The sequence below is a fragment of the Cucumis sativus genome, chromosome 1 (genome assembly GCF_000004075.3).
Source record: "Cucumis sativus cultivar 9930 chromosome 1, Cucumber_9930_V3, whole genome shotgun sequence".
Classification (NCBI taxonomy): domain Eukaryota; kingdom Viridiplantae; phylum Streptophyta; class Magnoliopsida; order Cucurbitales; family Cucurbitaceae; genus Cucumis; species Cucumis sativus.
The window spans coordinates 9625951-9698039 of record NC_026655.2 but is presented as its reverse complement, the minus strand read 5'-3'; the positions used below and the strand labels follow the sequence as shown (position 1 = coordinate 9698039).

The 72089-nt window shown below is 29.9% G+C and overlaps 6 protein-coding genes and 1 long non-coding RNA gene across 9 annotated transcripts; 1 reads left to right on the top strand and 6 right to left on the bottom strand.

Annotated features, from left to right (window-relative positions):
- Positions 1–2498: 2498 nt before the first annotated feature.
- On the top strand, positions 2499–3380 carry LOC116401808. Of its 2 annotated transcripts, XR_004214192.1 has the most exons (3): positions 2499–3034; positions 3129–3200; positions 3283–3380. It is a non-coding gene; the product is annotated as an uncharacterized LOC116401808 (long non-coding RNA). The 2 variants fall into 2 exon arrangements; XR_004214191.1 differs by lacking the exon at positions 3283–3380 and having other exon boundaries at positions 3129–3271.
- Positions 3381–27020: 23640 nt separating this feature from the next.
- Positions 27021–28356, bottom strand: LOC101218532. The gene is made up of 2 exons (XM_004139406.3): positions 27776–28356; positions 27021–27254 (listed from the first exon to the last, which is right to left on the bottom strand). Exons 1-2 carry the CDS (start codon positions 28291–28293, stop codon positions 27134–27136), a joined length of 639 nt encoding a protein of 212 aa, XP_004139454.1. The 5' UTR covers positions 28294–28356; the 3' UTR covers positions 27021–27133.
- A 12364-nt stretch (positions 28357–40720) lies between these two features.
- On the bottom strand, positions 40721–42005 carry LOC105434469. The gene is made up of 2 exons (XM_011650152.2): positions 41373–42005; positions 40721–40915 (listed from the first exon to the last, which is right to left on the bottom strand). The coding sequence occupies exons 1-2, from the start codon at positions 41852–41854 to the stop codon at positions 40795–40797; spliced, it is 603 nt and encodes a 200-aa protein (XP_011648454.1). The 5' UTR covers positions 41855–42005; the 3' UTR covers positions 40721–40794.
- A 3411-nt stretch (positions 42006–45416) lies between these two features.
- On the bottom strand, positions 45417–49194 carry LOC105435304 (NDR1/HIN1-like protein 10). Of its 2 annotated transcripts, none has more exons than XM_011655824.2 (2): positions 48685–49194; positions 45417–45723 (listed from the first exon to the last, which is right to left on the bottom strand). In XM_011655824.2, the coding sequence occupies exons 1-2, from the start codon at positions 49128–49130 to the stop codon at positions 45576–45578; spliced, it is 594 nt and encodes a 197-aa protein (XP_011654126.1). In that variant the 5' UTR covers positions 49131–49194; the 3' UTR covers positions 45417–45575. The 2 variants fall into 2 exon arrangements, with proteins under 2 accessions (XP_011654126.1, XP_011654134.1); XM_011655832.2 differs by lacking the exon at positions 45417–45723 and adding an exon at positions 47401–47801.
- Positions 49195–58352: 9158 nt separating this feature from the next.
- Positions 58353–59665, bottom strand: LOC105435303. Its single transcript, XM_011655818.2, has 2 exons — positions 59027–59665; positions 58353–58722 (listed from the first exon to the last, which is right to left on the bottom strand). The coding sequence occupies exons 1-2, from the start codon at positions 59548–59550 to the stop codon at positions 58599–58601; spliced, it is 648 nt and encodes a 215-aa protein (XP_011654120.1). The 5' UTR covers positions 59551–59665; the 3' UTR covers positions 58353–58598.
- A 5370-nt stretch (positions 59666–65035) lies between these two features.
- Positions 65036–66287, bottom strand: LOC105434468. The gene is made up of 2 exons (XM_011650151.2): positions 65730–66287; positions 65036–65367 (listed from the first exon to the last, which is right to left on the bottom strand). The coding sequence occupies exons 1-2, from the start codon at positions 66236–66238 to the stop codon at positions 65244–65246; spliced, it is 633 nt and encodes a 210-aa protein (XP_011648453.2). The 5' UTR covers positions 66239–66287; the 3' UTR covers positions 65036–65243.
- Positions 66288–71266: 4979 nt separating this feature from the next.
- LOC105435301 (uncharacterized protein At1g08160) lies at positions 71267–71860 on the bottom strand. Its single transcript, XM_011655813.2, has one exon. The coding sequence runs from the start codon at positions 71858–71860 to the stop codon at positions 71267–71269; it is 594 nt and encodes a 197-aa protein (XP_011654115.1).
- Positions 71861–72089: the final 229 nt, after the last annotated feature.

Here is a 72089-nt window from a genome sequence, read left to right as displayed (position 1 = left end):
GAATGTGGTACAATCACCTGAGTGAATATTTGTTAAAAAAAAAAAGGAGATTAAAATAAAGTTACAGAGATCCAATGTGTTTTTTTTTAAGAAATCACAGTTAAGATTTATTACTATAACTATATATGTTGATGATTATAATTGAAACTTCTAAAAAACTTTCAAAGACAATAGAGTACCTAATTAAGAAAGAATTCGAGATGAAAGATCTCGAAAAGACAAAATTTTTCCTTGGTTTATAATTCGAGCATCTAGCAGATGAGATATTTGTTCATCAATCAACTTATACATAAAAAGTTTTGAAAAGACTTTATATGGATAAAGCACATTCATTGAACATTCCAATGCAAGTTCGTTCATAGATGTGAAGAAAGATATATTTCAACCTTAAGATGATAATGAAGGAATCTATGGTCCAAAAGTACCGTATCTTAATGTAATTGGTGCACTAAGTATCTTGCTGATAGCACAAGACCAGATATTGTATTTTCAGTAAATTTATTATCTACATACAGTTCCTTTCCAACAAAAAGGCACCAAAAAAAAATTAATATATGCTTCGTTATCTTCAAGGAACAAGTGATATGAGATTATTTTATTCAAATAAATCGAATTTTAACCTAGTTGGTTTTGTAGATTCTTGATATTTATCTGATCCACACAAAGCTAGATCTCAAATGAATTATCTATTCACATGTGGAGGAAGTGCTATTTCTAGCTATCGGTGAAACAAACTATAACAACCACCTCCTCAAATCATCTCAAAATTCTTGCAACCCATGAGGCTAGCCGACAATGTAAATGGTTAAGATAAATTACTTAACACATTTAGGAATCGTGTGGTTTGTCTTCTAGTAAACTTTTTTCAACAACATTATACTAAGACAACACAACATGTACAGCTCAAATAAAAGGAGGTTATATTAAAGGTGATAACACAAAGCATATCACACTGAATCTTTTCTGTACTCATGATCATGAAGAAAATGACGACATCACAATAAAATAAATTTGTTCAAAGGATAATCTGGTAGACTTATTTACAAAATCACTACATATCACAACCTTTGAAAAATTGGTGTACAACATTTGAATGCGGAGACTTAGAGATCTCAAGGGATATTTCTACGAGGGGAAGTAAATTGTAATTGTACAAGTGTATAAATTATATGAAATATGTACTCTTTTTCTTCCACTAGAATTTTTTCTTATTAGGTTTTTTCCTAATAAGATTTTAACGTGGCATATTTCATATATGTAATAGGCATCTAAGGAAAATTATTATAAATATTAGATAATATACAGATGTCCATTATCTAATCAAGCTATGTGTCTTATTATTATAGATACTTAATGTCCAAATAAGACCACTTTGATAATCCATATGTCAAGTAAACGTGGACTCTTAGTGACCATGAAACTCACCTCATGCTTGTCACTTTTCCTATAAATAGAAGGCTTTGGTGGATTTGTAAAGATACACCAACATTGGATAGAAATTTAAATATTTTGGAGAAAGAGAGAACATTTGAGATTTTCAATTTCTTAATTATTTTCTTAATTTTCTAATTTTCTTATTTCTTTATTTCTGTATTTATATATTATTTTAATATTATATTTTCTTGAGATTTGAGGAGGTTTTGGAGAAAGAGGGAACATTTGAGATTTTCAACTCTTTCTCAGCAACGATGCACTTCGCTGTAGAACTATTTTTAAAAATAGGTGATTTGAGGTGAAGTCGTGTACCAACTTCCATGTAGTGGACCCCACCCCTTCTATTTTTTCTTATTTTTTATATATTTACTACATTGGACCCCACATTTTTTATTTTCTAATTATTTATATATGTGGGTCCCACACATTCCATTTTTTCTCATAATTTGTATATATATACCCACATATAATAATATTATTTTTTTTAGTAACTTCAACTTCTCTCAATTATTATTGTTACTACTTTTATTTGTTTAATATATTTTTAATAATATATTTTTGTTAATATATGAGTTTTTTTAATAAATATTGAAAATTGGAAAAAAAAATGTATAATTTTGATTAAGAAATAATTAAATTAAATTAGAAAAGTGAATTTAATAAGAAAAGTTGAAGATTGTGATATTTAAATATAAATAAAGAAAAAAATAAAAGAATAAAAGAATAAAAGAATAAATTAATTTAATAAAGAAATATATTTTTAGAATTTGAATGTTTAATATATATATTATTATATGTGGGTATATATATATAATTAATGAGAAAAAGTGAAATGTGTGGGACCCATATATATAAATAATTAGAAAATAAAAAAATGTGGCACCCAATGTAGTATATATATAAAAATAAGAAAAAATATAAGAGGTGGGGTCCACTTTGTACACGACTTCACCTCAAATCACCTATTTTTAAAAATAGTTTTGCAACAACCTATTTTTGAAATATGTTTCAAATTTTACATTATTTTTAAAAAAGATCCTATACTTCCAAAGGGAAAAGGAAAAGGAAAAAGAAATAATAATAATAATAATATTCATCATCATTATATTAGGCCAATTGTGAAACATGAAAGATCATTCAATTTCATTTTCTTCCTTCCTCACAAACCCTAGCCACTGCCCCTCTTCATCTCCACTTCAGGTTATCGTCCTCTCTCGTGTAGCCATCGTTAGAGAACTAAGCTGCATCCGATCACCACACATTTTCGTTGAGTTGTTGTCTTCGTTCAATCGTTCTCGCTAAGCTTCATCCTTCTTCTGTCATCACATCCCACCTAGCAAAGCCTCTGACCAAGTTTCATTCGCCGCAGCGTGCAGATCTCCGTCGTGACTCTCCATCACTGTGAAGCTAAAGAGTCTCTATTCTTCCTTCACCCTAATCGATATTCTCACGTGCGAGCTATCCCGCCATCAGAGCCGCTCACGTGAGCCGCCACATGTTTTCTTCTCCACCGTTCGAACTTGAGACTTCTTCACCTAACCGAGCTATTTTGGGCTTCTTTTGTTAGCCAAGCCACCAGATTGAGCCAGTTGCTATTTGGGTAAGTTTTGTTGAGTTTGATATGTCCAAATAAATATTCTTTGGATCTTAAATAAATTTACAATTGGAATTAGTTGAATTATTGTTGTTTGAAGGTCTTTCGCTAATTTGAGGAATGATTAATTGGTGGGAATTTTTCCATTACGTAAGGTTGATTTGATATCAAGGTTAGTGTTGATAAGTTTGTAAGCTAGAATAATTAATTGGTGATTTTGGTTGTCAAAGCATTAATTTTAAATTTACGTTTAGGATTGGTTCTTGGAAAGTTGATTCATTAGAAAGCTTGACTGTCGTTGTTAGGAATAAACTTTGTTAAGCAAATCTTGAGGTAAGAAGTTCTACTATTAGACTCTTGACATTAGATTAAAGAGTTTGCATGTATGTTTTTTATTATTATGCATCAACCTAGCTATGATGCATGATGTGATTGGTTAAGAGTGGACTTCTAAGTCAGTTAGAAGATAATTTCATCAGTTTCATTAATGATTAACTGATTAAATATTAAAGATTTGGTCTTGTTTACCTAATACATCACAAGTGTGATTCTCTTGAAAAGTTCAAATAATATAATACTCGAGTTGAAAATGAATTAGGTAAAACAATAAAGATACTTTGATCGGATAGATGTGGAGAGTATATAGACTTACAATTCAAAGACTATTTGATATAACATGAAATCCAGTCACAACTCTCTGTACCAAGTACGCCTCAATAGAACGATGTATCAGAAAGAATAAACTAAACCTTGTTGGACATAGTTCACTCTATAATGAGCTTTGCTCAGTTCCCATAATCTTTTTGGGGATATGCTAGAGACAGTTGTCTATATTTTGAATAATGTTTCCTCTAAAAGTGTTTCAGAAACACATTATGAGCTATGAAAATGTCGTAAAGAAAGTTTATGTTACTTTAGGATTTGGATACTCGACACACGTATTAGTACAAAATTCTAAGAAATTGGAACATCATTCAAAATTATACCTATCTGTACCTTATCCAAAGGAATCAAGACGTGGTATGTTTTATAATCCTCAAGAAAATAAAGTATTTGTATCAACAAATACCGCATCCTTAGAGAAAGACCACATCTGGGATCATCAACCTCGCAGCAAACTAATATTAAAAGAGATTTCCAAAAATGCTATAGATAAAAATCTAGTCCATCTACTAAAGTAGTTTAATAAAACTAGAAAATTCGGTCCATCACACATTCTTCTCAAGAGTTGAGAGAGCCTCAACGTAGTGGGAGGATTATTCATCAGCCTGATCGATATTTGATTTTAACTGAAATTCAAGTCATCATACTTGATGATGGTGTAGAGGATTCATTAACCTATAAACAGGCAATTGAATGATGTGGACCGTGACCAATGGATCAAAGTCATGGACCTCGAAATAGAGTCTATATACTTCAATTATGTCTAGACTCTAATAGATCAACTAAATGACATAAAACCAATTGGTTTAAATGGCTCTACAAGAGAAAACAAGACCAGCCCGATAAAGTACAAGGGTTATACCCAAAGAGAGGGAGTGGACTATGAAAAACTCTCACATGCTTAAGTCAATTAGAATACTCTTATCCATCACCACTTTTTATGACTATGACTATGAGATTTGACAGATGGATGCCAAGACATCATTTCTTAATGTAATCTTGAAGAGAGTATATATGGCTCAACTAGAGGGGTTTATTACACAGGGTGAAGAACAAAAGGTTTGTAAGATTCAAAAATCCATTAATGGATTAAAACAAACATCTAGATCCTAGAATATAAGATTTGATACTGCAATAAAATATTATGGCTTTAACTAAATATTGACGAGCTAGCCTTGTGTTTACAAAAAAAAAAAAAAACCATAAACTCCTTTGTAGAATTCTTAGTTTTGTATGTCGATGATATTCTACTCATTGGAAATGGTGTAGGTTGTCTAACTGACATCAAGAAATGGCTAGCTACGTATTTTCAAATGAAAGATTTGGGGATGTACAGTACGTTATCGAGATCCAAATTGTTCAAAACTCTAAGAATAGAACACTAGCCATGTCTCAAGCATCTTACATAGACAAAATGTTGTCTAGATATAAGATGCAAAATTTCAAAAAGAATTTGTTGTCATACATATATGGAATTCATTTGTCAAAAGAACAATGTCCGAAGGCACCTCAAGAGATTGAGGATGTTAATTGTGGCATTTGATTTAGGTGTATTTGTTATATCAAATTTTAATTGGTTTGGAACCCCCTAGCTTCAATATTTGACATTGGAGGTTTTCTTCTTTTCTTTGTTTTTTTTTTTTTCAATTGAAGATATTTGTATTATTCTTCCAATTTTTCCATTTTCACAACTTTACAATTGTTTTGCTATATTTATCTAAATGAAACCTTAAATTTTGCCATTTATTTGTTTCAATTACATGGAAATAGGATGACTTTTAGACATTAAAAAGGGTTGAGCTTAATAGAGTAAACATGTACAATAAACTTTCAACGTCTAGATAGATAATTAAATTTATTGGATGAGAACTCAACACCCGAAAGACCATTTTTTTATAGCTAAAGTGATGGATCTTTTTTTAATATAATGTAAAATTTGAAACATATTTCAAAAATAGTTTTTTTGCAAAACTATTTTTAAAAATAATTTTTTCGCAAAACTATTTTTAAAAATAGGTGATTTATGTGGACCCCACCTCTTCTATTTTTTCTTATTTTTATATATATACTACACTCGACTCCACATTTTTTTATTTTCTAATTATTTATATATGTGGGTTCTACACATTTCATTTTTTCTCATTATTTATATATATATACCCACATATAATAATATATATATTAAACATTCAAATTTTAAAAATATACTTCTTTATTAAAATAATTTATTTTTTTTATTTTTTCTTTATTTATATTTAAATATCACAATCTTCAATTTTTTTTATTAAATTCATTTTTTCTAATTTGATTTAATTATACTTAATCGAAATTATACATTTTTTTTCAATTTTCAATATTTTTTTAAAAATTCAAATATTAACCAAATATGTTATTAAAAAATATATTAAACAAATGAAAATAGTAAAAATAATAATTAGAAGAAGTTGAAGTTACTCAAAATAATAATAATAATAACAATAATAAATCAATGCACATTACTAATTGAATAAAAAAATTTAATATATATATAAATTAAATATCTCAATCTTCAATTTTTTTATTAATTCATCTTTTCTAATTTAATTTAATTATTTCTTAACCAAAATTATATATCTTTTTTTGATTTTCTGTTTAAAAAAACACATATATTAACAAAGCATGTTATTAAAAAACATATCAAACAAAACAAATTAATAATAATAATCAAAAGAAGTTGAAACTTACTCTAAATATAATAATAATAACAAATTTGCAATTGAAAATTATTCGTTAAATTTTTAATTTCTAATCGAACCAATTCTTGTTTTTTTCTTTTGTCATAAACATTAATTTTTTTTATTCAATTACCGATGTGCATTGGTGGCTACAAGTGTTATTATTATTTTTTTTTTAGTAATTTCAACTTCTCTCAATTATTATTACTACTACTTTTATTTGTTTAATATATTTTTAATAACATATTTGTGTTAATATATGAGTTTTTTTTAAAAATTTGAAAATTGAAAAAAAAAATTGTATAATTTTGATTAAGAAATAATTAAATTAAATTAGAAAAATAAATTTAATAAGAAAGGTTGAGGACTGCGATATTTAAACGTAAATAAAAAAAATAAAAAATTAATTAATTTAATAAAGAAATATTTTTTTAGAATTTGAATGTTTAATATATATATTATTAAATGTAAGTATATATATATATATATATATATATATAATGAGAAAAAGTGAAATACGTGGAACTCACGTATATAAATAATTAGAAAATAAAAAAAATGTGGGGCTAGTGTATGAAAGTGGTGTACAACTCAAATCACCTATTATTAAAAATAGTTTTGCAAAAACCTATTTTTGAAATTCAAATTTTAAGTTATATTTAAAAAAGATCTTGAAGTGAGTTCTCAAATCAATTTCAATTGTTTGTTGCTTTCTTAATTTTAATGTTTACAAAACCATTATCACAAGTTGCATCCCTAAAGAAAAATTGATGTTATTATTTTATTTTATAGCTAATGTGATTTAATAATTAGTTTTTAGTAGACTATATAAAGTCTTCTGACCATTTTATTAAACTCCGATGCTTACACTAGCATGTATTTTAGATTTAGGGGATGGGGAAAGGGGACGATGTTCAGTTATTTAATTATTTTATTATACTAAACTCGACCGTACATGTGCACGTATTATGTTTGCAAGGGAGAGAGCTACTTAATACAATAAGGTTTTCAAGATGTTTAAGGTCTATCTCAGGTGGTCTAGTTGAGTTAAAATTTTGATAACGTGTTTCTTGAAACAATGATCTTCAATTTGAACAGTTGATTTTTCTTTCGAAACTACCAACAGTAAGATCAATGAGTACTTGGATGCCAGTACTTCAAGTAATTCCGTTTTTATAAGTAAATTGACTCTTTTTTTTTTGTTTGTAATGTTATGGTTTATTGTTGAGATTTATTATCTTGAAATATCTATTCTTGTATGCCTCTAGTTATGATTAGGAAAAACCGTATCGTGGTCCATTAAAATAGTAGAGATTTTTACTTAGATAGGTAGGTTTTTACTCTTGACCTTGAGAAGGTTTTTGCATGTTATTATGTCATATGCTCGATTGCATTATTGTTTGTTATACTTGATTAGTTTCTATTAAATTCATATAAGAGAAGATGATAATTGGTTTCTAGAATAGAGAGATATGTGGGAGTAAGAAGTTGGTTGTTATAGTCAAGTTAATTATAATTGAGTTAAAATTGTTTGTATTTAAAGTGTAGATTATTTTAGTTTGGGTCTATAATAATATGTGTTTGACTTATAAAGTAATTTAATTTGAAAAAAATAGCAAACGTGGTAGCAAATGAGAGTTTTAAAATAATAATATTGACTACGTCTAATTAGAAACTACAAAATGTATAGGATTTATGATAGTAAGAGATATTGATTATGATAGTTGTTAGAATAATCTTTTCCCCAAAATCACTCTCAAAATGTTTATTCGAACAAGGAAAGCATGTTCTTCCATCATGAGTTTAGGATCCAAGTACCATTTGGATGTGCATGAATAGTAAACTTGATGATGGGTCAGCTAGAAGTAGTGAATCTGGTGCAAAACAAAAGCCTCCAAAGATGGGATACCTCATGATTAGCTGTCATTTGGACTTGATATACATATATTCATAACTTTTGTTTAATACATTCATTAAATTATTAATAATTGATTCGATAGTTTTTATTATAAAATGGTAATCTATCAAATATAATATACCTAAAAAAACAAGCTCAAAAATAGATGTCTACATAAAAATGATAATGAAAAGTTAGAAACAAAGTGCAAAATAAAGGAGAATCTAATGGAAATTCAGACAGCAAATACATTAATATGGACAAGGAAAGAATAATTGAGCCAATAATAATTAGCCTTAGTAAGATAATCTATTGTTTTCGGCATTTTTAGTCCTAGAAAATTAAATTTGTAAACACACTTTCATGCATGATTTTTTTTTTTTCTACTTACTTTTTTTAATTAGTTTAATTTTTTTTACTATATAGTTTTTTTTTCTATCAATAACAATTTATCTACTCTTTTTTTATAGTTTTTATTTTCTAAAAATAGAACAAAAAGAAAAAAATATTTACACCATACAAAATAATTTTAGAAAAAGCTCACAAACTTACAATGTAAAATAATAAAAATAGCTCATGATTAATTGGTCACCCACATGCATGAAATTAAAGTTTCTAATTTAAACGATTGTATAATGTAATCTACAATATCGTTTAGATATTGATACATGATCGTTTAGATCTTAGTAAATGATTATTTGAATCTATTACTTATCTTTCTATGAAAGACAGTGACAACAATCAATCTTTGTCTATTTGAAATAGACAACTAATCGTTTTGATATTGTTACACTATCTTGTACTAAAATTTGGATAATTTTGATACACCATCTTGTACCCAATATCATTTAGATATTGGTATACGATCGTTTAAATCTATCACTTATCTATCTGGAATACACTACAAGAAATTATGGATCTTTCGACGCCGTTTTACACCATCGAGAGATATGGCATCTGAAGTTAGGGGCCTCTCCCGATGCACAAACTGAGGCGTCGGGAGAGGCTAGAATCTTGACACTTTACTTAAAGCGTCGGGATATATCCTAGAATTCCTGATGCTAGCATCTTTACAAAAATCCCTCCCATCTTCACAAATCTACGAAGAAGAGGAAAATGATGAGTAGAAATGGAGTTCGCTAGGGTCGTTAGTGGTCGCACTGTCTGTTGCCACCACTCCTCCTCTCTCTTCGTCTCTGTCTTGGTTGGAGGTAATTCAAAATTTAATACCCTAAATATAAACTCCTTTGAATTTGTTCTTAATTTCCTTTTCGATCAATGTTTTCTTTTTTTATTCTAACTCTCTCTCAATATTTCTTATTTATTTATACTTTTATTATATTTAAAAGTTTGAAATATATTGTTATATTTTCTTGTTGTTTACTTAGTATTAGTGTCATTTGCATGGTTTTGATTTTTGCTTGAATCGATCCTTGTATGTTTCTATTCATTTACACACACTAGCTGCAAAAAGAGAAGGAAGCTAAAGAAGATGATGAAATGGATGGTTACCCAAGCTAGAAAGATGATGGCGATGGAGATGGTTCTGATATGGAAATGGAAAATGGATGGTTACCCAATACGTACTGTCAATATACCTTCATTTAATAATGAAGGATATGTTATTTTAAAGAGGATCTCCCAACAAATAAAACAAAGCGTTGAGAGATCTTAGACATCTTCCGACGCCATATAGACGATGTCGAGAGATGTCTAATATCTTCTGACGCTTCTTTTTGTGCATCCGGAGATCCTCTTCCAACTCATCTCGCCCGACTTTCGTCCCAAATAGCGTTTATGCATGAAGAGATCATTTTCCAACGATTTTGAGTATATCTTCCGACAATTTTGCACGTCGAGAGATTTTTATTTTCTTGTAGTGATAGATAATGATATTGATTTATCTCTATCTATCTAGAATAGACAAATGATCATTTAAATTTTGGTAAATGACCGTGTAGTGAAAAAAGAAGAAAAAAAAAATAAAAGATGACAAAGAAGGAAGAAATTCCAATAGAGGAGATGAAGAAATTGCGAACAAGAAGAAGTAAGAATATGAATAAGATGTACATGAATTCAATATTTATCCAAGAAAAATTCAAAACCAACAAAGACAAATATGGAATTTATGAAAAAACAATTGTGACTTGATGAGCTTTATTTTTATTTTTTTTGTTATAAGTATATTTACGTTTTTGTTATACAGGTTAGTAAATATATATATGTAATTAAACCTTTTTCTAACCATGAATTTAAAGTTTATACGGAAATTTGAAATTAAAAAATATTTTTTGAAATTTTATTTTGGTTTAAAAAAGAACATTTTTAAATATAGTAAAATGAACTAAAATATAATTTTCACATCTATCGCGACAAACTTTCATTAATAATTATTATGAGTAATATAATAATGATATGATAGAAGTTTATCGGTCACAACTTGAAATTTAAAAACTTAGAAGGTTAACGATAAAAAGGATCATTATTTTAGAGTAATGGTTAAAGAAAAACCAAATGTCCTAGAAGTAAATGAATAATCAAACAAATCCAAACATGTAAATTAAAAAGAGAATATTTTCAAAACCAAAAATCTTATAACCTATAAATTAATTTGTTTTAAATCCAAACAACCAAATCCACATTATTCAAGTAATATTGCCAATAATTAGGGACTAGATACAAATTTTAATAATCCACCAAATGCATTGAATTATAATTATGAAATATGAAAATAATATATATAGTATACAGAGAAAAATTAAGCAATAACTGAATAGGCCATGCTCTACTATGTTTTACATCTATCTGACCCACCTCTATAATATTGCAATCAAATTCAATTATTATCCAAATTAAAATCAACCACAAATTATACATATGTGTTGGGTACTAAAACTTATCATTTCTAAAAATATATAACCAATTTGAATTATTGCAATATAAATTTAGATTTGCAAGATCTAAACTTTACTAATTATTTGGTTTTTTTTTTTAATTTTTAGGTTACAAAAATGAAGCTTAAAAAAATCTTTCCACCCATGAATTTCTTGTTTTGTCTTTAGATTTGGTTTAAAGGGATCAACTCTAATAAAAAAACAATCACAAAATATTTACACAAATTGTAAAATACCACTAAAGTCCAAAAATAATTTACACACTTTTACTATTATGCTTATTTTACAAACTTTTCCATTTTTGATCATTTTTCTGGTCATGTTATGTTAGAAAGAAAAAAAAAACTCAAGAAAATAACTTGAAAAGAAATATGCTCAAAAATTTCCAAACTAAATAAACAAGGTCATTCGTTTTTGCAATTAATAACTTCACGTATAAATTACTATTTGTTTTTAAACTATATAAAAAAACGTGTTTTTAATTAGAGTAGAATGAACCAAATTTTTTATAAATATAACAAAATTTTACTTTTTATTGGTAATAGAATACTATCTATATGAATATACGATGCGGTAGATCGTGACATTTTACTACGACAAATCTATCATTTAAAACGAATTCCGAAAAGAGTACAATGGTTGTTTAATGGTTTTGAGATATGTAAGAAAAGTTGTCATATATATACACAAAAACAAGAATCCTATGAAAATGAACACACATGTGTACTGCAAATGTTGTTTGTTTCTTCCTATATGTATTTGGTTTGTAAATGATATATTCCATCTCTCTCTTTAGAAAGAAGACAGAAAGCCATTGACATATGGTTGTAAAGCCAAGAAAAAACTTCCAACAACAAATAAATCTACACCAAAACTCCCCATATCCACCTTCAAACATATATATATATATATATTATATCTTGCTTCTTCTAGATCTCTTAGTATTTCTCAAGTATCATTCAATTCAATAATCTGTTTTCACTTTACATGAAACTTATATATCAGAAAAGGCAATAAAAAAAACTTTTTTTTTTATTATTATTATTTTACCAAGTTAACAAATATTCTATAGGTTCACTTTTTACTTGAGCTGAGTTTTGCTTAATCTTGTGTGGTCTTCATCTATTCCTTCTCTATGTTTCTCATAAATGATCTCTTCAAACTTTCAATCCCATTTCTAATAACTCTATGCTTCAATCTATAGATTACTTTCATCATTCAAGGATTGGGTGACGGATTGGGTGACGAGTGATTCAAGCATATTCTTTAAAATAATACACGGTTGGTATGATAAATAAAATCTTTAGAACTTGTTTGGTAACTACTTAATTTTTTGTTTTTGGTTTATGAAAAACTAGCATATAACCTATCAATTTTTTAAGGTTGTGTAAATCTTTTTAAGCAAAAGAATTCAATTTTTAACCAAATTTTTAAAACTGAAAAAAAGTGAATTCATTTTTAAAACATTTGGTAAAATAGAGTAGAAAACAAAAGAAGAAATACCAAAGCAGAAAGGTTTTGTTTATAGACCAAAATTTTAAAACTAAGAACAAAAATGAGATAGTTATAAAATGAAATTTAGAATTTTATTAGAATATAATTGATTAAATATGAACGTTAAATAGATAGACGTTGTAAATTTAAAGATCAAACTTATAATTTAACCGTGTATATATCTATATATATATATATATAAATATACAAACACTCTAGGGTTTTATACACTTGTACACCTTCTTTTAGAAGAAGAAACCCTATAAAATAAGCCAAACAAGGATTCTACCTCTCCTCTTCCGGTGGCTTCAAAGAAGCTTTGGTCAGAAAATTTCCTCTTCCTCACAACTCTCTGTTTTCTTGGTGTCGTCGGGCAGCTTTGTGCGATCGGAATTCGATGCTGGGGTGACGTCGGTGTTCGACAGCTCTCTCCGTCATCATGCTCAGCTGCTTTAAGTGCTTCTCCTCTACCTTCCTCCGTGCTTCGATCACCATGTTCCGGTGCCTCCGGGGCTTCTAAGACCTTCTGTTGATCGGATTTGTGAAATTGAGACATGGGGTTGAGAGAGAAAAAAAAGAGATGAGGTTTGAATTTTAGAGAGGAAGAGAGAGAATTGGAATTTATAGGGGTTTTTTTGGGGATTATTGTAAGGGAAGATTTGGATGAGAGTAGGAATAGAATGGAAAAATGGTATAAACTTCCCTCGTACGCTTTGTGTAAAATTTTTGTTTATAAAAATATTGGGATCTGAGTTGTTAGGGCTTTAGATTTTCCATTGTTGTTAACAATGACATGACACAAACAAAAAGCCTTATCTTCTCTCTCAATAAATAATACAACTTGATCTTCAATAATTTGGTTATTCCCATTGGATACCAAATTCCATTTTTTGTATTCTTACTAGCTTTTAATTACATGAAACTACATTTAATTAATAATGTCACCATTGGTAAATATATTTCCTTTTTTGTTTTCTATTTTCTTTTTAAGATTAATTCTATTTCTATTCTATTTATGTTTAAATGATTGGCATATTTTAGAAGTACAAATGTTGATTTTCTTAACTCAATTTCAAAAAACCAAAAAACAAGATTAGAAAAAGTACAAATTAGTTTTCAAATTTTGCCTTCATTTCTTAAAACATTAATATAAAATAAAAAATAAAAAAATTATATTTAATAGTGAAAATAAAATAAAATAGTTACTAAATAAAAATTTAAACCATTTGAAATAACTTTTCACGTTGTTATAAATATTTCTCTAGAAATACTTACAAAAATTAAAATCAATAATGTTAGAGAATTAAATATAGACCAAAAAAATCAAATATAGAATTAAATAAGTTATTTGATTTTGAAAAAATTAAAATGTTTTACAACAACCTAAAATATTTTTTTTTTAAAGAATTGTAAAAAATAACAAAGTTAGTTTATGGTTTTCTGAATACAAATATGTTTTATTATTATTATTATTATTATTATTATTAAGGAATCCATTTGGATATAAAAATGACTTTTTTGAATTTTCTTTTCAAATCAATGCCAGCAGACTTTTCAGTCTCTTTGCTTTAATATTGCTCTCAATTTCGTCCTTATGCTAATTATAATTTATAAAAGATATTATTATTTTACTTTTTGACTAAAATTTGCTACATATCAACTAAAACAAATAAAATAAACAAATGTATAAAGGTACTTATGGTTGTATTATACTAAAAGAAAATTAATACAAATAGTCATAAGTGTTATTTGTTATATTTTCATAATAATCAACGACAATTAAATAAAGAGATATGTTTAAATAGAGCAAAATAAATATAGTAAATTTTTAATTTTAACAATGATAGACTTTGGTAGACATTTATTATTGTCTATCAACGTCACTAATAGAAATATGTTCGATTTGAAGTCATTAACAACGTACTTTATAATTACTTTAAGTTATCTTTTTATGAAATAATTGTTAAGTGAATTTACTTGTAGCAAATTATAAACCATGATAAAATATAATTATCTTCTTTTAATAAAGCCAAATTAACCTTTTGTATGATGCAACACATTAATATACAAAAGCTAACCAACAAAACACATTGTAAAATCAAATCAAACTTTTAAGTGGCATATTTGACCTCTAGGAATGAGTAAAAGAAAATCAAAATAGGAGTGATCAATGATACTAAAACATATTTGGGCTTTCATCACTCATGAACACTAGCCAAAATGGATGACATAGTAAGAAATGAGTCATAAAACTAATTTAGTGTTTTATTTTTTCATGGAAAACAAAGTTTTCTGATTTTTTTTTTTTTTTTTTTTTTTGTCTAAGATGATGTTTGTTGTCATGATTGAATAAAAAGAGTCTTTTATTATATTTGTAAATAATTTTTTAAAAGTTTTTTTTTTATATATTTGTTGTCCATATTGACTACTAACCAAGGACGCAATTGTATATTAAATAGATTAAGTAATATTTAAAATTGTTCAATGGGACAAACTTAATTAATAGATAAAAATTTAAAGTCAGAGGAGTAAATATATAAGGTTAATTTTCGAAAATATTTTAGACATGTATAATAAAATTTTAAAAGGTCAATTAAGTTGCTATAACTTGAGTAATTTGTTTTTCTAGAATTTCTTTTATCTCCTAATGTAGAATTTATTTATTCTTTGTCATATCTCATCTTCGACGTGTTCGGCGTCATCATTTTCATAAAGAGAATATATTTTTTTATTCTTTTTTCATTATCAAATATAGTGTCATTATTTTTATTATTATTTTTATTATAAAGTTGTGTACCAATATCTAAATAATCAGTCGTCTATCCTAGATAGACAAAAATTAACAACTATCACTAATAGATAAGGGATATATTCAAACAATTATTTAGATTTGGTATAAAACTGTGTACCAAGATTTTTAAAATTTTTTTTGTAATGGTTGCAAATTGAAGTTTAGCAACAACATTATTTGCCATTAAAACATCACTTTTAGCAGCATTTTTTCATTAATAAACTTTAAAATGATATTCTTAAAAACACTAATAAACTTTTCCTATCCTTAAAGTTAATGGATTTTTCACCAATATTGTGCATGTGTACTTACAAGATCTATCAAAAATCAAAATGACAAGTGGGTCGCGGATTCCATGAACACACTTAAAGTGTATTATCTTAAGATACATAGATAATATAAATGAAATAATCATATCTTGACACTAGATAATGAATAGTAACGATAGACATCTATTTAACACATATTTGTAATTTTTAATTATAATAACTTCATATAGATGATGATCGTCATTGTAATAATGTAAGTCTGTATGTTGAAAGATTACTTAAAAGATAAGTGTTTGAAGAAGATATAGAGAAGAATGAAAAGTGTAATATATATAATTTATGAGGCAACGTTTTGGATATATAAAAACAAAACATGTGGGGGAATGGATGAATGAAATAAAATGGATCAAATTTCTATTTATTCCAACACAAAGCACGTAGCCTGTTTTGCTGGTGGTAGAAAAAAACAGAGAAAAAAAAGATTTCTTTTGTTTATTATGTGGGAATCCAAGTTCTAGGATTCTCATTTTCTCACCATTTTATAATGCTACCAAACTTACTTCATACTTTATATATTCACATCAACCAATAAAAACAAATTTTAAGAAAACTTTATGCAGTGTGAATCACAATAATTTTAAATAACATTTAAATTCATCATGGTTTGTTTTTCATCTCAAACTTGTTAAAGTAAATAGAAACAAAATAATTGACAGAAAGGAATAAAAATATTTTCTTCAATGAACGAATTTATACTTACAAATATATATTTAATGCAATGCAGAAAATCTCTTAAGATTTAGCTTTTATTTTTACTTAGATTTTGAATGTCAGTGTATCTCACTGGTGGTTTTATCGTTGAAATTAAAAGCTCTAATTGGTGTGAAATTTGTCCTGCCTATTCTTGCATCTTAATTACTACAATATTTGGTTCACAATTTTATTTTTAAAAAATGCAATATTTATATAAAACTTGGAATAAACAATTCTAATTCATGTTACCTGCTTAAACAAATATGTTTATGGTTACCCTCATCATATTTCACATCTCGATATCCATTATCATAATATACTTTTTTTAAAACTAAAATATCCTATACTCTAAATACTAATTATTATGATTCACTAACTATAAAAACTAATTTATTAAGTTTTTACGGAATAATACAAGATTAAAATGGATTGAATTAAGTCTTAGAGTACTATAATTTTGAACCATTTAAATTATATATATTTATTGGAAGTGAGGTAGGCATGTGCATAAAATTCAGTGATGGGTTTGATTAAAATGGGTCCAGTTGGTGGTTTGCACTTTGCAAGCAGAATGTCATTTCTAAGTTTCTGTCTCTTTTCTCTACCAATTGTCTTTACCTTTGCCTTCCCCTTAGCTGCTGCATTGGATACCACTTTTCCTTTTTCTCTTTCCCATTTCCAATGCATGCAAAATTATTTTAGATACACACTTTTGGGCCTTTTCATTCATCTCTCTCTACTCTCAACTTTATGTTTTTACATTATATTCTTCACATTCATTTTGCCACATCATGATCATGGTAAACAGTGACAGAGTGAAAATAGTTTTGATTCTTAGGCTTTTAAATGTTTTTAAAATATTCACAAACTTTTAAATAAGAGTTCATAAATATTTTCAATCTTAGTTTTGTATGAAATTCATTATTAAACTGTTAGTTTCAAAAATGTTCTTTATAACCACTTATTTTTGTTCGACTTAATTGGGTTAAGTATGCTTATATTTAATTTGAGGATAATTTTAAAGGTGGCACGAAGTAATAATAAAAATTAAATAAAGCCTTTTATTAATGAACGTTTAGATGATTTTTAGATTTAAAAAATGGTGAAATAAAATGATTTAGGGAGGAATTTTCAAAATTTTGAATGATGAGATCTTTTATTTATGCGAAAATCCATTGAATCAATTCTGGAAAAATCAACCACATATCATTTTCTTAAAATACAAATCAATCAGCGTATTATTATTTTAATAAAAAATCAATTACATAATCACTCATATCATTTTCTTTTAATAAAAAATCAATTACCTTTTCAATTTAATATTTTTTCGTTTTAAATAGATTTTGAATTGACATTTGAGAATGAATTTTTTTCTTACACAAGCTTCACATTCTACCTTAAATATGCCCACGATCATCACTACGTCAACAAAAATAGATTTTTTGGCTACGAAAAAAACGTTGAGAGAAAGATACTTTTATCCATAATTAATAACGTGTATAAATACATGTTACGTCCCTCATCTCATACACCACCATAACACACTAAAATCCAAACATGTGACATGCTTAAACCACCTTAAAATTTTTAGTTCCTGAAAAAATTGATTTGAAGTTTGAGGCTAACATATTTTATAAAAAAAAATATATGACTTATTTGCAAGATTAAAAAATAGTAGCTAAAAACTAAATAAAACATGCATCCACCCTGAATAAGTATATGACTAATTAAGTCTTGGGCATTTAAAATTTAGAAGTTGTTAGATGTTTACAAGATTGCATAATGCAAAAAACAATAGCTTAAAACACCCTAAATCACATCAGCACAAGTATACAATTCATTTAAGATTAAAAATTTAAACTTACGAAACTGCGACATGAAAAAGAAATAATAAATAACCTGCTAATAGGTATGAAAGAACTCTAAAACAACCCTATAAATCAACTTGAAACAATTAAAAATTAGATTAGATTTATACATTCAATATTCTAACATATTCTAACATGTGTTCTATTTGGTCTACTTCTGGCAATTTCCCATTATTTTAAAACATATGTTCAAGTGGGTAAGCCAATTACTATTTGTGTTTTATTAGCTTTTGCCTTCACATATAACTGGCCTGTTCGTCATTAATTAAGCATACTGCCCCTTATTGTTGATGAAAGAGAAGAGGGAGTGGGAGCTATTAAAATACTACCCTCTTTGTCATTGTTATGTATTAATATATCTTGATCATGGGTAATTCTTCACTGCTTGTTGTTTCTCGCTTAATTCCTGATTTGAATGTTAATAAATTTGCTCTTAAAGATATGGGGCCATTGAACTACTTTGTTGCTGTTGAAGTGTTGAGAATATAAAAGGTTCATATTATATTAACGAGAATTTGAATTTGAATTTGAAGGGTTGTAGAAATTAAATTGATTAGTGAATTTTGGTTTTTATATCAAATTGTGTCAATTGAGTTTCTGAGGTGTTTTTAGAAGTTAAGAGGGTTCAAATATTTATGGTTTCTTAACCATTGAAATTTTCTTATTACATTTTGTAAGCCTATATATACAAAAATGCATGTTTACAGATTGAATAAAAAATTACTCTTCTCCACACTTCGTGACATCCACACATTGTTTATAATGGGACTAATTTTGTAGATGTCATGTTATATGAAACTGTTGTTGGGCCATTGCAATATGCAAATTTAAACTAGGACATAGATTTCATTTTCTGTTAAAAAAAGCCTGCAATCGTCATTGGAAGCTTGTTAAGTAGATTCTTCGTTACTTACGTAGTACTCTTCATTGTGGTTTATTGTTTCTCAAACCTACTAATCTGTCTCTTCAGTGTTTTGCTTTCTCAGATGGATTGTTTGACCTCCATGATCGCAAATCTACAATTCCATATTGTGTTTATTTTGGTGGTAGCTGGACCTCTCGGAGGCCAAAGAAACAATCAATGATTTCAAGGTCCACAACTGAAGTAGAGTATCATTGTTTAGCTATTGCTGCAACAAAATTAGTTTGGTTGACCTTTTGAACGGTATTAAAGTTTTTTGCCTATAAAGGCAAAAAAAATTATGTCTGGAGTCAATTTTTATTTTTGCCCCAAAACGTTGAAAAAATGGTTAATGCATTAGCCTACGAAGAGAGGACCCATCTTAGAACGATGCCAAAGGTCTCGAAAATTCACATCTAACTATTGGGTGGCCTCATTTTGAACGGTATTAAAGTTTTTTGCCCATAAAGGTCGAAAAAAATATGCTCGGAAGTCAGCTTTTATTTTCACCCCAAAACGTTGAAAAAAGGGTCAATGCATTAGCCTACGAAGAGGGGACCCATCTTAGAACGATGCCAAAGGTCTCGAAAATTCACATCTAACTACTGGGTGACCTCATTTTGAGCGGTATTAAAGTTTTTTTGCCCATAAAGGTCGAAAAAAATATGTCAGGGAGTCAGTTTTTATTTTTGCCCCAAAATTTGGATTGACATATAATTAATTACTTTCGACGAAACATAAGCCTAATTTATAGGAAAATTGCATAAGGTAGCATTTTAAGAATATAATATATCAATTTTAGCTCATTGTTTTAAAATTTTGCAAATATAGCAAAATTTTCACTTCTCCATCTTAAATTTGTTATTATTCCTAAACTACCCTTTAATGACTTATTTATCTTCATTTATTTAATGTCTTACTCATTATTTATTTATTCTTCAACTTTTTACAGGCCCTAATTATTTGTTTATTCTTATACTATAAAAATTATTTATTCTTTCTGTCTTAATTTTAAATATCAATAGTACAATAATTGCAATATGAAATATAATATAATGGTTGTTGATCAGAGTAATTTAACTTCATTTGTGATTTTTTTTTTTTACTTTCTTCGATGTATATTTTGAGTTGAATTTGATTCCAAATGATTTTGTTTTTTTTTTTTACAATAATTTTTTGGTTTTACTTTGTCTCAGTTTCGTATTTCTGTATTGTGATATACTTATATTATATGTATTAGTTGGTTAATATACTTATTACGTGATTTTGTTTTTTCAAATTTTATGCAATTAATTAGAGTGTTATTAAGTATATGAATAATGTAACTCAATGTATCATTATCAAGTATATCAACAATATATTGTTAAAGCATATTAGTAAAGTGAATCATTATCAAGTTTATAAGTGTATATCAATAATATATCAATTGTATAAGTAGGACTTCAAGCATATCAAATGCATTTAATCAATTAATTGTATAAGTGAATAGTACTAAATGTATCTGCAGTATATCAGGTATATCAAACATATATTAGTAATGTTTTAGGTGTGTATCAAAAGGTATCAAGTGTATCAAAGAGTATTAGGTGCATCAAGTGTATCAATCAAATGTATCAGACGTATCAACAAGTATCAGATGTATCAAGATGTGTATCAACGTGTATAAGGTGTATCAAACGTATATTAGTAACAAGGGCATTTGTGACATTTTACCTCTTAATGTGTGGGCTGAACTTTGTTTTTGTCATTTTCGCAAATAATAAAATGTGTGTGCTATGAACTTAATTATTATAACTTATTTTGCTATTTTTACAAGTGCCCATAATTTGTATCCAATTTATATACATGCAGTGCCCTCATCAACTGAATTTTGTAGGGTGTGGATACTATGTCCAAAAATATATACACGAAATAGTGCATATTCCTAGTACTTCCATTACTAGCCTGGTAAGTTTCTATCTTCACTTTTTATATGTTATAATAAAATAAATGATCTAAACTTATTCTTTCCATACCTTTCTTTCTTTGTGTAGTTCAATACAAAAAATGCATATAGGTAAGTGAAGATTGACGAGATTCAAACAAAATAGGCAAGTTTTGTTGGCCAATCTGTTTAAGCTTTTACATTTTTTTTTTTTTTTTTTTTTTTTTTGTGAAGGAACTAGTTTGTACATGCTTTAGTTTTGGGTTTTTTTGCTTGTAGCTTTCTCTACTTGTAGTTTTTGAGGTAGGATTGTATTTTAGTTTTTTACTTTAGTGTGTATTTGTTATAGTACTATATGGAAATGTAAAAAATGTGTATTTGTTGTATATACTTTAGTTAGTGGAAGAACTTGTTGTACACGTACTTTTGTTTTGCAAAATATCATAATCTTACATATTATTTTTAACTTTTGAGTTTTCACTTATGGTGATTGCATTTAGTGTGTTTATTGATATGGAAGTGTGAAAAAGTGTGTTGGTATATTAGGTGTTTTTATATCATTCTAGTCTTGTTGAAAGTATTTTAGTCTAATTAGTATGGTATATTAGTAGTATATCAACGTTTGCTTGAATTAATATCATCCAAAATCCCCATAGTAGTTCTTTCCTTACATTGAAAGATCTTGTTGTTCCTTTCCAACCAGATAATCGTCCACATATGGCCACAACAATAGTGTTGAAAGTTGGGAGAGGGGGGATTAAGGGCTTTATGTATGAGAGTTATCAACTCAGCTTTGTCAAATTGTCATGTAAGTGGAGTACGATTTAATCATTGAACATTTTTTCATAGTTAGGGCTTAAGAATCCTCCAGATAGTGGCAATGCTTGTTGAATTTTTATGAAAATGCAACTTTGAAAATGTATTACTTATGGGTATTTATGTTCTATCTCATTTTGTTGTGATCAATTTAGATGCATAATATGCACTAAAAATTTGTTAAAGTCTTAGACTTATCTGCTTTTTTTAATAGGGTTGGAAGGACTTCAAGGTACGTTTTGTTAAAGCATATTTTATATTGATAAATTTGAAGATGTCAAAGTCTATCACAATGATAATATTAATATGTTTAGTTTTTGTGCTGAGGTTTAGGATTCTTATCTTGATAACATTTTGAACCATTCATTAATTCAATATTGTATGATATAAGAAAATGAATTTTCGTAGAAGTGTAAAATTGATGAAAAGTAGTTGAAATGTGAAGAAAAAGAAGAACTTAAGATGAAATAGTGATAATTGGAAAGATGTTGTTGGAAGCAAGTATCACATAAGACAGCACCAACAACAAAAGGAGGTTGAAGTTTGTTGTTGTTGTGAAGAAGGGAGTAGGGAAACCATTATTAAAAGTGAGGTTAACAAACAGAAAGAAGAAAAGTAAAACCCAATACTTCTTCATAATTTAATATAATATAATGATAGTAGGAAGTACAGAGAATTAAGTTTGAGGGTTATACTCCTTTTACACCCATTTATACGGTCCACCACGATAAGAGCATCGTATATGTGTGTAGAGTATCTTGATTCCTATGCTTTCACTAGATAGTAGAATATCTCCTCCAATCCAATGCTCCCTTTCAAATTACATTACTAAGAATTTATTTGTAAATACAGTACAATAGATGATGTTGTTCCTCTTATAGATGATTCTAATGTTGTAGAGTGCAAAAGAAAGTATGTATGACGTTTTGCATTGTACATCTTGTTACTGCCATATGGGAGGGGATTTCTATGCATCAAATCTCTTTATTGCTGGTGTAGGATTATCTCTTGCTACTTCAATATTTTCATTTAGTTTCGAAGCATGGATGGTGCATCATCATGAGAGAAGATTTGTTAATATGGTTTTGCACTTGGATTTATTTAAGGTAGACTACGTAAATTTGATCTTCATTGGCTTTTTCAGTTTGGTTCTACCAAGCTACTGGTTATGGGGGCATAGTTTATCGCCATGAGGTATTTTTCTTTAGTTTTTGTTATCGTGTCAGATTTCTCATATCTCCAATTGAGAAATGATTTCCTATATGTAGAGTGTTGAAGAAAAAATTGCTTATGCTAAAGATAGAACAATAACTACAAGGTTTCAATTCTATTTAATGTAGTTCTATTTTGAAGCAAATGCCTCATCAGTTTGGACTTATAGAACAACAATTCCACTAGAAGAATTCCAGTTTCTTTAGGAGAATTGAAATCTCTTGTGTTCACGTGAGTTCCATTCTTGCCACTCATTTTTTGAGCTTGGTTAATATTGGTTTAGATGTTTTATTTTCTTTGTTACTCCAACTTTTATTAGCCAACAATTTTATTTTATAACTATGGTTTGATCATAATCTCACAAAAAGTTATTGTTCCATGTTTTAAAGAACAGTATCTTAGTATCTTTCCACTTCTGCTTGGTAGTTGATGTTAGGATTGTGTGGATAGGAAGTAGGTTCAAATGGGTGAAGTAGATTCAATTTATCTCTCCTTTAAATTGTAGTTGGAATTGGTACCTTGTGTTGGCATTACAAATGTCAACCTTCAAACACTTCTTTTTTTCTTCACTGTGTTTTTTATATAATTTAGCAGAAGTTTTGTTACTTGTTGGAGCTTCATCTGGTACAATAAAGTTAAGGGATGTTAAAGAGGCTAAAAGTAAGTTCATTCAACTAATTTCTTCCTTTGACTGATATATATACGTCTTATTTGATATTTATAGTAAAATTACGAATGATATAGAATTATGCTTAACAAATATGTTTACTTTACTTCGATAAATCCCGTGGTTGTTGATGTTGATGGGATATTCAACAATGAATCCTTAGTATAAAATGAGCACCATGGCAACATCAATCCTTCATATAGAACTAGTGGTCTTGTATAATAAATTAAGGACAGAACGATATGTTTCTTTATTTATTTCATGATAGTTGGTTTTGCAGTTAATGTAATTGTGGTCTATCACTAATAAAACATCATTGATTGACAGCATCTTTTTCTTTTTCTTTTTTTTTTCTTCTATGCCAGCTAGCTTCGGAGTAAAACTTTCTGTGACTGTCTGCTATATATTCATCTTGTACTCTCTTTAAGCGAGTTGCACTCTCTTGTCTTGTGATGTATGCTTATATTCATGTTGCCTTTGTAGGTTCAACTGGAGCTGACAACTTCATGAGTTTTCCTTTAAAGAAGCTAATCTAGACCATCAAAATACACTGGCTAGCATGGTTCAAGCAACAAAGAATATATTCAGAGATGAAGGCTTACCAGTTGGTTGTTTATATATGCTTGTGCAGAAAATCATATGTTATATGGTTCTTGATGGTATTTATACTGGTTTTGATTAAGGGTTGGAATTTCATACTTGTAAATTGTTCAAGCTTGATTGAAAATGTACGAATATTACAAAGTGTATTACAACGTGTATATATTAAAGTGTCGACCATTTATTTCTATATGGGTGTTATGTATTATAACATTATTGTCATTCAAATGGTTCGTGTAATGGCTGAGCGACAAGGAGAACAGGAAAAAACGGTAATAATTGAGAAATTTGTAACATGAATTAAATGTCATAATATATAAATTTGTTACACTCCATAATTGTCGTCAATATTAAAACAATGACATTTTTGTTATAAAAAAAACTGTCACGATTGCCCTATATTTGACAGGAAAAAAATGTCATCAATAGCAAAACAATGACATTTAATTTTCTAAAAAAACTGTCACGATTGACATATCCTTGACATTTAAAAAATGTCATAATAAACGAATTTGTGACATTTTTAAACTGTCGTTAATATACAAATGGGGACATTTATCTGTTGTCATAATATAAAATATGACAGTTATTTATTGTCATAATATAAAATATGACAGTTATTTGTTGTCATAAAATAGTAATTAACGACATTTATTTTCTGTCATAAAAAACTTATTGCGACAGTTTTCAAAAACTGTCATGGAATGACTTTTTATGACTCCTGATACTATGACTGTAAATAAATGTCACAGATTTTATTCGTGACAGAAAATAACTATCGTTGTAAACTATTTTTGTTGTAGTGGGGTTGGATGTTGGATATGAAAGTGTAGATGTTGAAAGGGTGTTGGGTGATGTGTATTCGTTGTAGTACTATATGGAAGTGTGAAAAAGTGTGTTGGTATATTAGGTATTGGATCTTGTGCATTGCAGGTGAAATAGAAATATTTGGTTTGCCATGGAGAAATAGACATTTTATAGCTAGCAAGCGTACAATAACAATTTTTTTTATTGTTTTGTCATGGAACTATGGAAAAGAGTATTCTGGTTTTTTAGGTGTTGAATTTTATAGTTAGAAATATTACTCGTTTGCCATGGAAGTGTGGAAAAGTGTATGTTGGTTTTGTAGGTGTTGATCTTTTGCCTTGCACGTAAAATAAAAATAATATATAAGGTGTATCATGGAGTAGTAGGCATTCTATAGCTAGTAATTTTTAAATATTTTTATAATATTTGATGACGAAAATTTCATGTCGTAATTCGTGACAAAAAATTTTAGTTTCGACATCATAAAAAAAGGACCATAATGCAATAATTTAAAAAAAAACGGACCAAACAAGGCTTTGATGTCGTTTTAAAATAGACATTAAAGAAATTCATTCGTGTCGGTTTAAAAACGACATCAAATGCTATCTGACACTGAAGATCTTTAATAACACCATAAAAAATATTGGTTTAAAAACAACATTAAATATCTTTAATGTCCTTTTGAAACCAACATTGAAACAAAAACGGTATTAAAGACCTTTAATAAAGCTAGCATATATGTCGGTTGGCAACCGACACTAAAGACCGTTAATGTCGATTTCGATTTTAAATCGACCTCAAAGGCTAAATTTCTTCTGGTCAATATTTTCTCCATTCAAATTTGAATTCTCTATGATGTTTCCAAATCTATTGAAATTCAGTAAAGCATCATGGCTAGGCTGATCTAGAAAACACCAGTCCTTAAGTTCGACCTTAGTCTTCTGTAAGAAATTCCTATTGGAAAGTTTTGCACTTAAGCTTTTTAAGAGAAAACATGTGTTTTAATAGAATTAATTCGTAGAATTTTAAGCATATCATATGTGAGGTAACATTTTAACTTGATTAATTATTAAAGTGATTTAAGTATTTGATTATAATAATTAATGTGACGTTTCATTAAATATATTAAATTTACAATTATATAAGATTGTTCATGCTTAATTAAATAAAATAAATACGTACATATCATTTTTGTTTATAATACCATTTCTCATGCATGACCAAATATTTTCATTTTTTATTCTTAAATATTCTTTTATTAAACATCTATAAGACTTTAAACCAAACAACTCATAAAAGTAATCAGAGATAATTTTAATTATCTGTTTGTTAATTTCTTTTCTTTTTCTTTGAGTGTAAGAGAGTGGTATAGGCACCTTCCATTTGCCTCGAGACAAGGAAGGAGGAAGAAATAATCAATCAAGCTTCACATAGAAGAAAGAATTATACTTTTCTTAATAAATAAATTTAGAGAGAGAGAAGAGAGACTTCTTTTTTCTTTTCTTTTTCCTGTAATTAATAAGTTTTAGATGTTTCTTTTTTCTAGGTCACCATTACACTTTTTTCTTTTTCTTCACACACATCAACAAATTAAATTATATAATCTTAGTCAACTCTTCCAAAACCAAACTCTACTTCCCTTAACCTGATCTTTTAATCTTCTATACCATTTTTCTACATTATTATTCAAACACAAATCATGAAAATTCAAAAAACTGAAAATAAATAATTACAAGATCAACTCTCTCTATTCATAAAAATAACACAATTAAAACTTTGAGTTACAAATCTTTGGGATCATTATTGAGCAAGAAGAACACAACAAGATGAAAATCTCATAGATCAACTTTACATTTTTTATTATCAAAAACTGTAGAATCATTGAACTTAAGCCTAAGGCTATCACAATAAACCTCCACCAACCGATCTCTCGATGTCCATCTCTCCATAATGTAACTGATAAGAACACCAAAAAAAATGTTTAATTTACACCAAAACTATATGTTAAAAAACTAAAAAATAACTTAAATAGCATATGAAAACATTTATAAATAACAAAATTGATGTATATTGTAAAAGTAATATACACAAGCTTAATTATCAAAATCTAAAAATAAAGCAAAAAAATAATGGTCATCTTGTTAGTACTTAAAAATAGAAACAAGGTATTACTTCAAATTTGAGGGAAAGTAAAGTTGTTCATTTGAACTCTCTTGTGTCACTTAGTTTATTGTTGATTTAAATTTTATCTTTTTGTTATATATTAACATTTTTATTATAAATTTTGAAAGTGTACAAATTCACACTTTCATGAGTGGAAACTATTATTGGTATTTAATCAAATTCGGTAGAAATTAGGTTTGAGATACTAAATTTAAGATTTTTAAAAATTTGATTTTAAGTTGTAGAACTAAAAAGAATACAAATTTTGAATTAAAAAAAAAAAAACAAACAAACATATAGTCAAATGGTTTTACCTGACTTTAGCCGAGAAGCGAAGCTCCGGACTGATACCCTCCAACTTCATCAATTCTTTCATGTGGCCAAATGGGTAAATGAAGTTGCCTTGGATGGTGGAGGTCAAGACGGTTTTGTTTTTCGGTGGCTGGGTGAAGCTGGGGATGTCGGACCAAAACGACAACCCCATATCACTAACTATCATCCTCATGGAATCCATACGAATGGAGGCTTTTTTGTTAGGGTTATAGCTTGTAACAGTAAAAGCTATGGTCGCATTCAACTTTCTATCAGTTAAACTATGGGGTATAACTTGGCCAGTTTCCACAATGATATCTGGGTTTCTGGGAAACACAATAAGCCAACATATAATCATTGCGATAGCCACAAGAATCATTAAACCCAATAAGGTTCTTCCTGTGATTCTCAACACCCTTGTTCTTTTTGCGGTCCCATGTTTTATTACATAGGACATTTCTTTTGATGATGATGATGATGGTGGTGGTGGTGGTTCTCCTGCTTTACCATTGCTCCTCATCTGTTTTTTTCTTTTCAGCACTTTTTCACTTTTCGGTGGTTTTGATATATTTTCTTTTTGATGTTTAAGTGAACGGATGATATATTATATTGATGAGTATAAGAAGTGTGTGTATGTGTACTATTTTAGTTTGCTTGATGTTGGGAAGACGAATATGTTCTCGATTTTGAATTAGGGTTTTTGTGTTTACTTATAGTTCAAGATTTGTAGGGTTTTCTTCCAATGTATTGAGGATGTGGATAAGACTAAAATCAAGTTTATACATTTAGTTCAGATTCTTAATAATTGAGACAACTCATAAAGCTTAGGTGTATAAGATTGATATTTGCGTAAAAACATTATTAAAATATGATAGATTTTTGGAAGTTTGATATATCAACATCCTAAACTCATGAATGATTAAATGAACATATCTTTCACCAAAAGTATATATATATACACATAGGGGCATTTTCAAATATGGAAAATGAAGAATCGCAATCTTTACAAATATAATAAAATTTTCAGATCTTTCGCTGATAGACTTCTATCCGTATTTATCCGTGTATATCGTCATTTTATAGACAATATATGATATAGAAGTTAATCAACTTAATTATGTATTAGAAATACGTTTGTCATTTTCAATTGATAGCACTCAAGAAGCATTGTTATCCTAAGCCTAAATTGTGTTAGTTCTCATGAATTAATTAATGTCCATTCCAGTGCTTTTATAGAAAAATGAGTAATTTAGGTTTCCAAGACAATTGTGATGCGAAACCAAGAAAAACGGAAGAGAAACAAGTAAATAAAGAACAAAGGTGGAAATGGACGTCTGTGACCATAGCGTTGCAATGTTGAAGGGATAAAAGTCTTATGGCAGTGGAAAATTTTACTAATCATTTCTCAAATTAATTTGAGAATCCCAAAATACTAGTACATTGGCAAAATTTAGAATAAAATTTTTAAATAAAAACTAAGCGTACTTTTAATTTAAAAGATACAGAAAACATATTTTTTTTTATGTCTTTGAATCTACAAACCACCGAATTGCGAACACCACTTGTCGAATACCTTATTCTCTAGGATCAGTTTGGTTTGTGGCAACTAATTGAGATGGAAAAAAGTTTAGAGATATTTGAGAGAAACTCTTTTCTTTTGCGGAGAGCAACAACATCAGTCTTTATTGTTATTATTAATTCGTTTTAAAGAAAACTGTTTTCTTCTAGATATTTATAAGAGAAATTTTCAAAAATAGCAAATTTGATAAAATATCTACAACCTATAGCAAACTCTATCACTAATAGTCATTGGTATGCTATAGTGATAGATTACTATAAGTGATAGAATCCAAAATTTTACTATAGCTAGTAAATATTTTAATTTATTTTACTATTTTGAAAAATGCCCCTATTTATAACTCTTTTACCTTCTTGGAATAGAAAATGGAGGAGGAGAGAATTGTTGGATTCTATTAATTTAAAAAACATTAAATTAATAGATATTTCAAATCTACTAATTAATTAACCATCAATCAATTAGTTAATAATTAATTAAATCAAAATTAATTAATATTTCAATTAAATCTTATTTAATGTATATCTCTCCAATATCTTGTAATTTTATATTAATTTAATCAAATAAAATTTAGTTAAATAATATTAAACTAAATTATTAATTAATTCTTCGATGAATTAATAATTAAATTAAATATCTTATATTTAACTTAAGTTAAATTTGAATCATATTCAAATATAAGTTTCTCTCGTACCCAATAATTTTAATATGAATCCAATTGACATTAAATTAGAACTTAAACTTATTCAAATATTTTATCTCTCATAAATTAATTTTGAATCGTATTCAAAATTAAATTTATATAATAAAGTTTGGTAAACTTTATCTTGTAATGTGTCATTATACACTATATTAATTTCCGAAATAAATTTGAACATTTCAAATTACAACCAATATAAATAAATCTCATTACCCTTTATGAGTTAGGAAGAGGACCTAATGAACCTACAGACCAGAAGCTGCAACGATCTGAGATTAATTGGCTAAACTCATTAATCACACTAATCAATATTCGTTAACTGTGTGTACACTCCATAAAGACTCACAGGTGAACTCTTCTCACTGTACATACATTTCTTTGTCTACGGATATAGACCAATAATAGTAAGTTAGTCCTTCATAAGTGTTTGTAACACCAGTTGTGTCAATTTACCGTTTTATTTCTGGGTTACCTATAATCTTTAAATACGAGTGCTCCTCTAATGAACAACTTGTTTATGGTCCTACCAATAAACATAAACTCCTCTCGTACCATAGAGAGGGTAGGACCCTTTGTTCAAGTCTTGGACGCACCATGTAAGGGAACACTCATCTACTTACCCTAAAGTAGAGAATGAATGAATGAATTCCAATTTGTGTAATTATGCTTCCATCTCCCCACTCGGTCTTGTCCCCAAAATGATAAGCTTATTAAGTTGGAGATCTAGTCACTTTCACCCATACAAATCAATGGATAATCTCTCACGAATAGGAGTTTATAATACACTTAGGATTAAGACTAAGTTACCTAAGTCATCCTAATGAAATAGAAACCTAACTAGTTAAACGTAGTTACATCTAATGATTACTATTTCGCGATCTAGTCTTACGCAATCTCATTACATAGGATACCCTCACTCGCATGTCAACTACACGAACGCGTTGGATCATTGCATTTGTATCAAATACAAAGTGAGTCGTATCTATAATGTTACTAGGATAAGGTACCCAACCTTATCCCTATACTATAGACGCTTTAAGTTGATCTCGAACATTAATCCATGTATGTCTCTACATATTGTTCAAGACTCATTAAACAACTTAAAATGTTAGTTTATTGGATTTGGGTTATTAAAACAACTAATAATATAATCAATAACAATTATTACAATAATAACATTTTATTAACAACGACCAATGGATTATATTTACAATCTACTAGTTTTAATTTAAGACATAAATCCCAACAAATGTAACATGATCTAGCATTGCAACGTTGGGCAGATGGTGCCCGGGCAAACAGAAAATAGGACATGGTTACAATGCTGACCTATTTTTCAGACAATCACCAACTTCTTCAATTTTGAGTAGTGCACTATCTAAGAATCTGGATAGGCATTGCAATGCTATAAATCTGATTTCAAATACATATGTCATTTCATCACATTTTCTCATCCCAAGCTTTCTCATCCTCTTTAAAATGGCTTAAGGATAAAAAAATATGTTTTCTCCCCCTTTATTTTCTTGTTTATTTATTATATTTATTTTATTTAGTTTCGTAATTTAATTTTGGAAAACTGGTATAGATGAAAAAAATATTTTTAAAATAATAGTTCATGACACCTCATTTTTTCATATTGCGAATATGACAAATATGACAAGTAATTAGTGATATTATAGGGCTATCAGAGGGTTATTGACTTTTAAATTTACTATTTTTGTAATTTAGAAAATGTAGTGACATCAATTCTATTATCATAAACATTTTTTTTTTTTTTTGCTCATTTTGCAAGTGCCCTTTTAATTTTTGTAATTACTTTTCTCTAACATTTTGTTTGTGAAATTTAGAGTCTATTAATTTATCTCTAATTTTATGGAGTAACTTGGGATATTAACAAAAATAGGATAATTTTTAAGGATTTAAAGAGTTTTAGGATGGATTTTAAAAAAGATGACATTTAGGACAAATTAACCTGGAAAAGTCTATATTACCCTTTAGTTATAAAAAAAAACTAAAAAGCAATTTATGGAATTCCTTCTCCTTCTTTCTCCATTTTCTCACTTCCAAAAAGAATATTTCATTTTTCTCTCATCTCTCCCCATGCGTATTCCATTTTTCCTCATTTTCACAAAACCTTTGATTTCCTTTTTCTTCCTTTCCCATTTTTCATTCACAAAACTACAAAAACAATGGTAGTTCCGGTGATTTCATTGTGGCACATGACTTGGGACTCGTGATCTTGTTGCAAAAATTGGATTCCGACGAGGTGTATGGAGTTAAATCAGCTATGGAGTTGATGCTGTTTTTCATCTTCACAATCTCTAGACTATGGAGTTAAATCAGCTATGGATTGTTCTAGAATGCCCACGTTTTCTACGAGATAGGTGCGAGATGTGTACGAGATAGGTGCTGTGTACGAGATAGGTGCAAGATGTGTGCGAGATGCGTGTGAGATAGCTTAGGAACGGTAGCAATTTGATTGTGAAACTCATAGTGAAAGTTTGAAATGTGCAAAATGTTGTGAGATAGGTTTGAGATGCGTGCGGAATAGACCCACTTAAAAGGGATATATATGTTTGTAAAATTAGAAAAATAACTAAAACATAAAATAAAAATTCACTTAATTTTTTTTTCCATACTCCACTATGATATTGTTATATATCGAAAGACTTACATGTATCATGATCCAACGTTATCCTTGAAAAACAACTATACACAACACATGAGTTTTTTTTTTCTTTCAAACTAAACTTCAAAATTCAAACATCTCATAAATCAAGTTGTTTGTTGATTTTGATTAACGAAATCTCACTACAAAGCATGATGAAAAAACTGGCATTCAATGATCTAAATTGTTCATTTATTTGGCAATATGCTCACTCAATTATACATTATTTGATTGTAAAATGGCAACAATATTCACCTAATGACTACGGAACTACTACAAAAGGGTAAAATTTAATGAAAAGGGTCTTCATCTCTCAAGTCTATTTCCCTCCAATTGTCTAACTAGTGCTTGTACTTGAAATGCCAAAAATTTTCCACTTGAATTGCATCTTAAAAACCATCTAAGGAGGAAAAGTATCATCTTATCTTGATAATCAATTCCCCACAAATTAACATTACTATTGAACCTTGTGGTAACTCACTGAGGGAAACCGTTGCCTCTCAACTGACCATAGTTGCTTCCATATTCTTGGCTGCTTCATCGACCCAAACTATGAGAACCAAGTCGTCCCCTAGGAGCATTTGACTGGTAACTACCTCTCCCTCTTTCCCTTCCTATTCATGGCACCACCAACAAATGCATCAAGAACCATCCATGTGAGCCAATCCAAACAAATAATCAAAAGTGAGGGCCTCCGAGACCTAATAAATACACATTATTAGGTAGAAATCTACCAAAATTTTTAAATTATTGCTCAATTTTAGCTACAGTAACAACCTGCAAGTTTCTAAAATAGACAGATTTTGAAAAATCGACCAACCATCTTCACCATTTGTTTCTGCGATGTTAGTCGGCAATTAGGTCTTATGGAGCTGAACGATACCTTCTTTAAAATATGACAGAGAAAGTCGTGGGCGACGACGTTTCGGTGAGGAAGGTTGAGCCAAAGAGAGACATAGCAAGCTAGGCCAAAACCTCCAATGCCGCTAAACATTGTGTGGTAGATGTCGAGTTGTTTGGCTACGTAGTCCAACTAAGAAAGATATCGAAGATGATACAAAGTGGGAGACGACCATGACAACGAGCTGTGAGAGCTAAATGGCTTCTATGAAAGAGAATTTGATTTCGAGAAAGGAATAAGCTTGAAAAAGGCAAAGAATGAGGTGATAAGGAACGACATGGTTTTCAAAGGCCGGTGGGAGACCATGGGAAGAGCTTGAGAAAGGAATTTCAAGAAAACGAATTAAAGAATGGAAAAGGAAGAAAAAGGAAATTTTGTGAAAATGAGGGAAAATGGAATACGAGAGGGAGAGATAAGAGAAAAATGAAATATTTTTAGAAAGTGGGAAAAGGGAGGGAGAAGGAGAAGAGAGGATTCATAAATTGATTTTAGGATATTTTTTAACTTGAGGGTAATATAGACTTTTTCCAACTAATTTGTCCTAAAAGTCATCTTTTTTAAAATTCATCTCAAAACTCTTTACATCCTTCAAAATTATCCTATTTTTGATAATTCCCCGAGTAACTTCTAGGATGTTTTGTGAAACTTATTTATAATTTATATCATATCTTGTTTTCATGTTTTAATTAAGTCTAATAATCTTATTGTTACATTTTCATTTTCATATCAAATGACACCAATTTTAATTACACAGTTTGCATGATGCTTTGATTTGACCTTCGTTTTAAGGCAATAAATCATCTAAGAGCAATAATATCAAAATATTGATTAATGTCTTCCATTGATTCTATTTCAACTTCACAATCAATCATAATCATGTATTTTTATTACTAATCATCTCACGAGAATGTTTACATTCATTGTAAGATGTCTAGCCATATTTAATTAAGTAGCAAATAGTAAACCATGTGTTTCTTAGCCTAGCTAGAATACATGTCTAGCAAATGTACTAGTTGAGGGCAACCACGGCAGAGATGGAGAGAAAAATAAAATTTCTAATGAAAGTTGTCGAGGAGCGAGATCATGAAATTACTGACTAAGATTATATGAAGGCTTGTGAAACTGCTGAGTCGAACAAAAATCCTACTATCAAAGCTGAAGATAAAGGAAAGTATGTTGTAGAAAAACATATGCAACAGTTTATCTCTGTACCTCCCTATCAGTCCAAAATTACTGCCTAAGATCCATAAGAGCTCAATATGCAACTTCACAATCAATCATAATCATGGATCCATAAGAGCTCAATATGAAGGACCGTCACAAACTTCTTTTATGTACTCCAAGCCATACACCAAGAGAATCAATGACTTGTGAATCTATTGGGTACCAACTTCCAAATTTCCAACAATTCGACGAAAAGGGCAATCAAAAGAAACATATTGCTCACTTTGTTGAAACATGCGAAAACACAAGATCAAGAGGAGATCAACTAGTAAAGTAGTTCGTTCGAACATTGAAAGGAAATTCTTTTGAGTGGTATACTGATCTGGAGCCGAAAGTCATACTGATAGCTAGGAACTCGAAACAGCTGGAAAAGAAGTTCCTCAATCGCTTCTATAGCACTAGGCGTGTCGTCAGCATGATGGAGTTGACAATCACCAAACAGGGAAAGTGAGAGCTAGTATTCGACTACATAAGCTGATAGAAAGCTCTAAGCCTGGATTATAAATACAAGTTCACAGAACTATCTATAGTGGAGATGTGTACCGAAGGCATGAACTAAAAACTCCTCTATATTTTACTAGGAATAAAACTCCGTATATTTGAAGCATTAACGACTTATGCCCATGACATGACATGGAGTTGAGCATCACTAATAGGGAAACAAAAAAATTTTCTTAATCTCTTCAGTAAAAAAGCGGAAGAAAGAAATTGAAGGCATTTAAGAGATTGAAGATAGTGTCATAAAAAAAATTATGGTCATCCATACGACCAAACTCAAATTTTCTTCTAAAGAAAATGAGACTGAATATAAGAAGAGAGATGACAGAGAGAAGCATCATCTAACTCTTGAACAAAGGCAGAAAAAAAGTTTATCCATTTTTTGACTCTGATGTTGTAGGCATGTTAAGGCAGCTGCTAGAGACGCAACTTATTCAACTATTGAAATGCAAACAAATGGAACAAGTAGGAAAAGTAGATGATTGAGTTTTTGGACTTTCAAGCATATAGTTGTTCAGTTCCAACAAAAGATCGTAACGACATACTTCCAAAACAAAGAAATGTCTGTAGAGGATGACAGTAAACGAATGGATAATCGTGACTCGTTGAAAAGTGAGACAACCAAATTTCATTCAAATGAAATATTTGTTCCATCAAAAGCATGAAAAATGAAGCAATCCTCATAAAAAAAAAGGGGGAAAAAAATAGGAAGATGTGGAAGCCTAAGCATGTGCAGGAGGAAGACCTATTATCAAGCCTTAAGCTACTTGATCTTCAATCTTTCAAAGGTTGAGTATAACCATGAAAAAAAGAAGAAAACCAACGTTCAATGTCTACTTCCACTTGAACTTCAACTTTCAAAAGGCTAAGTATCTCCACATCAAATAAAGATCAACCTTCAACATTTGCTTTTGATCGTCTAAAAATGGCAAGAGATCAACATGAAAGAGAGATGAAAACTTTCAAGGCAAAACCATCTCATGAAGAAAATAATGACGAGAAGATTTACAATTGTGTCCCATCACACATGAAGACAAAGATTACTATAATTGACATAAATACCAAAGGTTCCTTGATGGTAAAGCCAAGACTTATTATATTCACCAATCCTACAAATGAAGAAGGTGAACAAATCTTTGATGAACATATGTGTTGCTAAATATACAAAGCTCCTTATTGCAAAAGCCTAAATTGTATGGTGTTTCCAATCTAGAAGAGCTTAAAAGGTGAAAGAAAAAAATATATAATTAGTTTAACTACGTAATGATTTGATACCTATATTATAAAGGGTATGTAGGCAGGTTAAAGAAAACTTTAAGTTCAGTCAAGTAACAAAAGAAATAAAAAAACTCGAAGTACGTTGTGACTTAATCTCTTTCTTTAAGGGTACATAGACAACTTAAAGAAATTTAAGTTCAGACCATAAAATCTTTCTACAAAAGTAAGAGTGACATAATCACCTATATGTGGCTTTAAACAATTGATATTGCTCATTCATTGAATAATGAATTTTCAAATTGAAAGATGTTCAACTCTACTGAAGGAATAACAATAAATTGATGACAAATCTCTAAATTCAAGATGTTCATCCATAGTAACAAGGTGATACAATAAATTGAAGATGTACAAGTTGAGTGCATAAATCAAGTTTGATGGTTTTGTCGATGCTTTATGAAATTCAAATAAAAAAAGGTCTTTAAATTCAAGCTTGAAGGCTTCATTGACGCTTACTCATATTCAAGTCCGAAGACTTTGTCTTCCACAAGCTAAAAAACGTCATTATTGCTTCTTCAAGCTCAAGTTCTACGACTTTAGGCTTTGTTGGTGTAGGTACGACTCCGCCTTCTCTCCAAAATGTCAATGCAGTGAACTTTGCCTCATCTCTCCAATATATATGTAGCTGAGAAGGTCGTCAACTTTGATATGCTGTAGTCAATAAGGTTGTCATGTCCAATATGTTGTAGCCGAGAGGATCACTCATCTCCAATATGTTGTAGTCGAAAGGATTAGTCATCTAAAATATGTTGCAGCAGGAAGGATGATTCATCTCCAATATGTTTCAGTCGAGAGGATCATCTCTTCCATATGTTGCAACTAAGAAGATCATTTATTTTCAATATTTTATCTTCAATATATTGCAATCGAGAGTATCATCTTCTCCAATGTGTTCTAGTCGAAAGTGTCATCATCTCCAATGTGTTGCAGTTGAGATGATCATCATCTCTAATGTGTTGGAAAGGATCATCATCTCTAATGTGTTGCAGCCGAGAGGATCATTCATCTCCAATGTGTTGCAACCAAGAGGATCATCATCTCTCATATGTTTTGCAGTCGAGAAGATCATGCTTGTTCAATATGTTATCTTCAATATCTTTTAGCTGAGAGATTAATTCATCTTTAATATCTTGCATCTGAGAGTGTCATCATCTCCAATATGTTGTGGCTGAGAGGATCATCATTTCCAATATATTGCAGCCAAGAGGATTATCATCTCTAAAATATGATGAAATTGAGAGGAGAGTGGCACACGGTAGATTTTGCCTAGACTTTTCTAGGCTTGTCTCTATATGAACCAAACCAAGATACAACAAGTTGTCGAAGAAATGGCATGATAAAGTTGCTTAGTTTACATGAACCAAACCGAGATGCAACAAGACATCGAGGAAGGACATGACATGGTTGGTAGTCTACATGAACCAAATTGAGATGCAGCAAGACTTTGAGGAATGACATGATAGAGTTGCTTAGTCTACATGAACCAAACTGAGATGCAGCAAAACGTTGAGGAATGATATGATAGAGTTGCTTAGTCTACATTAATCAAACCAAGATACAACAGGATGTCGAGGAATGACATAATAGAGTTGCTTAGTCTACATGAACCAAATTGAGATGTAGGTATCACTTTATATGTGCTAGCATGGGGCCTTCAAGTAATTAATAACTTAAAATATTGATAAAAAGAAAAACCTCTGTTAAAGCTTCAACAAATTTCTTTCAATTTAGGGTAAATTGGCAGCTGCTAAACCAGTAAAGAAAATAAAAAAGGGGCAGAAAGTGAACGAAAGAGAAAGAGAAAAAAGAAGAAAAAAAGAAAAAAGAGAGAAAAGAGATGGTTTATGCCAAATTGAACCACAAATTCAAAATTCAAGAATAATAAAAAAAAAAATTGTGCATCCTAAAAAACAATTAGAGTACGGATGAAAACTCAACCTATCTCAAGTTAAAATTTGGTTATGTTTCAAATTTATCCCAAATTCAAATTAATTTTTTTTTAATCCTCAAATCAAATTATATTGCAGATAAAACTTCAAACTTGTTTCAAATTAAGATTAAGCCATATTCTGAACCTAATACCAAATTCAAACAAAATTAATGTACTAAATTTATAGTTTGATTAATTTGATATGTCGAATCGAACAAAGTTGCTCATCTTTTGACTTCAACTTTATCTTTTTCGTGATTCATCCATCCTTATATGTGCTTAAATCATGAAAAGTGGCATTTTTTTAATAGGAAATTTTTTAGCAATCACAAACTGCCACCTCATTTACTAAATTTTCATACTATCTATTATCTAATAATTTTTTAAAAAATAATTTGAAATATAAATAATATGAAAATGCTTAATTTTTGTATGTTTGCCACTATTTTAGAGATATGATGTACTATTTGAAATCGAAATATTATGAAATAGAATGAGTCGGGAACAGTTGAAATTCTCATAGCCATTTTTTATTAAGCATACGTACGGTATATTATCTTATAATTTTTTTAAAAAATAATTTGAAATATAAATAATACGAAAATATTGAATTAGTGTTTGTCATTATTAGAAGGAAATGATATAATATTTGAATTCCAAATATTATGAAATCTAATGAATAGGAACAGTTGAAAATCTCTTAGCCATTTTTCTAGGAAAATTGTTATTAAACGTAAGTTTTATAAATTAATTTAAATACTAAAAATCGCATATATTTAGGGGACAGTGAGAAAATTTTGTTAATCTCGAAAATATCATAATTAGTTAAGATTTTTCAAAACTGATTGTAGTTTGCAAATACATTGTGTTTGTGACTGTGTGATATTTCGCCACATTATTCGCATCATACAAATTTGTAAAGAAGTATAATCCTACATAAAGAGGTATAAACGGGTGATAAAAAAGTATAAAAAAATTGAATCAGTGCAGTTTTGCCAAGAATCTTATTAATATTTAGATTTTCTATTTTTCCTTTTATTATACTAAAATTTTCTATACTCACGGTTATCTCATAATATTATTTATTTAGGCTAAAGTCCAATTAAGAAAAAAAAAACTTAATTTAGCTCAATGCTAAATATGATTCAAATCCATGTGGTTAAACTCATTGATCTAATCCATTGACCAACCAAACTTATAAAATCCTCCGATGAGTTCTCTTCATTTGTGAGGACATAAAATTTTTACTCCGAAAGATCTAGAGAGAATTCTCTCTAAAATAGACTCCCTAATTCCTAAAGTCAATCATCCTCGTTGAAAGATAAGTTTATTTGAAGATACAAACTTTCTTCTAATATGTCAACTTAAAGAACACCGTGTGCTCCGCCTTTCTTCAATTGTAGGCGACAGTCGAGAGAGAATTAGATGATCAAATACTAGAGCATGAATCACATCGCATTATGATCAACATCAACAAAAGTTCAACCCCATAAATTAAATTTCTCTCGAAATCTTGTGGAAACATTATTAGATAATTTGTTATTAATTACTTCCTTTTGACTACTTATCTATTATTGTGTATATAAAACTTGTTAAAAAGGTTAGACATTATTTGGGTATTTTTATTAATACTTACAACTCTATGTAGAAAAGTTTTTTTTTTTTTTTTTTTGTTCTCATGTAGTACAAAACTTTTGTGATTTTCTTTATGGATTTTTGTTAAATTACTTGTTTCAATAATTCTTGTTGAATAACCATTCTAGTATGCTAACATCATTATTTTTTTATGTTTTTTTATAGTGAAAGATGGTAGGACAAGTTCAATCCATGAACAAAGAAAGAAATTAAGAATAATAAAGAAAAACCATATGATCAAAACTTCACATGAAAGAAATATCAGTTATTCTTTTCTTTATACATTTTTTTCTTAATAAAAAATTACCTTTAGAGATTCCAAGTTATATGTATCTTCTTAAGCAATTAAGTTGGAAGTTATATTCTTTTTCTATTATTTTTTTTACACCACACCTATAACAAATTCTATAATATCTATCATTTTACTTTAAGTTTTTCTTATGGGCTCTCCCCAATACAAAATTTTCTCTCAACCTCTCACATATTCCTTAACATTCTTCTTGATTATTAAAAAAATAAAGCAAAATCAAACCAAAAAGAAAAAGGAACTTTAAGTTGCAAATTTTTTAGATTATTCAGCAAGAATATCATAAACGACAAATATATATCAGATCTCAAAGATCCACATTGCATTTGGTATTCTCAAAAGTTCTAGTATCATTGATTCTTAGCAGGAGATTATTACAATAGATTAGGAGCAACCGAGGTCTCGATGTCCAGTGCTCGACACTATAGCTGATAACAACAGAGTCGAAAGTACAAATTAGATCGAAACAAAATTACATTTTAAAAGTAGAAACAAAGGTTGATGACAAAAGAAAAATATTTATTTGTAGAAGTAAGCCTAGTTACTTTTCAAAATCTAACCACAAGAACTAGTTATCACTAGTGATTTAGGTGAAAAAGGAGGTAAAGTAATGATTTTATTCCATGAAGTACCCACACGCCACAAACATTTAATTTTAAATATATAAAAAAAAAATTGACCTCAATAAAACCTATATATATATATATATATATATAATAATTATCACACATCTATTCGCACCTATATTTCTATATACTATTAATTTTTTATGCGTCAAATTATCCTTTCCGTATTAAATATTTTATTATATTATTATGAAGTTTGTGATGTGATTGGAATGCACAAAGATAGGTGTATATTAAGATGCACCTAAGATATGTATACCTGATTTCAGCAGAGAAGTGAAGCTCTGGATTTATCTCTTCTTGGTGCCCGAATGGATAGTCGAAGTTGACCTCAACAGCAGGCGACAAGACGGTTTGGTTTCCAGGAGTCTGCATGAATGTCGGGATAACGGACGAAAATGCTTGGCCCATGCTAGTAACTATCATCCTCATAGAGTGCAAATGAACCGAGGCTCTTTTGTTGGGGTTGTAGCATTTAACGGTGAAAACTATGGTGGCATTGAGCATATTATGAGTTGAATTGTGGGCTATGACTCTGCCAGTTTCCACAAAGATACGAGGATTTTTGGGGAACACAACAAGCCAACATATGACCATTGCAAGACCAACAAGAAATATTACACTCAACAAACTTCTTCCTATGATTCTTATAATTCTCGTCTTTTTTGTTGTCTCATTTTGCCCTTTGGAGCTTTTTTTTGACGATGATGCTTCTCCCTTTGCTGTAGTACTGCTCCTCATTGTTGTTCTTCACAAAATTCTTACCTTTTTCTGGGTGATTTTGATATTTCTTTTTCTCCCTCATGCTATAAGTGAAGGGAGATGTCGATGGGAAATATAAGAAGTGTGTGTGGGTGTGTGCTTTTGGTTTGCTTAATGAAGAGGAACAGGAATATATGCCACTGTTCACCATTAGGTTTTGAGTTTACTTGTAGTTATAGATGTGGGTTGTCTTGGGGATGTTGATAAAAGGTAATAAATCAAATCTATACACAAGTTCACGTGACAAATGTTAGAGTTTAGACGAGTGGTGTCATGAGGCATCGTGTAGACAACTTGGGAGGCGGGCCAAGAACTTGCATTTGTTAAACAAGCATTTTTTTTTTCTGACATTTCTTTTGGAATGAATTTGATATGATTGATATAAATTTTGTTTATATATTTTAAAATCACTCTACAATTTGAAATATAATTAGTTCTAATAATAGGAAAATTGTGCTAATAATATAAAATTTAAAATTTGAGTAATTAAATCTATTTCTTTAGAGTAATTCTGCATTTGATAAAGCTAATTTTAACCTTTTATATTTTTAATGTAAGTTACAAATGATTGAATGTGAGCATGTGTTTACTTTTCTAAAAAAAAACGTTATAGTATGTACATATAGGAAATAAACCCTCGTATTCTGCCTTTCAAGTAGTGTCTCCTACCATGTCTTAATAAAAGAATGTCACTTAATTAAGACTTTTATACAAAGTTTATTTTTTAATATATATTAATTTTATCGAGTTTGGCTTTAATATAATTTAGAGCATAAAGTTATTAACTTACTATATATGATAAGGAAATATTTGACATTGTGATTAGCTTAAATATAGAATGAATCGTAACTTTCAAGCTAAGCTGTTTAATAAATTTGAAGAGTTGCAACACTTAAAACTTCAAAAGTCATTTGGACACCAAAGGGACATAATGATTCTATAAATTCATATTCAACTCACGTCTTTAATGCATTTCTAGATTCATGCATTCACATCTTTAATAAGTACTTATTTAGTGTTATTCATTTATTAAGGTTGTTGAAAGTGTATGTGTTCTTTCATATAACATTTTAATTTGTATAAATAGAGTTGTAGTTTCAACACATTTTAGATATACAACTTGAGTTTGAATGAAATTTCTTATAAAGTGTTATGTCTCAAGCTTTATGCTTTTCTTTTTTTTGTATTCTTGCGTTAGAATGCATGTTTAGGACTTTTAATCTAATTGATCTAGTTCGATCAATTAGATTATAGAGAGTTCAAAATCTTAAAGTTAGGAACAAGTTCTCCTTTTTTCTTGATCTTTGATCAATCCTTTCCAAGCCAAAATCTGGTTAGTTTTCTTGGGGTTGTTAGCTATTTGGTTAATCAGGATTGTTTTTATTACTATTGTGGGGTTCACCTAGAATAAGAGAAGTTCTCAAACGTGATTGAGGTAGTTCTGCTTATCATTTGGTATGAAACCTTTGTTCTAAATAGATTATATCTTTTCCTTATTGTTTCTTTTTTCATCTTTGTTTTCTAACCAAATATCAATCTATCCATCTTTTCTTGTGACCTTTTATCTTCTTTTTGTTTCTTCAAATTTCAAATTGTTTGTTAAAAGATCTTTTTTCAAGAGTGACTTTTCATCTTCTCTTTGTTTTCATATTTATTTTGCTTGTTGGAAAATATTTTTAAAAGAAAAAAACCTTTATTTTTCAATTTTTTTAAAAATATTGAAATGGTGTCTTTTCACATTCAAACAAGCTAGGAAATCTTTTTTACATGACTTTCCTAAAAATACTGCAACACTATAAAATATTGGCGCAAAGTGAAAATAAAATTGGAAGGATATACAAAAATTAATATTGAAAAACTAAAAATAAACTTTCTAAGTATATTTAAAATAAACGATAGAAAGTAATTATATAACACAATGAGAAAGTCCATACCAACAAAAGAAAATTTTCCATAGAAATTGAATCCACATAAATTCAATTCATCTCTAAAATTTAAAAATAAAATATAAAATTAGCATTCACATTGGTAATTTATAGGTAAAGATGGAAATAAAACAAGTTGTTTTTTGAACTCCCTCAAACCTAAATATAATTTTAGGGGCGTTTTAAAAGTTAACAAAATAAATTAAAATACTTACAAGCCAGCAAAATTTTGAATTTTATAATGATAGAATCTAATAGATTTCTCTATCAATGCATTGATAGAAGCATATCAATGTTTCTATTATTTATAGAATCTAAAATTTTACTGTATGTTGTAGATATTTTGTCAAATTTACTATTCTTGACAATTTTTCATAACTTTACGGGGTTGGCACATAATGAAGGAAAATTGTTTGGAATGACAAATCGTTGAAACATCCTTTCTCGATCTATCTCATAACTCAAAGTTGTTGAAACATACAACAATCAAATTAAGTTGCTAAATCCACTAACCATAACTCAAAGTTGTCATAATGACCTGGTTGTTTGAAGGTTCATCTCCTTGCCTTTGTTGCACACCAAACTGTTTTTTGATATTAGTCAATTGATTTTGAAAACTCGAAATTGTTAACTTCAACATGAAATTTTCCTCTTTTAAGTTTCTCACCTCACGTTGCTACATTAGGGGTTGTGTTTCATCCAAGACCTTTTGTGTGGCCTAATCGTTTTCCAAAACCTGTTCACAAATAATTGCCTCTGGTATTAGTTCAACTTTATCTTCTAATGATTTTCTTATCTCCTCTTGCATTGACAACTATATTTATAACGGTTTTCGATGTTATATATTGTATAAGGGTTAATATATATATAATTCTTATAATTACGCACTTACGATACAATATAACGTACATATGCTTCTTTGGTGTATTCTGATAACTTGTAGAAATACAAGTTATTATAGATTTATAAAGACAATAATGAGACCTAAAATGCATAGTAAATGTGCCAAAACACCTAGCTTAAATTGTAAATTCATAAATATTCAGAAATACACTTTACATATGCATTCATGTCTGTTCACCCTGTTTTTAGCGTCTTAATGCGGGATTTAAACAAAAGAAGAAGATTAGTGAATTGTAGAGGAACTCGCATGAATACTACATAAGAATATATAATTATCAGCATGTGAGAAGAGGTTCGCTAGAAGAAAAAATTGGTAGATGGAATTGATGTGATTTGACATAGGGTGCTTTTGGCGCTGACATGTTCAAGAGAAGAGAAGTTTCCTGTTTGAATCTGCCTATAAAAAGGATTTCATCACCACCAAGAAGGAGACATGAATGGGCTAGGGTGTTAAATGTCTGAATGGACTAGTCGTACACCTGAATAGGCAAAACCCTAGAGAGAAGGTGGAAAGAAGTAGCCTTTCTATTATGTGTAAAAGTTTATCTGTTCTCTTCTCCGGTTAGTCAGTGAATGAAAGCTTGAGGTCAGAGTAGAGGAGAGTCCATTATTTTCCTATTTTCCCCTAACTTGTAATATCATTTATGTATTTTCCATTTTTATATTTCTTTGCAATATATTTGTTCATATTGTATAGTGACTGAAGGCCTATATTCTTTAATACATTGCACATTTATACATTTTCAATCCATCATATCTTTACTATTCACTTGTCAATGTATTATTTGTAGTTTAGGATCTATGATAGATTCTTGATAAAAAGCTTAGCTTATAATTTTTGTCACATTAGTTGAGCTATATTCATCACTTGGCTAGAGAGGACAAGAAGCAAGGATATGACTAACGTGCGCAATAAGAAGTTTGGAGACAAACTTCACCTTGACGAGACAACTTCCATCATCTGTGTTTCGAAAGGAGAACAATTGTGGATATTTAATTTGGCGTCGAGAGGTTGTCACCCTTCAAAGAGAAGCTCTATAAGTCTTGTGATTTCTCATACACCAAATGAAGAATGAAATGGGTTTATATACCGTGAGGGGACAAAAGAGAGTTGTTGGTAATTAAATATAAAGATTTAATTATGAAAAAAAAATGTAGTTAATGGGAAGGTTATGTTGAAAAATTAAATGTAAAACAATAATAAAATGTTTGATTATTTAATTATGTGATAAAGATCGTGTCATTTATTACATCTCATCTCGCTTGATCATCTCGCCTCGGATGTCAACATATACGATGAGATATTCTAGTATGTGGCACAGCTAGTATTATTTCATAGTCATGATCAATTTCACATAATTCACAAAATTTGATAACTCTATCACTTTATGACTCTTATCGAATAGGTTGGTCCTTGTTGCATATCATAACATATCACGGAGTGTTATCGTGTAAAGAAAAAAATCATTCAATGTGTATGTTACTCTAAAACATAAATATTTATGCAATCCCCAAAGATCTTGCACTAATGCCTTAGTAGGTACAAGTTTGTGAATTGTTTTATTCTAGTTGGGAGATTTTGTGACATATATTTGTCATCTTCCAAAATTAGAGGATTGTCCTTATTTGATTACCCTTTGAGATCAAGTTTTATTCAACTCTAAGAATTGATATTGTAAAGAGAACAAAAAAAAAGTTAGTTTGAGATGATGGAGAAATCATATGATCTGGAAGAAAAAGAAAAAAGATAGGGGTGGGGATGCAGGGGAATTTTGAGATTTGAGTTCATAAGTTTTCCAACCTCAATTTTTCTTTTTTGTAAGATATTTCATTTCTATCAATTCTATCAATTAATCTTTTTTAGACGATTGTAATTACTTTTCTTAAGATTTTACTTCAATGGAGGTTCACTAGATTGAGAAAAACTAAAAGTTATTGAGAATCCATTAGCTTTATTCAACATGGTTTAAAACCAAGTCATTTTTTCTTTTAAATATTTTATTTATAACAAACAATTTTCGATAATATTAAAAAATGTTATCGTAAATGAAAAGAACTTTTGAAAAAATTTATAAAATCAAAATTTTTATGATATTTTGTAAATATTTTTATTATTTATTAGGATCCATTTAAAAGTGCAATATATTTACCATGTGATTTTTCTCTAAATCTCTCCATTTATCTTGAAATGGAAATTTAAAAATGCCATATATTTACCATGTGATTTTTTCAAAAAAATATTCTACTTTTGTTTAAAGTGAAATTAGAGATTAGTGAGTAAAATGTGACTTTTTTTAAATTTTTTAAAAAAAACTACAACCATCAACAAAAAAACTAGGATATATTTTTTATAAAAAATATTTTAATAATAGCAAAATATTGAAATTATTCACGAAATATTGTAATATTTATCGATCTCTATAGTAAACTTAAATTTTTTTTTTACTTCTTTCAACAAAGGGTTGAATAGTAATTACCATCTCTCTTTCTCTTTCTCTTTCTTTGTTTTTTTTTTTTTTTTTTCCTTTTTTTCTTCTTTTTTCTATGAGTGAAACATAGCATGAGAAGAAAAATTCATGAACAAAGAAGAAGCAATAAACAAAAACCAATCAATCAAGGTTCAAATGAAAGAAAAAGTTATTCTTTTCTTTATATATATATATATATATATATATATATATATATATATATTCTTAATAAAAAAATGAGTTTCTTTCCCTTTCTCCAAAGTAAATTATACACACACATATTATTTTTCTTCGTACACTACAACAAATTATAATCTATATTTTCACCTCACTTTTCTCAATCTCAAATCTTTCATAACCATTTTTCTTCATTATCCGAAAAAAAAAAAAAGAACTCTCAATTTGTAAAGAAACAATTAATTAAAACAAAAAAAAAAATGTAACTTTGGGTAACAAATGTGTTCTTTGGGATTATTCAGCAAGAACTGTATCCTCAAGATCGTCAAATCTCAAAAATCCACTTTGCATTTGGTATTATCAAACGCGGTTGAATCATTGATTTTAAGCAAGATATGATTACAATATATCTCAAGCAATCGAGGTTTTGACATCCATTTCTTGATACTGTAACTGATAAGGACAAAGCCCAACAAAAAAAATAGAGAGAGACAAAATTTAATATTCTATTTAGTATAATAAAAGAACGAGACGGTTTCAAATATAACAACCAGATATAAAATAATGCAAAAGAACTTGTAGTATGAAAATATGAAAAAATTAAAATTAAGTTCTAGAAGTATATTTATGAATCGGAAAAGATCATATCATTAGAAGTCAAGGAGTTCTACTAGTGTAGTGATAATGATAGATGAATTTTATTGTTATGCATACAAATCTTTAAAAATTTTGCAAAGCATTTATAATTATTATTGTTTGAAAGGGGTAGCGTTGCGTACCCCTGCATGGTCGCATGGAGTTACCCTTACAAAAAAATAGATTTAGATTATGAAACTAGAAATTTACTTGTGAAAAGTACAATCCATAAAATTAATTAGTTTTTAAAATCTGAAACAAAAAATAAAAGGGTTTTCTTATGATCTTGTTAGATCATATTTTGTAAAAATTATCAAATTTGACGATTTTCCACGCAGATTATGATCTTGTTTTTTCATTTCTTTGAGTTACACCTTTCAGGTCATTGCTCTCTCCTATTTCCTCTGGTTTCTCTCTCATTCTTTTGGATTTAGAAATTTTTCTCCTCACATCTATTTTCTCTCGCTTCCCTCGCCTTTTCTGATACGGCTATTTTCTCTTGCTCCTCTCATTCCGCTAAGTTTGATTTTTCTCTCCCATTCTCACACAAAAAAGTTTTGCCAATTTTCGCAGAATATGACACAAGCAAATAGTAAAAATAAATAGTAAAAAGAAAACTTATATTTTTAAAAGTTGAGCATATTCCATTTTGATCCAAAAATTTGGGTCTGACTTTAAAGTTATCTCTAAATGATTGTACCTGACTTCAGCTGAGAATTGAAGTTCTGGGTTTATCTCTTCCGTGTACCCAAATGGGTATTCAAAGTTGACTTGGACGGCTGACGACAAGACGGTTTGGTTTCTGGGCGTGAGGGTGAAGGAGGGGATGGCGGAGGAAAACCTCACGCCCATGTTATCGACTATCATCCTCATATAATCCATGTGAATGGAGGCTCTTTTGTTAGGGTTGTAGCTTTTGACAGTGAAAGCTATGGTGGCATTGAGCATACTAATAGTTGAACTATGGGCTATGACTTTGCCAGTTTCCACAATGAGACGTGGGGATTTGGGGATGACAACAAGCCAACATATGATCATTCCAAGAGCAACAAGGAATATAACTCCCAACAAGCTTCTTCCTAGAACTCTAATGAGCCTTGTCCGTTTTGTTATCCCATGTGTAGTAGTAGTAGTAGTACTTCTCATTGTTCTTCTTCAAACAAATCTTTACTTCTTTTGGGGTTTGATATTTGTTCTCTCATTGTATAAAGTGAAGGGGTATTGATGAGAAGTATAAGAAGTGTGTTTGTGTGTGTTTTTTGGTTTGCTTAATGAGGAGTATAGGAATATGTGCCACTATTTACAATTTGGTTTTGTGTCTACTTGTAATTCAAGATTGTGTCTTCACTATGTTGGGGATATGTTATAGGCTAAAAATCAAGTCTCATCAAAGCTTCTGACTTGGCAAAATCAAGGGAAAAAAAGTGGCATCGTAGGGCTGTTCGTGTAGACAGATTGGAGATGGGAAAGAATTCAATATTAATAAAGTAGGGAGACTTTAGTTTGAGTAAGGTGTACATGTGTGTGTAAAGGTAAAATGGTTGTGTAAATTAAACATGTGTGTTTCACAAGTTTAATTGTCCAATTTTTTATTTTTATCTTTTTATCCCCTAATCCAAGTAGGAATGTTAAATTAAATATAATTAGAATTGTTAAAGTGTAGAAACCTATAAAGATTAGCATTGGGATTATCCCATCCCTCTATAAATAGAACCATTCATAGCATTGTTGCGAGATAAGAAGAAAATTAAGGCTTAAGATTGTAGAGCTTGCAACGGCACACGTCATGAGTTTTTTTTTTTTTTAATCTTTTTTTTCTTTTGTAGATTTTATTAGACTTCTAACTTTTAATAGTGATTTTCAAGTTATGGAATTCTAAATTTTATGGATTAATGTTTTAGATTTTGCAATTCTCTTGTATATATTGTAATGTTATCATGTATATGCAAATTTAACGCTTAATACTTTTATTATTTTGGTCATTTACAGATTGTCCACACGCGAGTCGACTCGGATCGATAGACATCTTCAAAAAGAAAAGTTTTATTTTACCGAAGAGAAAAAAAAGTAGTCACCGATTTTTTTTACGGTGTGATATTGGACATCAAAATAAAATAAATAATTTTTAATAAAATCACTAAAAACTGGTGTAGGTTAACCTTGGAAGTCAAGTGTACGAGAAAAATGTTAACATCCTATAACACCCATTTAGAAAAACGATGACAAAATTTTAAATAATTTGTAACAAAAATATCTTATTTCATTGTTCATCACTCTAATATTTAAAGCGATGATTTAAATGAAAAGAACATGAGTCTCTTGTTTTTACTAGAGTAAAGGCAACAATTAGAGACGATGTCTTGAAGATAAATTGTCATCGTTTTTTCCAACGAAAATATATATGTGGGTAAAAATTTGTGTGATGAAAAGAAAAAATTTTAATTTGAATTTCTGTCGATGTTTATTTTAGTTTATGGCCATGTATCGTGTGTGGAGAGATATTTTAAATATTTGTTGACGTAATTTACGTGTTGAAAAATCTCACATTTGTATACATATTTATAACAACGCAAAACTTATACATATGACAATGCAAATAACGTGGGCGTAATTTTTATAAAAAAAAACCTAGATTCTCTTACCTTTCCCCACTTTTTTTTCCTTTCTCTCTCACAAACTCTTCCCCTCGCCCTTTTCTTTTCGACAAAACAGCTCCCCCATCCCCCTATTTTCTTTTCTTTTCAATAGAACACCACCCCCGGCAACTTCCTCCCACCTTCTTCTCGCACCAGACCCCGGTGAGCAACCCCCATCCCCACATACTTCTTTTCAACAATCGTCGTCGCCCCCCAACCGATTTTGTATTTTGTACCGACTTTCTTTTTCGCAAAACCCTCCCCACCAGCCTGATTTTTTGTTTTCTTCTCGTAGGATGTTGGACGTTGGTGCTCGCTGAACAGGTTGCTAAACAGGTCCACGATCATCACCCCCAATTTCCTTCTTGCAGTCATAGCTCCCCTACTTGCCAAAAAAACTCATTGTTGTTGTAAGTTTGATCCAACTGTTGGTAATTTGGTTGAATGTTAAGAACTTCTATGGATATAACTAATGTTACACTTAGAATTATGCTATAATATATACTATAATATATTAAATTATATTATCGGTATAATAAAATATTAATTATATGTATTAGAGATTTAAAATGTTACATAGACACATTTTAACTTGTTTTTAGAGTTATATTGATAAGTTTACACTTTTAAGAAACTTTTTAGGTTGACATTGATGTTACATGCAAGTATCCTTCAACTATGATAGTCAATCATGTATATATTTCATATTTACTGTATGCTTGAGTTGTAGATATTGTGGCTATCCTACAACTACGTAACCATCATACATATATTTCATACTTATTTGTATGTTTAGTTGTAATAGGGTGTGGTTATCCTGCAGCTACGGTAGCCAATCATGCATACCTAAAATACTTTTTAGATATTTTATAGTTGGTTTTTAGTTTGAAAGTAACACTTGAGTAGTTTTTACTTGTTTTGAAATCATTTTTTGAGATTTTGGTGTTGGTTTTGAGTTAGGAAGGTACACTTGGACATTTGTAAGTTGTTTTGAGATTTAAGACATTTAAAAGGTTATTTTTGTTTGGTTTTTAGTTTCAATGTCACACTTGAGTAGTTTTCACTTAATTGATTTAGACACTTTTTAACTTGTTTTGACATTTAAAAGACTATACAAACCCTTTATATATATATATATATATATATTGTGTTTGGTTATGAGTTTGAAAGTCACACTTCGGCATTTTGAAAGGATATTTTAGACATAATACACTTTTAAGTTGATTTTTTGTTTGAAAGTCACACTTAGGCATTTTGAAAGGTTATTTTAGACATAATACACTTTTAAGTTGATTTTTAGTTTGAAAGTCACACTTAGTCATTATTAACTTGTGTTCATAGTTAAAGTGTCAACATTGATCATGCAAACAGTGGTTTTATGTTTAAGACACTTTTTTTTAATAAGTATGTTTAAGACACTTCGTAGTTGAGTTTTTGTTGGTTTTCAGTTTGAAAGTTACGCTTGAGTAGTTTTAACTTATTTAAAGAGTTAAGTGCCACTTAGACCATTTTTTGAGATTTTGGGGTTGGTTTGAGTTAGAAAATTACACTTAATTAACTCAAAAAAACAAGTTAAAAAGTGATTAAGTGGCACTTAACTCAAATGTGACATTGAAACTAAAACCACTTGAACACTTTTTAACTTGTTTTTTTTTAGTTAAAGTGCCACTTAAGCACATTTTAACTCTTTAGGTCGGTTTGACATTTTAACTAATACGTTGTCGTAATTTGCTACAAGGTTAACTTTTTGTCCATTCTGTTTGAAGATGACTAGGGATTTGATTAAACTAAAAAATAGATTTTCAAGTGATTATATTGATGGAGTTGCTCAATTTATAGAAGTGGCTAAGTGTCGTGTAAATGATGTGGGAAAAACTAGGTGTCCATGTAAGTACCGTCAAAGTTCAATGACACAAACATTGGATGGAGTAGAGCGTCATTTATTTACATAAGGAATATCTTCTTTATATAATAAATGGGTTTATCATGGAGAAGCAACAAACTTAGCTCGATTTGAACATGGTGCTACTTCATTAGAAGGTGGTAGATTAAGTTTAGAGTCAAATGTTGACGATGAGGACGATGATATTTTAGAACTTTTAATTGATTTGCAAGGATTAGAGATAGCAAGGGAAAAATTTTTATGACAGAGATGATTTTGATGATGAATTTCCAGAAGATGTCGATGAAATGGATATTAGTAACATTTTTGAAGAGTTGATGAATGAAGGGCGTAACTTGTTATATCATGGATGTACCAAATTTTCCTCGTTAAATTTTTTGGTGAAGTTGATGCATATCAAGGTTCTGAATAATTTGAGTAACAAATCGTTCGATATGCTACTAGAATCGTTGAAAGATGCATTTTCAAAAAAGGTTATGATGTTGATGAGGTAGAGGTATTCCATGAAACACATTTTCAATATTATGTGTGGCTATCATGCAGTTACGGTAATCAATCATGCACGTTTTTGGATGGTTTGCAAAAGTATCACTTAGACACTTAAACACTTAGGCCAGTTGTATCTTGTTTGAACCTTCACTTTTTTTAGGACTTTAAGCTTTTCGTTTTGATTGAAAAGTATGAAATTTTTAGGTCTTTGGATGTGTGTGAAACATACATGACATTATAAAGTATATGACTTTTTATTAGCTTTTTGGATGATTTGTAGAAGTAAGACACTTTTTAGATTTACTCTATACTTGGTTTTGTGTTTTGTGATTAAACTTAGGCATTTAAAACTTATTTTATAGGTCGGTTTTGAGAGTTAAGAAACTTTGCACATTTTTAGTTAAACTTTAGTTTCAAAGTCGCACTTGGGACTTATTCATTTTAATGTACTTTTTTCAGGTTTATGTAGTTTGAAGGAGCGGAGACTGACTATTTTTTTAAGACTTTTCTGACTGAGTTAACCATTTTTTATGTATTTAATATTTGTTTGTTCATTTTGATATGAAAAAATGAAATTTTAAAACAGTTCATGAACCTTGGCACACTAGACAATTATTGTTTGTCATATTTTGACAAAGTATTGAATTATGAATTGTCATATTTTGACAAAATATTAATGTTTGGAAATATTTTCAATTTTAAATTTTTGGTTGGAGTGTTCAATATATTTTGTTATAGGCAAAAATTCATTCTATATTTGAAATTTAATTTATAATTAGCATACAATATTAACAATGAATGTAAAAAAAATTAAAATTGTTTTTGCCACGTTCTTTAATTTGTATGGCTAGAAACACGTTGGCAATTAGAAAGCTCTGACGAAGTTTGATGCGTGGGCAAAAAAATAAACAAATATTATTTATCAACAAATTTAGCGTGGGGAGAAATTTTGTTTTTGTCGATAAAAATCTTTTCGTTGGAAGAAACAGTTTCTACTCATGTAACAAACATGGCTAGAAAGTTTATTTTGCCAACTGATAATATGTATAAATACTGGTTGGTACAACCTTTTTTATTAAAATAATGAGGTCAAAACACATAAGAAGATAATCAGAACGTGTAACTTACATTGTAAATACATAAGTATTTAGAATACATCTTACATAAGTATCATGTCTGTTTTACGCGATTGACATGTCTAAATGCAGGATGATGAACAAAGAAAGAAACTAGTGAATTGCAGGAGACATCTCGAGCAAGGGCTACGCGATGGGAACTCATCGAACGATTAACATCTTCAGGCGAGGAACCAGGTCATCACACTAGGAAGATTCACTAGAGGACAAGAACGGTAGTTGGAGTGATGTGACCCCACAGGACAGAAGTCAGCGCTAACAATCTTAGAGGAATAGAAGTTTTCCGCATAAAATTTGCCTATAAAAGCACTTCATCCCCACCAAGAGAAAGGAGAGGCCTAATAGGCCAACTGAGGTCCGAATAGACCAAAACCTAAAGAGTGGTGGCAATGATTAGTCTCACCACCGTGTGTACAACACTCCTTCTTCTCCGACGAGATTGTAATATGAAAGCTTACAGTTTCAAAGGACAAGAGTTCATTCCCTTTCTGTCGGTGGTTTTTTCGGGGCAAGAAAATGTATATTACCAACATGATGGTGATCGTTGCCAAAAATATCTTTCTGCCGACGTTTTTTCGTGGCTAGAAATATCTTCTCTCCACAATTTTTATTTGCATGGGCATTTTTACCAATGCAACATAAAAAAGGTGGGCAAAGAAAAAGACGACGGTGTTTCGACCATGCAACGTGCCCAAGCAAAAAAAAAAAAAAACACCGATAAAAGCTCTGCCAACGTTTTTCTGCATTGGCAAAGATGAAAATTCTTGTAGTGCGTGAAATACATAATATACTACAGTCAAACATTTTCTGTGAAGCTGTCACACCTCGACCCAAAAGTCACTTTACACAACCTAGTGAAGGCGTGGAGTCTAGACACTCAACACTTAATGCCTAATAAGCGAAACAACTTCAAAGACCAAAATTAAAAACCTAACTTTGATAAGCACAACACAGTGGAATAACTTAAACAACCAACTTAACCCACTTAAACTTAGCTTAATTAAAGCTCTTTAACTACTAAGGAACAAGTACCAAATAATGCAGTGGATTAAACACAACTTCTTCTCTTTACTAACTTAACACTTTACACCAAATACAACATAACTCAAGCTTTCTTCACAACAAGACTTAAAACATAATCTTTAGGCCTTCCACGCCTAGCATACCTTCTTCATCTCAACTACTAGCCTGCCCACCTCAACACGTAGCAACTCACCTCACCCTTCTTCACTTGGCTTCAACGTTTAATAATCTGGGAAGGGAAACTTAAAACGTAACTCAAAGACTTAGTGAGTGATAGTTTAGAAATGCCATTTGGAGAATACAATTCAATCATAGAAATGAGTTTGCATTTTCATAAACATTGGCTCACAACGGCTCATGTTATAAAATCACAAAAATCATGCATACTTCTTTTATTCCTTTCCACCAAGAACATGAATCACTCCATACGTCAGGACTACTGGAATTCACTCTCACAGGCATCTTGCGTATCGAAGAATTTCCCTGATTCATTTTTTGTTGTACACGACATCCACATTACTCATTTACACATTATATGCACATCACATAACAGTTGCTCACTTGATAGGAATAAGACTAATATGGTTTACTCGCACACAAGCATCACAATCATTATCACAAAGAAATCAATAGTTTTCTCTTTTCGAATAACAACATCAATACTATTAATATCAATACAACAATATGTAGATATACAGAACGTGTTATGCATAACTACAAACTCAAAATGAATGATTTCAAAACACATCTTTTATTTATGGAGGTCACTCATGAAACACTTGTGTTTTCTTTCCTTATAGAAGGCCTAATTTGCTTTCTCTCCTCGCCTTGCTTCTTTAGCAAGCATCTCAACACTTTGTAACACCCTGAGTTTAGGACGGAGACATGAATGAATCAATATCACATTTGAATGAGAGAGATCCTGAGAACATGAAAGTAAGGTTAAGAATGACAAAAAAAACTAAAAGTTATTACCTATACCAACAAAGGTGCACCTTCCTTTTTCGTCCTTATGGCTACTACGGTCCTTCGTTACTCTCTAAGTATGTTTTTATGATACCTGGTTATGATTATGCACATAACTTTGCATGTATTAAAGTAAAATTGCATGAATGTTATGATTTAATGTAGAAAGATTTGGTAGTGAAATTTAGAAAAAATGTCGCCATATAGAGGTGCTCGAAGGGATGGTCGAGTAGGCAGATGAGTGGGATTTAATCAGCTTAATTGATGTTTTGTGACAAAATCTAATAAATAAGTTATATGTGCTGGTTTTAAGGGGAACTAAATACAAGGTTAAGATCAAGTAAGTACAAAGCACATTGAATTATGTTTAGAATTGAGATATTAGGGAAGGAAGAAAGAAAATTTTATTGCATAGTTGTCTTGATGGGATTTTAAGAAATTGTTTTGAGTTTACCATGAAAGAAAAGTTGCTAGTTTGAAGTTTGAAAAATGTAGTTTTAACGATGCAAGCACGAACTCTTCACCAAGGAGGTAGTTTTTAATCCTCTTGAAAGGCCAGTTTCAAGTACAAAGGGGCTGGAACTGTGGTTCTAGTAAAAGTTATCTCAGCTATGAAGGCTAGTAAGCTGTTTGACCAGTGTACCTAAGTATCTTGGCTACTGTAGTAGAAACTAGGGAATTTGAGGTTTCTTTGTTATTTGAACCAATGGTAAGAGACTATTCATGTTTTTTCCAGAAGAGCTTTTTAGAATTACTGCCTCGAGGCTAAAAATGTAGTTGTAGGAATTGCTTGACAAAGGCTTCATTCAATCGAATGTATCACCTAGGGGTGCACAGATTTTGTTTGTTAAGAAGAAAGATAGGTCGATGTGCTTATGTAGTGATTACAGAGAGTTGAATAAGGTGACGGTTAAGAACAAATATCTTTTTCCTAGGATTGATGACTTATTTGACTAGTTGTAGGGAGCTATAGTATTCTCTAATTATTGATCTTTGATTGGGATACCATCAGTTGAGGATTAAAGACAGTGATATTTTGAAGACAGTTTGTTCATCCAGTATCAAGATTAATAGAAGGCATGAACCAACCATATTTGGTAATTGTTCTATTTATGACTAATATAAGGAGCTTTATGCTCTTTTCCTTCTTCTCAGGAAAAAGAACAAATAAAAGGTCGGATCTTGAGCTAAGAGCTGAAAGTCGATACCCTCCTTGTTGGAATTTATGTTCTAAAACTCATATATAGTTTGTAGTTTAAAATTATATTTTATTCAATAAAGTGGTTATTGAGGACTTATTAATGAAATTAAGAATACTATAATCTTGAATCCAATAAACTAAGGTCCCGAGGCTATCTAGTGTAGATTTTTATTTAAAGACATAAATGTGGATCAAGTTCACGTATATAGCCAAAATGGTCTGTAGTGTATGAATAAGGTTGAAGTCTTATTTTGGGGACACTGTGGATGCGGCCCGCTTTGTAGTTAGTACAAACGATGTGATCCTGAATCGTTCATATAGAGACATAGAAGTGGAGGCATCCTATGTAGTTGGATGCATGATTCCCTTAAGCATGGATAAGTTAAATTTGAGTGTGTAACTATATGCTTTGTTAGGGTTAACTTTGTACTATGCAATATAAATATCTCGGAGTAAAGGTCTTGCTAGTTTGTGTGTTTAGTTTTCCATGACAGAAGATTAAGGCAACATATTTAAAGCAAATTTCTCTCATCCTCTCTTCAATAATCTTGTTCATTGTTCTAAAATCAAACCTATAAAAAATGAATATTTTCTATTATAATTCTTTTCGAACTATTCACCGAGAAGAAGCCATATTATTAAACAAGAATAATACACTTAGACCACATTGTACCAAACGGTAATAAAAATTAGTATAATCAAAATGAGATTTTATTGATGGATCAATCATAATATATAGGCCTAAATCATAAACGACACAAATAGATTGTTTTTATAAGGTTTACCAAATACTATGAATTTGTTATATTTTAATTACTGTTATTAATATCATTATCGTTACTGTCCGATCTTTATAGTAACGGAAACAATGTATGTGGCAAATTCATAATTTTTATATTGTAGTAACAATATTTGTAATGGTAATGATAGAAGTATTGGGGTGCCACCTAATTTTCACCTACAATCTGATTGAACATATTTTATTCCTCGATCATATTACAAGATTTGCCATTGTAATTTGAAGGTGAGTCTTGCATCACATTGTAATTACAAAAGGCAATGTAATTACAAAAAGTTAGATTTGCCATTGTAATTTGAAGGTGGGTGTTGCATCACATTATAATTACAAAAAGCAATATATAATTACAAAAAGCAAGTAAATAACAACAAAAGTAAAGTAATCGACTAAGGCCCACTCCTTGTATTACCATTGGTGGATTACTTTTTATTCCATGTAAACATGGTCTTAGATCAAACCTCTCAAAGATCCACTTGGCATTTGATGTTGTCAAAATTAGGCATAGAATCATCGATCTTAAACCAGAAGTGATTACAATAGATCTCCATCAACCGAGGTTTTGATGCCCATCTGTTGAAAATGTAACTGATACAAACAGAGCCATAAGTTTTTATAGAGACAAAGTTTGACTTTTATTTTGAAAGAAACCCATGAGAGCATAGATAATGAAAGGAAAATAAAACTTATTTTTTTTAATAGCATACGTAACATTAATTTTCAAAATCTAAAAACAAAAAAATAAAATAGCTATTAGTTTAAATGAAGGTAAATCGGACAAATTTCATTCTTTGAATTTGATCGAAAATATATAATTTTGAAGTTGAAGTTTTTTTTACATCAACAAAACCTAACAACTTTTGTATATTTTATATATCATCTCTGTTTATACCTGACTTTAGCTGAGAAGCTAAGCTCAATATGTATCCAACCTGCATGCAACGGACGCCCAAACGGATATATGCAGTTGACAAGGATGGTGGGGGTCAAGACAGTCATGTTTCGAGGTGTCATCGTGAAGTTGGGGATGTCAGAGTGAAATGGTACGCTCATATAGTTTTTGACTGTCATCTTCATAGAATCCACGTAAATGGAGGCTCTTTTGTTAGGGTTGTAGCTCCTGATATTGAAAACTATGGTGGCATTGAGCTTTCTAATAGTTGAATGATAGCCTGTGACTTGGCCACTTTCCACCATGAGCTGTGGGGTTCTGGGGATGACAACAAACCAACATGTGAGGATTGCAATACCCAAAAGCATTATTGCACACAACAAGCTTCTTCCTATGATTCTTATAACCCTTGTGCGTTTTGCTATCCCATGTTGCCTATAGGCTCCTCTTTTTGGGGCCCTAATAATGGATGAGGAGGAGGCTTCTCCTTGTGTAGTAGTAGTAGTAGTAGTGCTGCTTCTCATTCTTCTTCTTCGATCACCAAATCTTTACTTCTTTGGGGGATGGATATTTGTTCTCTTATTGTGTAAAGTGAAGGGTTATTGATGAGAAGCATAAGAAGTGCGTCTGTGTGTGATTTTTGGCTTGCTTAATGAAGGAGTACAGGAATATGCCACTATTTAACAATTGTGTTTTATGTTTACTTGTAGTTCAAGATTGTTGGGTTATGCCTTTTCATTGTCTCGGAAATGTGGATACGACTAAAATAGTGAATTATCTTCGCATCCTACGTAGCAAAAAGACAAAAAAAAGTGCCATAGGGGTTCGCTAACAATTTATATTTATAAAGCACAAAGACTTTAGTCATTTGAGTGTACAATGTACATCTGTTCTGTATAAAGTGAAATTTGGTGTATGTAAGCATGTGTTTGATAAGTTTAAATGTATATAACTTTTATACAACAAGCATTTGTATTGTACTTTTCACATGTCAAACACATATTTACTTTTCTGGATCACTGTATAGACAAATTTATTTTGGAATCTATACTACTTTAGATCTAGATCTTTTACACATATTTGTTTTATTTCTACAAATTTAGGTATATTTCTTATTCTATGTACTACTTATTCTATGTTAACATTTTAGTTAGTGAAACTTATCCATACAAGTATTTAGCCACGGACACTGCACGTGTGTTTAATAATTTGAAAAAATTGTTTAATATAATTCTTTGTTGATAGTTTCACAAAAATTTCCTATAATTGTTGGTTGATATGTTGATAGATTCATTCAAAATTCATTTCAATTATATTGATGTTTTCGAATTATTCTATAAAAGAAAAGTAAAAGTTTTAACTTTTTTTTTTTTTACTTAATACTTAACAAATATTCATGAATTTTTTAAATAAAATATCAAGGTTTACTTCCATGCTTAAAGTATTCTTCAAGATATATATATTAGTATTCAATTATAAACTAATGCAATTTTCTAAATCTTAAGAACTTAAAAACTAATAGATGATCAAGAAAAACATTTATTTTGGTTTAATTCTTCATAATTCAGTCAAATTATTTTGTTGATGAATAAATACAAAGAGACAATATGTTATGCAATATGGACAGAAGTTTGCAACAAATCACTAAATTATATTTTTGTTTATAAAACCAAATAAAAGGCGTAATATATTTATTATTGATTACAAAAGTGAAAAAAAAAAAAAAAAAAAAAACCTAGCATACATCACACATATATTTTCTCAAATAGATTTGCTACCAACATTAGCAAAAACTCCTATTCAACTTTATCAAAGTTAAAATTGAGATATTACATTCAACGCTATGCACATCTTTTGCAACTTGAGTGTACCATCATCGATTGTAGAGAAGTCTTGAACATTAAAAGTGACTAATGAGAACAAAACATTGAAGTATAAATAAAATTAAGAATTAAGAAAGAATAAAGTGTTAGATCTCGGTGAAGAATTTTAATCAAGAATAGTCCTTTTATAGTGGTAGATAGTAGTCAACACGATCGTTTAGTATAGTCAAGATCGTTTAGATTTAAAGCCTTTTTTCCATTGTTTAAAAAAATTACATGATCATATGGATATTATTTAAACGATTGCTTACCTAGTTAACACAAACATTTAGATTTAAAGCCTTTTTCCCATTGTTTAAAAAGAATTACACGAATGTGTGGATATGATCTAAACAATCGTGTACCATAGTCAACACGATCGTTTAACGTGGTTAACACAATTGTTTAGATTTGAAGCATTCTTTTCCATCATTAAAAAGGTATCCTTTTCTACACGAGCATGTATCATGAACGTTTAGAAGAAGAATTACGTGTGTGCGTGTAGTCGATTAATCGTGTGTTGACCTGGAACATTATTTTTATATTTTCCATTGTGAACTATGAGATTTTTGTTTTTAAAATTGTTTTATACAGTATAAATATTTTGTCGGTTTGTTATATTTAAAAAAAAAAAACCTAAAATTTATGTTTAAATAATTGGTTGACTTGCAATTTTAGTCCCTATTGTTTGAAAGTTAGAGTTTACCTTATAATTTGACAATCTTGATAAATAGTCCCTACGACCAAGACTTTTTTCTATTATTTTATCAAACCAAAAGAACTAAATTCTAGTTATAAACCATAGAAACTAAACTCTATTTTTTTAAACCATAGAGACCAAAATTGTAATTTAATCTAAAAAGTTATATAATTATTATTTTGTATTATTATATAATTTATAATACATTACATAATATATATTATATTAAAAAATGTGAGTTTATAACTTGACATATTGTATTTCTAAATATTTTGTATGTAATTAATATAATTATACTTTTTAAAATGAAAAATTGAAAATCTAGATACAATGAAAACATAAAAATGATTTTCAAAATTTGTATTGTTTGGATCACGTAACCCGAAAACAGTTTTTAGGAATAGAATCCAAATTGTCTACTAAACGCATATCTCACTACGAGAATTTTGGTCTCTGCCAACGTAGAGAAATGTGGGTAAATCTTAAGGAAAACGTAGACAGAGCTTATGCTGTCATTATTTTTGTGTCGACACGCTTTGTAGGTGAAACCCCATAGTAAGTCTTTTCATTTGTCCACGTTGTTAACGTTATGTTGAAAAAACTGTCCACGTCAATTAAACTTGTGGAGGGAAAAGACACTTCTGTCCAAGAAACAAACGTGAGATGAAAAGTTTTTTTACCCACAATCATCGTCACGTAAGCAAAAATAGAATTTATATATTTACATTTTTTTTCGTCAGCTGAAATTGCTTCTACCAACAAAAATATTTTTGTCAGCTGCAAAAAGAAAACTTCTTCCCACACTAAACTCGTAAGCAGAAATATATATATATATATATACATACATACATGTGTCATATAATTTTGTTGGATAGAAATTTGTTTGTTGGCCACAAATGATGCATTGGCATATAATATTTGTCTTTTTTTTTGCCAACGCACAAAACTGCAATATGAGCTTTCTAACTACCAACATATTTCCAGTAGCACAAAAAGCATGACAAAAATTATTTTAATTTCTTATACATTTATTATTAATATTATATACTTCTAAATTAATTTTTAAATATATAATGAATTTTCTAGCTATAACAAAATATATCGAACAATTGTAACAAAAAATTTAAAAATGAAAATATTTTCAATCATTAATATTTTGGTCAAAATTTAACCAAGCATAATTCTTTAGTGTGTATAGTCATATGAGCTATATTAATTTTTATTTTGGTAACAAAAAAATATTAAATACACACAAAAAAAAAAAGTTAGCCCGTTTAGAAAATCTTCACAAAAATAGAGTCATCATAGGCAAACCTGAAAAAGATACATTAAGATGAATAAGAGCTTAACTACTGTTGTTTCAAATGAATCAAGTATCAAAATAAATAATTGAAATTACATTTGTACCCATAAAGTGTAAAAAAAAAGACTTATGTATCCAACTGAAGGGAAAATTGCATTAATGCAGGAAACAAAAAAGTTTGCATATGAACATAAACTGAAATTTAAAATAAGGGGGAAAAGCGGGTAAAAGAGAGAGATTATTCACGAGAAACTCACCAACAGCAATGGCAACTTTGATCTACGTTGGACGGGCGGTGAAAGAGGCTCGACGACGGGAACGGTGAATGACGATTGGAGACCGACAATGGTTCGTGAGCGAGGTTGAGAGTTAACAACTGCAGGAAGAGAGTTATTCTTGGCGAGGGATGGAGATAATGATGGATCAAATGGAGAGACGTCAGGCGATTTTGAAGCAGAAGGAACCTAATCGCCTAACCTAATAACTTAAAAAGAGGGACAAATTATGTGGGTTTTTAGAAGGGGGAAAATGTGGGTTGTTTAGAAAGTGTGCTAAAATAAATAAAGAGAATAGGTTTTTTTAAAAGTGGGGTTTTTCGCACGTAAATTATGTCGGCAAATATTTAAAATATGGTCATAAACTAAAATAAATGTCAATAGAAATCCAACTTAAAAAAGTTTTTGAAGACTGCGCAACATTTTTACCCACAAATATATTTTGGTCGACAAAAACGATTATGCGTCCACGTAATGGAATTGCGTTGGCACGTCATATCTTTGTTCACATTTTTTTACGTTATCAGAAAATTAAAATTGTTGGCTGAGACCAAAATTTTTTGTAGTATTTGTTGAACTCAATAAATCTGAAAACATAAAATATAGTCTAGATTTCTCTATGAAATAAGCCCTTAAAATCCTCTCTTCATGAATGATATTTACCTTGTGGAATTAATTTCATTTTGTGGCTAAAATTCGTCGGATGATCTGCTTTAAAAATTTTGCATGCACAACTATTGAAATAAATGGTATATGGCTATTCGTATACAGCGTTATATTGTTTCATGAATAAATATGTTTTTTCAAAAACAACAATTTGAAAAAGAAATGTGACTATTCGAATGATCACGAATAGTCTATAAATTAAATAAGCCACTCCTTCAAGTTGCTTTTAAGAGAATTTTTTTCATAATTATATTCTCTCTCATAGACATTTCTCTCTTTTGTAAACTTTGTTCAAGTTCGGTTTATTTTTACAAAGTATAGTTCGGTGGATTTTGTATACGAGGTGTTGTTACATGAGAAAGTTAATCCTATTTCATCTTAAGAGACAATTACTCATGAAACTCCGGCTCATTCCGGCCCTAGAATGAATAAACTTGTCTTAAAAGAGAAAACGTGAATTCATTAGACCGACTCTAATAGATATATCGTGTTCTACGTTAATATTTTCTAATTTCTTTATGATATTATCCATATAACAATATCTAATTTGTTGGTAATCATAAGAAGTCGGGTCGCTACAACACCAATGTAATACTTACTATTGCTCACGGTCGCATTGTTGTTCAACTGCTCCCATCTATAGACCACATATGCGCTCTATCACCGCCAATGTCCATAGCTTAACATCGCGCTACTAATTATTGGGCCACAACTACAGGAACCAAAAGCCAGATCATATGGAATAATAGATTTGGGTGTTTGTTTGCAAAACGTTGAATTCCTTTACCTTCTATTCATTTGTATATTACACATCACATGATATTTCGAATCGGTTTTGATCAAACATACTTTAAATTTATTGAGCTCTAATTTGGGTTCATCAAAATGGATGAGCTATGGACGGCGACAAGATGGTGGCCGTGAACATCGACAAGCGTCGAAGGGATAAAGAGGGAAAATAGAGAAAGAAGAGAAAGGGAGAGAATGATCGATAACCACAGTGAAGATGAAGTTGGAGAGGAGAAAAGAAGAAAGGAAAGGATAGGAAAAAAATGGTTTCTAAAGCCAGAGATGTGTTAGACTTTTCTATAGCCTATATCACTTTTGTTTTCCTTTGCCAACACGTTTGATTTTTATATCCAATTTATAGGCACTAAAATTTGACATTTTGAATTAAAGCACAAATATATATATAGATCTAAATAGAACAATTATCAAAGTACATTGATGAAAATGATATTTTAACCATTAAAAAAAAACATTATAAAACATTAAGAACTCTATTGATAAAGAAAGAAATTAAACCTAAAGGAAATGAATATTTCAATTACAAATCTTTTGGAATTATATAACCAGCATGAATAACATATCTTCTTAAACAAGATCAACAACACATCTAGATCAAATCTCTTTAAAGATCCACTCTGCATTTGGTTTTATCAAAATTAGGGGTAGAATCATTAATCCTAAGCCAAAGGTGATCACAATAGATCTCCAGCAATCGTGGTTTCGACCTCCATCTGTTCACAATGTAACTGATACAAACAAAGCCATGACTTATTAAAGATATAGGCAAATTTTGGTATTAGTAGTATCCATCGGTTTAATTTTAATTAAAATCTAAAAGCAATTAAGGCAAAATTATACAAAATATCTCTTCCAACTTTTTACTTATGTCAAAAAATATATTTCAACTTTCAAATGTTTAAAAAATACTCTTATATGTCAAAAAGAATTCAAAAATGATAGAACAGTTACCATTTTGTGTAAAAAATAATACTCCTAAAATTTTAAGAGTTTTTCAAAACTAATTCTAATTCTAAAGTAAGAATAAAAATAAATAATTTACACCAACAAAACCAACAACACTTCTATGTTCATACATGTTTGTACGTACCTAACTTGAGCAGAGAAGCGAAGCTCTAGATGTACCCAGTCCGAATGCACCGGGCGCCCAAATGGGTACATGAAGTTGACACGAACGGTTGAGTTGAAGACCATCTCGTTTCGAGGCATCAACGTGAAGGTGGGGATGGTGGAGTGAAACGGTAGCCCCATATAATCACTGACTATCATCTTCACAGAATCCATGTGAATGGAGGCTTTTTTGTTAGGGTTGTAGCTTTTGATGTAGAAAACTATGGTTGCATTGAGGTGTCTATTAGTTGAACCATGGGCTGTCACTTTGCTAGTTTCCACCATGAGACGTGGGGTTCTGGGGAAAACAACAAGCCAACATGTGATAATTGCAACACTCAAGAAGATTATTACAGACAACAAACTTCTTCCTATGATTCTTATGATTCTTGTGCGTTTTGTTGTCTCACGTTGTCTACAGAAGCTTCGTTTTGGTGCCTCAATAATGGAGGATGATGCTCCTTCTCCCTGTGTAGTAGTACTCCTCATGTTCTTCAAAAATAGATATATATATATATATATTCTTTTTTGGTTTTGATCTTTGTTCTCTCATGTATAAGTGAAGGGATATTATATGATTTTGGTTTGCTTAATGAAGGGGTACAGGTATATATCCTCACTATTTAAAATTAGGGTGTATTTTGTGTTTACTTGTAGTTCAAGATTTGAGTTAAGTACGCTTTATTTTGTTTAGATGTGGGTAATGGCTAAAATAATGTTCAAGTTTATACATAAAAAGCCCATGTGGCAAAAAGAGAAAAACAAACAAGTTGCATATGAAAAATCCTTAATACATCAGTGAAAGCTTGAACTATTTATGAATTTATTGAAGTTTCTTTACATATATTTCTTTTTGAGATAAAGTTGGTTTTGTTGCACATTCTCTCGTGATAGTTTTTCATATTATTATATTTAACATTTTATAACAGATTTATATAATAAATTGGATATTATTTTTTTATATAATAAAATATTTTTATTGGCATTTTCAATTACGTCACAAAAGCATTACTAGTGACGCACTGCAATATGTCGCAAAAGATATTTGTAATTAATGATTTCAAATTAACCTTTAACAACAACATTTATTTATTACTAAATTATGTTACTAAAAGTAACACGAAAACGTCACTAAAAGTATCTCATTTGCGGTGAGTAATTGTTGCATTATTGCTAAAACTTTTAACGACATGGATTTAGCGACAAATGGCTTTGCGTCGCTAATACTTTTAGCGATGTATTTTGCATTTTAGTGACATTTTTGGTGCGCCGCTAAAAACACAATTTCTTGTAATGGAAACCTTGTGGATCAACCGAACATCAAGATTTTGAAAATGGAGAGACATTCTTTTTTAAGAATTATGGAAAATGTATTTTTTCAACCAAATTAAAATAGAAAAGAACATTATCACTACAAGAAGTAAGGGTTCATCTGACGCACACATGTGTCAGTAAATTCACAAAAACACGTCGAGAATATCTATCCCGACGCCAAAACTAACGTCGACAAGAACGTCACCATTACAGCGTCGAGATGTCAGCAAACACGATGACGTCGACAAAAACGTTTGCCCGATTGGGGTTCGCTGACTCACGTGAGACATCGAGAAAAATCTCGTCTAACATCTGGTCAAAGCGTCAGCAATTGTGTCCATGCCAACGTGCTTTGTGCATCAGGAAAACGTTTTTGTAATAATTTTTTAATATATTATTATTTAATTTTATTCACTATTGGGATCGAATTCAATTTAAATTAATCAAATTCTAAAAACAATTAACATAAAATTTATTCAAAATTTATTAAAATATCAAATCAAAATTATATTAAAATTAAGTCAAATATTAAAAAAAAAAACACGTTTGTAGGTTCAAAGATTACATGAATAACTAAAAGCATTGCCTCAGCATAATTGCCTAGTATGATCATAGGGACATGAGCAGCATGTGCAAAGAGGAAAGTTGAACATTATTACGAGTTGCGTCGAAAGAAATATGAGGTTGTCTCAAACAGAAACAACTCTAGTTTGCTCTAGTGGTTCCAGAAAATTGATTGAGAAAAGAGGAGCAGAAAATGACAAGACCGAGTAAGCCATAGAAAGTTTCCCACTTGCATATGGAACCACCAGAGCAAGTGGAGAACTTTCTATGGCTTACTTGTTTGGTTCTTGATCTCATCATTTCCTACTCCTCTTTTCCAATCAATTTTCTGGAACCACCAAATTATGACAATAAGGCTCATGTCATTACATTTTCTAAATTGCGAGAGTAGCAAATTTAAAAGTCGATAACTCTATGATTATCGTCAATAGCCCTCCGATGGCCCTATGATTATCATCTAATAGTCATCTGATATCACTAATTTTGTCATATTCACAATATACAAAAAATAAGTGTCATGAGCTGTTTTTTTCTAAATATTTTTGTCATTTAATACAATTTTCCTAAATTAAATGTAGGTTATTTTACTGCACCATGTATAATTTTCTGTACTATTATGTTTGGTTAATTTTTATAAATATAACAAAACATGACCAAAATATTTACGACCCATATAATAAAATTAAAAAACTCATGGTACTTTCATAAATTCCAAATTTACCCTTAATAGTGCTGACGATTTTTCACTTCTTTTTCTTTTTCTTTTTTGCGATTTATTCGTCTCTTTTTCTTATTATTAATTTCTTTGTATTATTACTTCTTATTCATTTTAAAATATTATGGTTATTTATGTAAATATTTACCAATTTTTTTATTTCTTCTTCCAGAATTTCTTCCTTTTTCTTCATTTCTCATCTTCTTTTTTTTCTTTTTGGTACAAGATCTAAACGATCGTGTACCAATGTCTAAACGATCAGTTGTTTATCCTAGATAGACAGATAGACCACTATCACTAATAGATGTTTTGATTTGGTACAAGATTGTTTAAACTAGATACAAAGATCGTTTAGACTAGGTATAAGATCGTTTAGACTGGGTACAAGATTGTTTAAGGCTAGGTACGAGGGTACAAGATCGTTTCAACTTGCTATGAGATCGTTTAGACTTGCTACGAGATCATTGCTACAAGATTATTACTAAGAGATCGTTTAGACTGTGTACAATAAGAGGTGTACCTACATATCACAGACATGTTTAAGAGTGTGTATGTACGATCACTCACATGACTAGGGGTGTTCATATGGTCTCACTCAGTGTGTATCTACGATCACTCGCACGACTAAGGGTGTTCCTACGAGATTGCTCACACGATTAGGTGTGTTCGTAGTATCTCACTCGCCTAGGTGTGCTCCATTGAACACACAACACTATTATTATGTTTCTAATGGAAAGTTAACAAATCACCTAGCGAGACCAGTAGATGATCCCTTACTGGATATATTTTATATACTCACTCTTTTCTGTATTTAATCTTTCAGGCAGAGGTAGAGGATCTGGAAAGCCAAGTGACAATAAGGGTCTGTGACATGTCATATGGAGACTCAATTTTGTTTCCGTTTCTATGTATCAGTTTTTCAGTATTTTGGTTTTAGACACCTTATTTAAATTTTTGTCTCATTTATTTATCTTTATTTCTTTAAAGAATTATCAAAACCTGCGAGTCACGTTTTCAAATTATTTTTATTGGTTTTGTCGATTTTATGTCTTCAAACATTTATTGATATTAGTTTTATAAAAATTTTAGTTTTCCATTTTCAAGAAAGTGTGTCTTTTGATACTTATATTTTGAGTAATGACATTAGCTTAGTTTAAAAATTTGAGTTGTTACATTCTCTTCATTTGTGGGAGTTGAATATTTTTTACTCCAAAAGCCAGAAGACTCTCTAAGTCATGAAGTCAACCATCTCCGAAGATTAAAGTTCTTTAGGAGATACAAGTTTTCTTCCAAGACTCCAACTTCAAGAACATCATATACTTCACTTTCTTAAATCAAGTGTAGGCATTCAACCGAGAGAGAATCAGGGGATCAAATACTAGAAATTGAACCACATTGATCGCATAAAATCAACACAAGTTCAACTTCACGAATCAAATTTTTCTGAAAATCTTGTGTGAACAGTCACTTCTCTTTTTTCTTCTTCTTTGTGATTTATTCATCTCTACTCTTCCAAATTTCTTCAGCTCCTCTTTCATATTTTCTTTCTTATATTTTATTCATCTTCTTTTTTTATCTTTCTTCATCCTCTCTTTCTTTCTTCCATCTCCTCTTCCAGAATATCAAGATCATTTAAATAGCACTTTGATATGATCTAAACGATCGCTTACCTAGTCAACACAATCGTCTAGCACATGGTCAACACGATCGTCTAACACATAGTCAACACAATCGCTTAGATTTGAAACCTTTTTTCTATCATTTAAAAGGATCTACACGATCATGTGGATATGATCTAAATAATCGCTTACCTAGTCAACACGATCGTTTAGCATGGTCAACACGATCGTTTAGATTTGAAGCCATTTTTTCCATCTTTTAAAAAGAACTACACGATCATATGGATATGATCTAAACGATCGCTTACCATAATCAACCTACGATCGTTTAAATTTGAAACCTTTTTTTCATCGTTTAAAAAGAACTACACAATTATTTGGATATGATCTAAATGATCACTTACCATAGTCAACATGATCATTTGACGTGGTTAGCACACATTCACTTAGATTTTAAGCATTTTTTTCGTTAAAATTAAAAAAAAACTACACAATAATGGTGTCGATACTTCCTACACGATTGTGTATCATTTTCTACACGATTGCATATCATGATCATTTATAGAAGAAGAATTACACCCGTGCATGGGGTCGATTAATCGTGTATTGACTGGAATATTTTTTTATTTTCCACTAAGGAGCCTGTGGACTTTTTTCGTTTTTAAAATTATTCTATGCAGTGTATATATTTTGTCGGTTTGTTATATTTTAAAAGAAAAAAACTCCAAAATGTAGAAGGATGAGAAAGTGTATTTTAAAAAATATCATTTATAATTAAACGAGAAGCGAAAGTCAAATATTATTTAAATAAGATAACTAACAAATTTAAAACAAATGCATGCTCATAGCTAGCTATCTCCACTAGCATATAGTATGGTGTGATGACAATAATGCTATCAATGAGTGTCAATGCTTAAAAGTACTTATATATTATGTGGTAGGAGAGAGATTTAATCCATCTTTTTCTCCAGAAAGGAAAACAAAAAAAAACAAAAAACTCCCAACTTCGTTTATGCAATATAGAAAACAATACAAGTATACATAAAAAATTTCAATTATTTAAATCAAATCAAATTACAAATGGTTGCACTTATTTGTTAAAGAATGGACTGACATTTGTACTGAACAAAAAAAAGTGATCAAAAAGAGCATATACATATTAAAAACCCAAGCAACAATCACAGCTCACAAATTAAACACTTGAAAGATTAACCCAACAACCACACCAACAATACAATTTTCAGAAAGTAAGAAGGAAAAAAGAAAAACACTTTTGATAAAAGCAAAAAACCAAATTCCATAACCTTAGACTTCTGTAAAGCAAGTAGTCTTCTTGAAAGTCTTGGATTTAGACAAGTAGACAATCACCGGCGAACACCGGATTCGAAGCGTCCTATGCGCGGACTTCCATACCCCAACCTTAAACCTAATTCTTGCCTTGATCCAAAGATCCAAATCCATCTCTCCAGCTGACCTTTCAAGTGCCAATTCCTTCGACACAGAGTCGTGCAATAGAAAGTTTTGAGCGTTGAGGTGGATGTTCAACCATTGCTCGTTTTTGTGAGGTTGGTAGAAAGGACTGAGCACGCCGAAAGACAAGTCTTGATCACCGAACCCAACTGTGGCAGTGATGGAATCATAGTAAACCGAGACTCGTTTATTGGGATTATATGCTCTTACCCCAAAACTAAAGGATGCATTGAGTTGGGTGTCGGTCATGTCGAAGTTATGGACCTCAGCGCTTTCCACCGTGTAGCTCAGTCGTTTCGGCCTAACAGTTAGCCAGATAATGAGCACGGCAAGGCCAACGAGTATGATCAATGCCACTAAGAAAATTATGACAAAACGCAATATCCTTGAGGGGCCAGATCGTGACAGTGGCTGCGGAGGACCTGCCATGCTCAAGGATGGATAGTTCTCTGCTAAGGAAAAGAAGCCAACTTTGATTGAAGAGGCTTTGCTTTAAGAAGAGTACTACAAAAAGAAGGAACTGAGAATGGATTAATATATAAGAGAGGTTTTGGAAGTTTGGATGTGGAATGATTTAACTAATAAAACTTGCCTTGTATTCTCTTTTCTCTCATTATTTACAACACTTTTTTTTTTTAAATTTCATCATTACTTTAGG

Excerpts from the sequence above, each read along its gene's own strand:
- LOC101218532 (XM_004139406.3), bottom strand. The coding sequence starts at position 28,293 with ATGAGGAGCAATGGTAAAGCAGGAGAACCACCACCACCACCATCATCA. Across the intron at positions 27,255-27,775 it reads CGCTTCTCGGCTAAAGTCAG|TTACATTATGGAGAGATGGA; the intron begins GTAAAACCATTT and ends TGTTCTTATCAG.
- LOC105435303 (XM_011655818.2), bottom strand. The coding sequence starts at position 59,550 with ATGAGAAGCAGCACTACTACTACTACTACTACACAAGGAGAAGCCTCC. Across the intron at positions 58,723-59,026 it reads AGCTTCTCAGCTAAAGTCAG|TTACATTTTCAACAGATGGG; the intron begins GTATAAACAGAG and ends TGTTTGTATCAG.
- LOC105435304 (XM_011655824.2), bottom strand. The coding sequence starts at position 49,130 with ATGAGAAGTACTACTACTACTACTACACATGGGATAACAAAACGGACA. Across the intron at positions 45,724-48,684 it reads CAATTCTCAGCTGAAGTCAG|GGTGACAACCTCTCGACGCC; the intron begins GTACAATCATTT and ends TTCTCTTTGAAG.
- LOC105435301 (XM_011655813.2), bottom strand. The coding sequence starts at position 71,860 with ATGGCAGGTCCTCCGCAGCCACTGTCACGATCTGGCCCCTCAAGGATA.
- LOC105434468 (XM_011650151.2), bottom strand. The coding sequence starts at position 66,238 with ATGAGGAGTACTACTACACAGGGAGAAGGAGCATCATCCTCCATTATT. Across the intron at positions 65,368-65,729 it reads CGCTTCTCTGCTCAAGTTAG|TTACATTGTGAACAGATGGA; the intron begins GTACGTACAAAC and ends TGTTTGTATCAG.
- LOC105434469 (XM_011650152.2), bottom strand. The coding sequence starts at position 41,854 with ATGAGGAGCAGTACTACAGCAAAGGGAGAAGCATCATCGTCAAAAAAA. Across the intron at positions 40,916-41,372 it reads CACTTCTCTGCTGAAATCAG|CTATAGTGTCGAGCACTGGA; the intron begins GTATACATATCT and ends TGTTGTTATCAG.